Consider the following 72,089-nt stretch of genomic DNA (forward strand, 5'->3'; position numbering starts at 1 on the left):
TGATTCTCGAGCTGATGTGATGACAGGTATACTTTCTATCTCGGATGAGAGTGCCTATTGTTTGATAGATACTGGGTGTAGCCATTCCATTGTATCGAAGGCTTGGGTAGAAAGGTATAACTGGCCAACCGAAACCAATAACCAAGTCCTGAGTGTCCAAACCCCTTTCGGTTCGACTGACCGAAAAATAACCATATGCCGAAACCGAAAAGTCAGAGTTGATGGAAGGGATCTCGAGATAGACCTGTTGGTTATGGAGATCACGGGTTACGACGTTCTATTGGGGATGGATTGGCTAACAAGACATGCCGCAACGATCGACTGTCCGCACCGCAGGATTTGTTTTGTGACCGCGAAAGGTGGTATGTCGTGCATGCTGAACTGTAGGAAGGTTGGAGGGTTGATACCGTGCATCTCGGCTGTGGAAGTTAGGCACCTGATCGATTCAGGGTGCACTGCATATCTGGCAGCAATAGTATACACTGATACGAAAGTTCCTGAGATGAATACGATTCCAGTGGTGTCGGAGTTCGTAGATGTGTTTCCGGAAGAAATAGTCGGATTACCACCGGAACGAGAAGTGGAGTTTGGCATAGAAGTGGTACTGGGTACGACACCAATTTCAAAGAGTCCGTATCGTATGGCTCCTGCAGAATTGAAAGAACTCAAGGCCCAATTAGAAGAGATGCTGGAAAGCGGGTTTATTAGACCGAGCACATCTCCATGGGGTGCTCCGGTGTTGTTTGTGAAGAAGAAAGATGGTACCTTGCGGTTATGCATAGATTACCGTGAATTGAACAAGGTAACCGTCAAGAATAGATACCCGTTGCCCCGAATCGATGACTTGTTTGATCAGCTACAAGGATCTTCGATCTACTCCAAGATAGACTTGAGGACGGGGTACCACCAGCTTAGAATACGTCCGACTGACGTGGAAAAGACAGCCTTCCGAACGCGCTATGGGCATTACGAATATATGGTGATGCCGTTCGGGCTAACGAACGCTCCGGCTGCATTTATGGACATGATGCAGCGAGTGTTTCACGACCTATTGGATTCAACTGTGGTGGTGTTCATCGATGACATCCTGATATATTCAAGGTCACGTGAGGAGCATGAGGTACATCTGCGGATAGTGTTGCAGAGATTGAGAGATCATCAACTATTCGCAAAGTTTTCGAAGTGTGAGTTTTGGCTTGAGAAAGTGGCCTTCCTTGGGCACGTGATATCAGGTGAAGGGTTGGCCGTGGATTCAGAAAAGATTCGGGCGGTGACCGATTGGAAGAGGCCAGAAACAGTTACGGAGATTCGCAGTTTTCTGGGGCTAGCTGGATATTATAGAAGGTTCATGCTTGGATTCTCACAGTTAGCTGCTCCCCTCACGAAGCTTTTGCATAAAGGTGTGAAGTTCGAGTGGGGTGCCACTCAAGATCAAAGCTTTGAGGAGTTGAAGAATCGGTTAGTAACTGCACCGGTTCTTGCCATGCCCATCACCGACGAGGAGTATACCGTCTACACCGATGCATCCGGATCTGGTTTGGGATGTGTACTGATGCAGAAGGACCATGTTATAGCATACGCTTCTCGGCAGTTGCGATCGCACGAACAGAATTATCCGACCCATGATCTGGAGCTAGCTGCAGTGATCTTCGCTTTAAAGATTTGGCGGCATTACTTATATGGAGTGAAGTGCCGTATCTTCACGGATCACCAAAGCTTGAAGTATATCTTCACTCAAAGGGAGTTGAATTTGAGGCAGAGGAGATGGTTGGAGCTGATGAAGGACTACGATCTGGATATCCAGTATCATGCCGGAAAGGCAAACGTGGTAGCAGATGCGCTAAGCAGGAAGAGTCAGATCAATCTGGCATCGATTATCACCAGCGAGACACACCTTCTCGAAGAAATGAGAAGAATGAATCTGCACGTGGGCGCATCCCGTGAGTTTGCATTGGAAACCTCATCTCGATTGATTGGAGCGAGCAATAGGGCAGGTACAGCTACAGTTGCCTCGATTATCTTGGCTGCGGTCGAGGTTCGACCAGAGTTACATGAGCAGATTCGAGCAGCACAACAAGAGGACCCAAAATGCCAGAAATTCCGACAACATTTCGAGTCAAATGCAGACTCACCATTTCAACTCCACGAGGATGGTATTCTGCGGTTCCATGACCGCATATGCGTTCCGAATGACTCAGAACTGAAGAATCTGATTCTGTCAGAAGCACATGACTCGGGGTATACCATCCACCCTGGTGAAGTCAAGATGTATCAAGATTTAAAGCGATATTTCTGGTGGCCAAAGATGAAAAGGAACGTGCAAGGCTATGTTGAGAAATGTCAGATCTGTCAGCAAGTCAAAGCGGATAGACGGAAGAGGGCGGGACTGCTCAGACCTTTGGAGATACCCATGCGGAAATTCGAGTCAATCACTATGGACTTCGTGACTGGATTTCCGAGAACCGTTGGACGATATGATGCCATATGGGTGATAGTGGATCGGCTGACGAAGATTGCACACTTCATTCCACTCCGGATCGAGACATCCGGAAGAGAGCTAGCCGATTTGTTCTTGCAATACAAGTTTAAGTACCACGGATGTTCGAGGCACATTGTCTCCGACCGAGACACTCGATTTACATCTCACTTTTGGGGGAGCTTTCAAGAAGCCATGGGCACGAAACTGAGATTCAGTACAGCCCATCATCCGCAAACCGACGGTCAATCCGAACGAACAATCCAAACATTGGAGGACATGCTTCGATCCTGTGCTTTAAGTTTCCGAGAATCTTGGATCAACCACTTGTACTTGGTAGAGTTTGCGTACAACAATAGCTACCATTCGAGTATCGGAATGTCACCACAAGAGGCACTTACAGGACAGCAGTGTCGCACACCGCTGTGGTGGGGACCCGCAGGTACGTATTCACCTACCGGGCCTCAGATGTTAGAAGAGATTGCTGAAACGACGAAAGTCGTTTTGAGTCGGCTTAAGTCGGCCCAAGAGCGACAAAAGAAATATGCGGATGTGCATAGAAGACCGTTGGAGTTTCAAGAAGGGGATCACGTGTGGCTTCGAGTTTCACCCGTCAGGGGTGTACACCGATTTGGCGTATCAGGCAAGTTAAGTCCTAGATATATTGGACCGTTTCAGATTTTGAGGCGAATGGGACCGGTGGCATATGAGCTTGCATTGCCACCAGCATTGGACCGGGTTCATCCGGTGTTTCATGTGTCACAATTGCGCCGATACGTACGAGATCCGTCTCATTGCATTGATCACTCGGACCTGCATGTCCAAGGTGACTTGTCCTATCAAGAAGAGCCAATGCAGATATTGGATCGAAAAGAACAGCAACTTCGGAGCAAGACGATTAAACTTGTCCTGGTTAAATGGGGACGCCATTCGACTAAAGAAGCAACATGGGAACATGAGGAAACCATTCGTGAGAAGTACCCGGAACTATTCAACGAATCAGGTACGCAATTTAGTTCAGAGGACTGAACTTTATCCTAAGGGGGGGAGAAATGTTACGTTACGAAATATTTACAATTAAATTGAAATGATTTAAAAGGAAGAACCGATAAATTGTGTTAATAAAATGGAAGTTTAAACCTTAATTAAGGTTTTCCTAAATAAGTAAGTTAATTGTGAATTGAAACCGCGTCGAAATTTCGAGATTTCGGAACCTTATGGGCTCAGTGCGGATTAGATTGACCGCAGTGCGGATCAACCTCATCCGCAGTGGCTCAGGATTTTTCTGGAATTTTGACAAAAATATGACTAAGTAGTGAGTGCGGGTGAGGGATCCGCAGTGCGGATTAGTTTAGCCGCACTCATGAATTTCTGTATTGCACTGAATTTTCCTGAAATCGACTAAGTAGTGAGTGCGGGTGAGGGATCCGCAGTGCGGATTAGTTTAGCCGCACTCATGAATTTCTGTATTGCACTGAATTTCCTTGAAATCGGCTAAGTAGTGAGTGCGGATGAGGTTGAACCGCAGTGCGGATCAGGTTCATCCGCAGTAGGCTCGGACTTTTCCTGGATTCGGCTGGCAACCGACTAAGTCTCGAGTGCGGATTAGGTAACCCGCAGTGCGGATTGGCTAATCCGCATTCAGGATAATTTTAACCCTAAAACCCAAATTAAACCTTCTCTCTCTCTCACTTCACCATTATCCTCATTTTTAAGTGAATTTCGGTTAAGAGAGAAGGAAATGATCCCGTGAGTTTCCGTTTCGTTCAGACTCCCGATTGTTGCGAGAAATCAAGTTTGGAACCGAGAAAGCAGCCGAGGATCTCTCCGAACCCTTCTATTTGGTATTTCTTTCTCTCCTTTTTACTTTCGAAACCTCGAATTTTCTCGATTTCTCGGATTCTCGTTTTAAACCCGAGATTTGTGCTCGAATTGCTCGAGGACTAGTTCCTCTACACTTCTTACTAGTTTGTTTGTCATTCTTTTTCCCGATTTCTTCCGATTTATGAAATCTGATTTCTAGGGTTTCGTGCCAAAATTGAAAGTTGGCCTAATCGTGATTTGATTTGCTTAACCCGACCAATTAGACTTGTAATCGGTAGGGTTGCCTCCTGATCGTGAATTTTTAGAACATTTAACAGCCGATTTGAGGTTTTGACCAAATTAGGGTTAACCAAACGGTAAATTGAAATGAACCGAGAACCAAGGTAGTGAACCGGTGATTGATGGTCACCAAATGGAGAGTTGTATGGTCCCGAGGACCTAGAGGATTTTGGTAAGAAATAATGAACCGAACGAATTGATACCAAAAACATAGAAATTGAATAGGGAAGGTATAAGCCCTAGCACCACTCGATTAAACTCCTCGATCCTGAACCAATGTTAAACCTAGTATACGTATAATATAGGTGTAGGCTCGGTCGAGCAAGAACTTGCGAGACCATACGAGACGTCCGATCCTTAGCTTAAGCGGTACGCTCGTCATAATAAGGTGCGGGATTCTTGGACTTGTTTGATACTTTGTTTTCAGGAATTAAACTGTTTATTCGTTTGTCATGTTGAATGATTAATTGTTGCATATTTTGGAATTCATGCTGTATATTGATTATTGCATAAATGAGAAGGATTGAATTGTTTTAGTTAAGATTGATTGGCATGTTGGTATGGTTATTAATTGTTTAGTTCTATGAATTGTGCTTGTTGTGAATGAATCTGCCAGGCCGACCTGTTTAGGTGGCTGGATAAGGTAACGGTGACCTATCCGTTGACCTGTGTTTACGAATTTGCCAGGCCGACCTGTTAAGGTGGCTGGATTCAGGTGACGCTGCTGACTTATGCGTCGATCTGTAGAATTTGCCAGACCGACCTGTTTAGGTGGCTGGATTCAGGTGACGCTGCTGACTTATGCGTCGATCTGTAGAATTTGCCAGACCAACCTGTTTAGGTGGCTGGATTCAGGTGACGCTGCTGACTTATGCGTCGATCTGTAGAATTTGCGAGACTGACCTATATGTGTGGCTTGAGATATATTTGCTTGAGATTTAGCAAAGTTGACCTGTATAGGTAACTTTGAGTCCGTGTGTTTGCATATGTGTCAAGTTGACCTGTATTGGTGACTTGTAACCGGACCTTAGGAAATGGTTAAGCCAAACAGCAATTGCAGATGGGTGTCCGATAAAGGGTCCAGCTTGGTTGGCCATCTGTAGGCGCTTGTAACCCTACAGATGTGGGTTTGATAACGGTTCAGCTCGAGAGAACATCTGTAATTGCTACAAGCCCTAATGAACTGCGTTAGGAATCGAGTTAAGCCAAAGTACATGTTGTGTGTTGAAATTCATATTGAAATTCCGTAAACTGTGTTTCAGGTTGATTAACTGTTGTCGAGTAGTGGCATTCTGTTATTTATGTTTTCTTATATAACTGTTGCATTGTTCATTGTTTGGGTTTCATCTTTGAATATAGAGTTTGATTGCAAGTCCAATAATCTAAACTGTGGCAAATTTGCACTGAGAATTTTATTCTCACCCCCACCCTCCCGGTTACTTTACAGGTACAGGTACGATTGATTCCGGAGAGGCACGCGAGTAGTGGGCCATAGTAGCTGACCATCTCAGGACCCTAGATATGTTGGTTGTATAGATATAGGGTAGGCCTCATGGTTGGTATCCGGATGCGATACTTTCGTTGTATTATTACTATCCAGACTGTGTACTCTGATTTTATATTAGAAACTTGTTTTGAATTGCGTGTTGTTTGGTTTAAATTGTGATTAGCCTTGTAAGCATACACGGCGTTGTATGCTTACGGCGGGGGACTGTTACTACCCGTGGCCGCGGGGTGTGACAATGATGTTATTTGAAAAGGCTTAATTTTTTATTTTATAAGTTTAAATAAGCGTAGTGTTATGTTATAATAATAGAACTTAAAGTTTATTTTATAAGTTCAATGATTTAAATAAACTATGATATATATACATTAATTTAATAAAAACGTTAAATTGACTGCATATTCTGATTAATCGACCGCATACCGATTAATTGCTTGACAATACTTCATTCGTCCAACAACCGCATACCGATTTACATCACTGCCCACGATAATTAAAACGTCGCCATGCATTCTATCTCGAGTAAGATTGATCCGGATTCTGATGGAACGGCTGTGATCTAAACAGTAAGGGCCCGTTCGGCAGCCCACTAGAGAATAGGAATAAGTGTGGGAATAAAAAATTTTGAACTGAATTTTACTGTTCACTGTGGGAATAAAAACTTAGCTCTGAGCAAATTTTTTATTCCCACGGTAAACAGTAAAATGCCGAACAGGCCCTAATATTTCTTACCGCATAGGATATGGATTACTAAAGCATTCAACCCGGCAGGCCTTGGTGGGGCCCACTTTTTTTCATCGCTACAAGGGATTTAGCGAATTCGGATTCCCGGTACGTGACAGAAAAATTAGATATGGACCGCTCTTTTAACTTGGCACGAATCGCGGAATGACACTCCTGTAGCTTTTATAAATATCTGATTGAATTTGATCTAATTAGAATTAATCTAAACCGTCTGTTGTTAATTTTTCTCAGTCGGATTCGGGATTTAGCTTCCTTTTCCTTTGCCAATGCTTACTTCCATGATATAGTTAATATCTTCTTTATTTTTTTTTTAAGTTGGTAGATGCAAAAAATGACTATTTAGCCTGACTAATCGGTTGATTGGTCGTTGGCGACGACCGGATCATTATGAATCATTCATTTTCCATTTATATCGGAAATTAGTTGGTCATTTTTGTTATTCTTTTTTTCTATATTTATTTGTTATATGTACTATTTTGCCTCGTCTAATTTGAGCTTTTCTAAATGATAGTTTCATAAAATTTTATTAACTAACAATGAAATTAAGTTAAAATAAATTTATTTGATAAATTTAATGAGTTAAATTAATCATTTTTAATTATTACAAGTTTGTGCACATAATTTTAATGAAAACACAAAATTACGATTAATTGACGACATATTGATTAATTGTTTAATGGTTTAATAGTATCATGTCAGTCTGATGAGTGCATATCGTTGTTTACAACACTAGTCATTTAAATGTATTTTATTATTTAAATAGTTATGTTGTTGTATACAGTCAATATATAGTACATGTATCGCCTTGGATTCATGCACGAAACATCTTAAAAATCATCTCAAAAAAATAAAAAATATATCTTAAATGTAAATGTCATTAACTAGATTTGAAAGCCGAACTTTATGGCATATTTTTGTAGAATTGGAATCCGCATTTTAATACAAGAATATTCATACAGAGGACATATCAATAACATCATGTTGCAATATTTCATCAGTTTAAATCTTCTTGAGATACTTTTCTTTAGGAGTTTGAAAAATCTGCTAACGAAAGATGATACTAAAATATTTGTATGTTTGTAGTATGTTTTTCAAGAATATATTTGTTTTTTGGAAAAAGGTCTAAAAGCCCATCATATTATCAGAACCAGTAATTACAACAAACAAAAACATCTAAAATCTCCTATCGCCCCCCCCACCCCCCCCCCCAATAAAAAAAACCAAAGAAATATAATAAGTGATCTCAGTAGTCAGTACTCAACTAATCCATTCTTGACTGACCTTTGTAGGTTATAACTACAAGCTGTACCAGAATAGGTACAGGAGAGCTATAGGTCTGCTCTCAGCCCCCACACATTTATATCATGGACCACCTATCCGTTGAAAAACTCAAGTCTTTCTATAATGGGCATACCAAAGTAATTAAACATCTAAAAAATCTTGTTCATCCATACAACACAAAAGTGTTTTTGAGCTACCTCTGAGCTCAGCTACAAACAAGATTTAACAAAAAGCAACATTTTAAACCAAATACTCATTTTTCATCAAGTCTCTTGCATAGCAACAGTAGATATCAGTAAATTGTTTTTGAGATACTGGGTCCCTTCTTCTCAGGACTGACTTCCTCAAACTATGGTACCAGTGGTACCATCATTCCCCATGGGTCCTGCTAGAGTTGGTAATGCTGGTATACACTGAATAGGGATGAGATCTATATCAGTAGGTAGCCAGTCCTCTAGATACATTGTGTACATTGTGTTCTTCCTTGTTCAATCATGCACAGTATTTTGTTAAAAAAAAAGTAATCTAACAGTTTTAATCTGCACATTAACAAAGCAAATATATATATCATTTCTCATTCTCCACACAGACCTACAGTAGGCACTGAAAAATGTAAGAAAAGTTTGTTGTTGTCTAACTGGTAATGATAATGCAAACTCAATTACATCACTGACAATATACCGGTCACTGAACAAATCTTGTGCATGTCCCATCCAGAACGACATTATTCTGACAAAAGGACATATTATGAACAAATGGTCAACAATTTCTAATTCATCATTTGGTAAAGATAGGCATCAAGATGGATTGCCTTGCCACTGTTTAGAGAACAAGACTGTCTTTGTCAGTATTTTGTTCTGACAAAACACAAAAGGACATACTATGAACAAATTAAAAATGCATAAGTGGATTTATTTTGTGGGGAATGTGTAAGGACTGGCCATAATATGGCATGCTGCATTTAATCCCTCTACAATTAAAAAATGCACAAGTGGATTTTGTAGTAAAAGCCCCCCTGGGGCCCATATCCACATAGGGATATTCTGACAAAAGGACATATTATGAACAAATGGCACTACTACATAAAAACACTTCGCTGTCGATTCAAATCGCAATTTGCGATCGGCTTCCGAACCGACGGCTATCACCCCGATAGAAAAGGTATACATATATGCCATCGGCTCATAACCGACGGCGTTGAGCTCTAACGCTATCGGTTGGAAGTTAGGGACAAATGAGAATAATAATTTTTTAGCCGTCAAATAAACCGTTTAATATAGAAACGCCATCGGTTGTACTTAGGTAATGAACCGATGACGTCCTTACAGATGGTGTTAGATATTTGACGTTGTTGATCATTCAATGCCATCTCTTGCATTATTCAACCGATGACAGAGGTCACTTACACCATATGTTTTACTGTGCTGGCATTTGACAGGTCTATTGGTTATTTTAGCTATGTCATATGTTACTAATTTTGAGTCGTTAGTAATTTATGTAAATATATGTTTTTAATTATGCTTTTATTAGGTGCTAGCCTACGAATATATATTATCCATCCATTTATATTAAATATCACCCAATAATAGATACCAACAAATAATATAAAACCATACAAGTTAATATGAATAGACAATATAAACAGAAACAGCTAATTGTATCATATATATAATTAACTTGCAAGTTGTATTCAAATTATACAATAGTAGTTACAAAAGGACCCCCTAGAGATCATTGATAACAAAATCTAAAACGGAGTTGTTTTTCCTAAACAAACACATATTATAACCATTAGTTATATGTCCTAGATGTCCCAACTAAAAAGTGGAAACTATTCTCAGTTTTCCTTGGTATCATTCATTTAAATATGTTTCCTTTTATTAATGATAAAAGTGATTTGTCCAAACAGAATGCCATCAGAAATGGAAGTTACTACTACCAACAGCACCATGGCATGCCTTTTCTTTTTTAAATATAGTGATGACAAAGTCAGCAAACCTGTTCACATACTATCCTAAACTAGGTAACAAAGAAACTGGATATCACACTTTGAATACAAACTTCCTAATTTGAGATTCCAAGTTTTTTTTCCATCACTTGTACTGTTTTCATATTACTAAAAAGAGTGCATTGTGCATTCGGAATTTCAGATTTTGTACCAGTACCAACCTGTGAAAGAAGTAATTATGATTTGTTTCTACTTTTCGGTCCAAGCTCCAACCCCATACCAAGGATAAGAACAAAAAATATACTCAATTTTGCATTTTTTTAGTGTAAGGCATTGGCTCTACATTAGTTCAGGCCTCTAATTAAATAAATTGGGATAGGAGTTTGAGCTTCAGCTCATCTCATTTCATAATAACAAAACAATAATAAAAAGAACATGTCAGACAAAATTAAAAGTTAAAAAAGAAGCATACATGCACTCTTTGGTGCTCTTGGGGAAGCATTCTTCAAATGACGAGAGTGGTACAAAATCAGGTGATGCAGGGTCAACGGTATGCTCTCTGCTTAACTACATTTGATGCTGAATCACCAACCGAAATGCGTCTATCAGCAGCTAAAGTGGCTTTCGCTCTAAGAATCCCCTTAACCCGATAGTCTCTGTCAGCAGCTTGAGTGGTTCTCCGCTCAAATTCTGGCACAAATTTATACAGGTGGCAATTGCTGTGCTTTTTAGTCATCAGTGATGTAAATGAAGTCTGCAGCCTTGCCATTACTTAACCAAACTGCGTAGTAGTTAAGATATCATTAACTCACATATAAGACAGACAAATTTTTGCATTAATGTTATAATACAAGTTATGATAAGCTGGTAATAATAGCATTAATAATGAAATTAGGAAACAACTATTGGTACATTACAAATATAAATCGGATATACGAAGGAAACAAATGAAACACCATCAATAAATACCCTCTGAATCTATTTTGAAGAAAAATATCATCAGAAGTCATAATAGAGAATTCAGCAAAACAATGTAACTTGATCATATTTTTTTAATTTTATTTTCTTTCATTCTTTTAACTCTTTCATTAAGAAATCGAACATGCATATCAGGGATTAGTGAAATTAGATAAAATGTCGGAAATCAAACGAGTAAAATTCCCAAAATTAATATTAAGCATAGAAATATGAGAATACCTCTTCTTCTTATCTTGAAAGTGTGAACACCGTTAATGGCACTGAAATAACGCCATGCGTTCTTTCACCAATATAGAACCCTACGATTGCGACAATTTCTGGTAGATATATATATATATATATTTTTTTTTTGAAAAATTCCAGCAGACGGCTCCTAGATTTCATTAAGCAAAGAAGAGTTTACAACATCTGACTCAAAGCAAATAAAAAACCACAACACAATACTAAATAATACATGGATTGAATGGTACTGTTTCCAACAGTATCGCTCCCACAAAAAGCTTTCCTGGATTGCTCTGTCAGCTAACAGCCATGCATCCATCCTGCTTCCTCTGAAAATTCGCTCATTGCGTTGCTTCCAGATGAACCAACAGACGCAAATAAACATTGATGTCCATTCAGCTTACCCAGCTTTCTATCTGCACAAACCCTGTCTATCGAAAATTCGAAATGTCCCATGTCAGAGGCATTGTGTCGCTAAAAACCACCACCTCTACACAGGCCCACACGGCCACGCCCTTCTTGCATTATTTAAGGAAAAAAAGAAGAAGAGAAGGTGGACTGTTATCCAGTCCTAGTGATTCACTGGAGATCCCAACAAGATCTGTAATCTCAGCCTTATATTAATAAAACTATGTAATCTCAGCCCCACTATGAAATTCAGCCTACAGGCCCTTTGTCAACAAAAGTTGTGTGCACATGATGTCTGCCAGCCCACCGCTTAAAATAACAGGGAACCAATATATTAATAAAAGCCTACGGGCTACGGATTTTGGAACGCTATCCTGTGCGGAGCTTTTAATTTGGTCCGTTCGTTTTGATCAGACGAATCATATCAGATTTCAAAATTTGGACCTCTCTGATCAGATCAGATTTTATGATAGCACAGAATTGCAAGCCCTTGTCCTCCGAAATAATTAACCTTATGCAATTCATAGTTTTATACCGAAAATCAATTGTTTATCTTTTTCTTCTTTTGAGATTACAAAAATTGATTGTTTATCGTTGGACTAAATCGAAACAAGATTCTCCTCCTCAGAGTTCGTTTTTTTTTCCTTGAAGTTGCCTTGGCCTTGTTCTCTTCTTCTCACTACTTTAAACTTCATGCTCCTAATAAAATTCACCTACAACCAGCTTGTAAATAATTCAGTATTCTTTTTTTTTTTCAGAATTTGGTAATAGTTAAGCAGATATGAAGTTACTTTCAATACAAAATTACTCTGACCTAATCACCTAATTTATTTTGGAAGGATAGAACAAATTTGTGTAATGATTAGCATTTAGCAATCATGTAACTTGTAATCTAAACTACATATATAACTAAAGAGCTTAAACATCTAAAATTTTAAGCCATATCATAATACCTATATTTTTCATATGTTTTTTCCTTGTTTTGTTTCTCGTTTATTTTGATTATATAATGAATGTATTTGTTATAAAGATAAGTATTTGATGTGTTGGAAGTGCAGTGTAAAATTTTACAATAAAATGATTTTTTTATATTTTTTTGCATGACCAGCTTTGTATTTAATTGTGTTGTCTATAGGGTTGTTACTGAGTTAACAATTGTGCTCGTGCTTAACTCGTTAACAACTTGAGTTGACTTGTAACTCGTTAAGCAACTCATTAAGACTTAAAACCAATTGATGTTTGAATTTTAAGCAATTTGAATTTCTTAAAGCCGAGAGTCCTAAATAAAACATAATAGAAAGCATATTTAATCAAAAACAAAAATATTAAATCTTTGAATTGAACATAATTTAACAACCAATTGATGGTTTGGATCTAATTGGAATTGGGTGTGGCATAACTTCATATAACCAGGTTGATAATGAGTGAGTTATTAGCGAAGGGAGTTATAAACGAGTTACGAATTATGAGCGATTTTTTCATCCATAGCCATCTATCATTACGCGTGTTTTTAGCATTTATAACACTCTAGTTGCAATTTTGCTAATAAATATATTCTAGAAATTCAATTTTCCTCAATAAATATGTTTTTTTTAATGAAGTCTTAGAAAATTTCAGTCTTCTAAAAAAATTACAACTAAAAATTTATAAAGGTTAAGAAAACAAAATTAAAAACTTAAAATATAATACTGTTATCTCTTCAATCACACTAAAAATAGGTGAAAGTCACTCACAATACCGTCCCCAATTAGGTCATGTTCGGAAGCATCTCAACTAGTGCGAATTTGTGGTATTTTCAATCCTGTTAGAAAATCATCCAGCTAGAAGTTGAATCTTATGCAAGAAAAAAAAAATCAATTGTAGGTGTTGAATCTTATGTTAGCGAAATTAAATAGGAGCTTGACCTCTATTTTTCCTAAAAAACAAAAAAGGTGTTGAATCTTATGCAGGACAATTCTAATTCTATTGCAAATGTTGTATCTTACGCAGGAGAAATCAATCCAGAGATCGAATACTCCATTCAAAAACTCATAATTATGAAAACAAAAATTCTGGCCAAAAGAATTATAGAAGTCCGTCTGTTCGGTTGGATAAGAATAAGAGAATTAATTGTCTTTCAAAAAAGAGAATAGGATGTCTATTTCCACATAAAAGACTTGAAATTGATTAGATTAGAGACAATGAAAAAAAGTACTTTTCTGAACTTTACAATTCTAAGGAGAATCTGGAATTGTATTTTGAACGAAAATACAGAATTGAACCAAACTTTTTTGTTCTTATCTGGCTGACCTTTTATGATGATGTGGCATCTCTCATTTATTCTCTATTATCTAAATTCTTTTACTGTGTGCGTTTTCAGAGGAGAGGTTTTCTCTAGCTCGATCTCTGACAATTTTTCGAGAAAATAATAAATTAAAGGTTAAAAAATACTATATTCATTTTTTTTTTAAATGAGATTCATAATGTTTAGTTTAGTTGACAAATTTAGTCGGAATTGTATTCTTTCACCACAGCATATAAGAGTTCTTTGTTGTACGTCCATTTCTCTTCTCTGGTTGCCTCAGCATCTCTTGTCTTCTCTGAACAAATTTATTCTCTTTTTTCTTTCCTACTTGTTTTGTTGGGATAAATCTTCAAAACAATTTAGATAGTTAAACAAATTAATAAATAAAATAATTCAAGTGGAAATAATATTATCCGGATCGTGTACATGCACTGTCTTTAAACGTATTCCGTCTCTATCGTGCAAGATTTGGAATCGCCACGAAATAATCCGGAAATATCGCTCCTTAGGGCACGACCATGAAAGCGACCTTGCAATATCCAACATTTAATCAGATTAATCGGAGGATAGAATGAAAGAGATGATGGTAGAAGATTCAGAGATAATGGCTAATTAGAATTATTGTAACTAGCTTAATTTTGCTTATTGCTTGCATTACATTTTTTTTCTTCCCTCCTTTTTTCTCATCATTTAGTCTTCCTGTTTAGGCATTTTCTTTTCCTTTTTATGTTTTTATTTTATTTTTCCATCTTTACCTCTGTACGCAGCACAGGGTTTCCAATCCCGGAAACCTAAAACCTTTGTAACCGATTATTGTTAATTTAAATGAGGGCATGACCCTTATTGTTTCTCAAAAAAAAAAATTTGATTCAATTCGCTCGGATGAGATATGGGATTGAATAAGATATTTCTTTTTAATAGATAAATGAAAGAATGTTTCATTTTATTTCTTTCTTTCTTATCATATCACAAAATAGAGAGAAGAGAGAGCGCCGAGAGTATTAAATAAGAGCGAATTCATTAGTAAAAAGTTGAGAGTATATAACCATACGTATAACGGCTACAACAACGAGGAAAATATTATATAAGAATTAGATGCCAACCAATCTCCAGTTTTCATTAGCGAACGGGTGCAAACAATTGAACCGTCCAAACACAGCTTCCTAACAATTTATTAACGGTATTAATTAATACGTTTTCAATAATAATATTAATAAGAGCATCTACATCTCTGAAACTATTAGAGTTTTTATCAATTTCAGAGATGTAGATAAGTTTCCTTGTGCATTGAATTAGTTAAAAAAAATAGTTTGTTAATATGAAATTGGTTTTTGCGTCAATGGGATATGAGAGATCAACTAACGATATAAAGGTTTTGTGTGTGGCAATTGAGAGGGGTATGCTAACACAGGTATTACTTCGCTGACACAGGGTATATTAACACTGGTTGATTTCTTTTCTCATTTCATGATCTTATATATCATTTATTACAATTTCAACAAGTTGCTAGATTCATCTCGCTACCGATCAACAAAGAATATATTCAATCACTGTCATGTTCAACTAAAAAATGTTGTCACAAAAGGCATTTGACGTGTTAAATAACATATTCAAAATTCTCAAGATAAGACGTACATATAAATTTAAGAAACAGTGTTTGATCGTTTTAGCATGTTTTGTTTTACACAGTTTTATCATAACACATAATGAGATACAAATAAAATGATGACGATCCGTTTTCGGACCAACAAGAAGAGCTACATGAACAGAGGTCGAGAAAGATGAAGATTTAGACAAAAAAATGATATGTCGGGCATCTATGTTGGAGACATGTTTAGAACAACTATCAAACATGTGTCGTGAGAAAATATGTAAAATAGAAGAAGCCATAGCAACTAAATTTGTAACGCCTGTAAATTTCATTACTATTTTAAAAATCTGTAATGCCAACTAATTAAGCTTTTTTAATGCTTATTATTTGAATTAAAAGCTCTTACAGTTTAAGAAATTGCACTATTTAATTACTTCCATTTTTGTAATTTTTTTGGTCTTTAAATTATAATTCTTTGTCATGTTCAATTTTGCAACTTAAGAAAACGAAGTTAGAATTTTGACAGGGCATTTGACATGTCAAAAGAACATGTTCAATTTAATGCATATTTTGGATTATTATTTTGTACTGTTGTTAATACTGATTTAACATTTTATTATAATATTTTGACTATAATTTTATTTATTTTTTCATAATTTTATGAATTGAATTTACATTCACTATTTTATTGAATATGCATTTAATTCATGTATTGCACGTAAGGTTCTAAAATAGCGCGCTATACCGTTTTCAAATTATAAAAACTAATGTGCTATCGGCGCTATAACATGCTATTCCACACTATAGCGGCACTGTATGGACATAGCGCTATTTTTTTGTTCGTTCAGCTATGACACAATAAACGCTATTTAACCTTTAATTGTAAGTGACGTCAGTGCACTGATCAAACTAAAAAAAATATATAAAGGTTATTTTCTATTATTATGGTATTTTAATGAATTATTACTTTTACTATTTTAATTATTGAACTTATCGAACATAATTAAAATAAACTAAAAGAGTGATCAATTTTCAATTGTATAATTTATCTGTTATTCTAAAAGTACAGCCGCATAGTACCGTCGAACCATTTCGACTGGTTCGTCCTGATCCGACTGGCCCACCACCAAGAGTAAGTATTATTGCAACATCTCTCTGCCGGATCCGACTCCGCTGTTCTCCAAATAGAAGAGCAGAATTCTATTATTCTAAATCGGACCGTTGAATTTTTTTCATGCACGGATCTCAACACAAATGAACGGTTCGATTTAGAATAACAAAAATCTGCTCTCCAAATAGGAGAGCAGCGGAGTCGGATCCCTCTCTTCTCTAGTACTCTTTGTTTTTTTAAATTAATCCTAGAGATGGGTCATGACTCATGAAGCAGGGAGAAATTAGGAACGGAAAGTAGGATGAACATTTCGTCATGTCAAAGACGCAAACCAAAGATGAAAACGAAAAAGAAGATGCTTTGCTTTGAAAAGGGAAAGCAAAATGAAATTGAAAAGAAGGAAGCGTATCTTCTGCGGAGCTGTGCGGAGATTTTAATCTGATCTGTTCGTTTTGGATCGGACGGATCAAATTAGATCTTATCCGAATTAAAAAAGAAAATAAAATATTCTCAAAATTTACAAAATCTGATCTGATTCGTTCAATTCAAAACGAACAGATCAGATTAAAAACTCCGCACACCTCTGCAGATATTGGCTCCGCAGAAGATACGCTTCCTGAAAAGAAAGGGGAGCGGAATGGTATCAACTTCTTTGTCAATCTAGGCTGGGCCTGGGCAGCTTAGATGGCTTCACACGGTAACAGTACGCCCTGTACTTGTTGTCGATTTTAATGATGAAACGCAGATTCATTTGCCATGTGATTGCTGAATTGCCGACTGACATGAATGAGACCCTTGTTCAAGGATAGTCCAGCATTATTTTGGCAGATTTACACTTTGTTTCAACCGTTTTTTTTTTTTCATACCACCCTCAAAAATCAGAATTAAATGAATACCATCCGAATAATTAGATTTCAGATTCCGCCACGTTCGCACTGTGGATCTGCGGACGGATCGCCAACCCGTTCGTGAAATGGATCTGCGGACTGATCCGCTCGCGCCCTGATCCGCTCGCGTGACCCGTTCGCACCGACCCGTGGATCTGTGCACTGACACGCTCGCTTTGACCCGCTCGCGTCATGACCCGCTCGAGTGACCCGTTCGCACTGTGGATCTACGCACCGACCCGTTCGCACCGTGGATCTGCGGACGGGTCAACCCGTTCACAGATCCACGGTGCGAACGTGGCGGAATTTGAATTCCAGTTTTTTGGATGGTATTCATTTAATTCTGATTTTTGAGGGTGGTAGGAAAAAAAAAAACGGTTGTTTCAATAAAGAGGAAATCAGATCTCCTGTCCGGGTGCAGAAAATTTCTGTCTCCAGAATCACTGCAGAGTAGATTCAGTTACTATTAAAGAATTTAAGATTAAAGTGATTTTAAATTTAGAATTATATGAGGCTCACTCTGCAGTGACTGTGCAGGAATTTCCTGCCCCCTCGGCAGACGAATCGGTTCCCAAATTAAAACCGTAGCTTCAAGATTTATACACTCTGTTTCATTTCTCCGTGTATTCGTGGATATCAAGTGTTCGTGAATTCTGAAATGAATCGGACTGTTTTGAGTGGACATCGGACCTGAGAAAACTAGAACAAAGCGGAAACTGGACAATCTTATAAATGGAGAGATAAAATGTACTATCGCTTAACACGCGTCCCACGCGTTATGCTGATCACTCATAGTGCTCAGAAAAAGTGACCTACTTTTTCCATGTAGGTAAACGTGTTTCTATCCATTGTTAATTTGATTTCTTATTAGCCGCAGTTATGGATGCATAGTAATGGTCACAAAATATCCTTGACGCGTAAGGCATTAAAGTCAGATGCAATCAATGCTCGCCAAGCAACTTTTCAACTGTCCACATTTAAAAACAAGATATTTCAGAATAGAATATTTGAAAAATCTTTGGTGGTCCACTTGGGGATAGTGGGTGAGCAGGTGTGGTCCTTTCCTTGTCGGGGAAGCTATCCGCGGGCCCTACCACGATGCATTACCTTTTATTTTTGATTTTATCACCTCCGTCGTTTTCCTCGCTCTGTGGCGTCAAAGATGTGTGCACATGGTGTTTGCCTGCCCACCACATAAGATAATAAGATAAGAGAGGATAATAATTTAAAATAAGCCAACGGCCTCCGCACAGCCACAGGTGACAGGTCCGTTTTTTCCCAGATAATGAACCTTAAACAATTCATACAGGAAATTTATTTTTATCGTTGGACCAAATCGAAACGTGATTCTCCTAAAAGTTTGCCTTTGCCTTGTTCTCTCCGGAAATAATTCGGTATTTTTTTTTTTTTTCAGAATTTGGTCATAATTAGGCAAATGTGATTTTGCTTTCTTCATGACAAAATTACCCAGACCCTATTCTGGAAGAAAAGATCAGCAACTATAATAACTGATGATCTATATTTCCCATACAAAGAGCTTAAACATCTAAAATTTTAAGCCATGTCATGTGAAAAATGTTAATATGCTACGCATAGCATAGAGAGCTTCTGTGCAACAGTTCAATATTTGAATTTTTAAAATTGTAACGGTCGATCTGAATCGTTCGACATAATCTACATATGAATATGTACTTGCAAACCAAATTTTACATTTTTTATATTATTTTTACTATTTTTTTAGATAGGTAGAAAATAACTTGATCTGAAAATTCTATATCATTCACAGATTGAGTGATTTTCTACCTATATAAAAAATAGTAAAAATAATATAAAAAATGTACAATTTGGTTTGCGAGTACATATTCATATGGAGATCATGTTGAACGGTTCAGATCGACCGTTAGAATTTTGAAAACTCAAATAATGAGCCGTTGCATGGAGACCCTCTATACTACGAGTAGCACCGTAGCCAACTCCATGTCATATTGTCTATATTTATCATCTGATTGATTTTATTTTTTTCTCATTCTTTCGATTGAATGGTTTATGTGTCACGTTTTATTAGGAAAAAGATAAATATTTGATGCATTTAATGTGCAGTGTAAAATTTTAAAGTAAAACGACTCTTTTATGTTTTTAACGGATTACTTTGCGTCTAAATATGCTGTTTATCATTTGTGCGCGGTTTTAGTATTTAAAAAAAAAATACTCTATTCAAAATTTTACTAATTACAATGAAAACATTATAAAAGTTCAATTTTTTCTTCGATAAATATGTTTTTTGAATGAAGTCCGAAAAATTATTGTAATCTTCTAAAAAATTACAACCACGAGTTTTTAAAATTCAAGAAAAACAAACTAGAAAAATTAAAATATAATATCAGTCTTTCCTCCCACTAAAAATTGTTTGAAAACGTCACATTAATAAAAATATTAATTTATATTCGCTCATCTATTTTGAAAATTCATTTAAAAATATATGATTTTTTTAAAATTATGAACGCTAAAACTAATCAAAATTAATTGATAAGTACATTGCTTTTAAAATTAATTTCAGTTAATTTTATTCTAATTTTATAAATATAAACGCTCTTATTTTCTTATTCTAGCCTACTAGAAATTGGACTATACCATTATATATTTCTTTCTCCGTTTATATGTAAATAATTCATTCGTATTTCTGACCTGTAACTCAAAAGATCTCCATTCAAGAATCGAGATAGGAGGAACATTTGATTTGATCTATGTAGTGCTAATAAAATAGCTCGTAGCTCGTTGATTGATTGAGATTCCGTGATTTAGTTGCTAACAATTCATTTGATTTGAGCTAGGTGCCTAGGTGTAGACTGCTTGTTAGAAAGATTTTACAGTTTGATCTAATCCATTGAATAAAAGATCAGGATTTTTCATATTTTTGTTACTCTACCAATTTTATATTTAATGATTGATTTAATAAATCCGTTTCACTCAATTAACTATACTTAAAAATGAATATTTAATAATTTGTTTAATGAGCCTCAATATATATTTTCTTAATTTGTATGATAATAGTTTAAATAAAAACCAGCGAGTTAAACAAATTAGCTGTATCCAATTTACTGCTGCTCAAAATCAAATTACGAGCGACTTCAATTTTACACCTTGTTTGGATGGAGAGTAGAGGAAGGAATGAGAGATGAAGAATAGAATAGAATAGAATAAAATGAAAAGGAAGATTAATTAGAGTTACTAATGATTAAATTTTGGCTCAAATTCAGCTCGGCTCGATGAGAGAAGCAAAATAATTTGACACTAGCTTGACTCATGTAAACATTGACTCAACTCAGCTTGGCTTGGGAGCCGACTCATATTTTAAGTTCATGTTTTCAGCCCACTTAAAAATATGGCAAAGGCTTCTATGGACATAAGGACCTATTTGTAAAATGAACAAATTTTTATTTTCAAAGTTCAAACAGTCGATCCGAACCGTTCATCTTGTTCTCCATATTAATATGTGCTTGGAGACCAAAATTTACGTTTTTTTGAATTTTTTTACTATTTATTAAGATGGGTACAAAAAATATCAAATTCAGACCATTGAATTTTGTACCCACCTTAATAAATAGTAAAAAAATTCAGAAAAATGTAAAATTTGGTCTCCAAGCACATATTAATATGGAGAACAAGATGAACAGTTCGGATCGACTGTTTGAACTTTGAAAATAAAAATATATTTATTTTACAAATAAGTCCTTATGTCCGTAGAAACATCACTCTAAAAATATTGTATTCAAATTTTGGACGACAATACATGATATGAAACTTTCACTGGTACTGTATAAAATCGAATACAGTAAACTTTCACTGGAGTTGGTACTGTAATACCGTAAAAAAAAAAAAAAATTCACTGGTACTGTAATACCGTAAAATCAAAATCCCCTGCATATTCCTGAAAAGGCATCAATCACCAACTCCGATGAGTTCGAACTAATGAGAATCCTCTCAGATATGTTTCCCAAATAATATCATGACGGAATTTGAGAATATAAATAATCAAACCATATTAAATGTAAACAAATACAACATAAAATATGGGCTATGCCCAGTCGATCGCCACTCCCTGAATTTCATATCCTATGTTAATAAATGCTTCTAGGATATTAAACTAGTTTCAAGTGGTAGAAAGTAACATGGTTGATAATTTGCTAAAAGCAAAGGACATTTTACTGGGCTTAATGAATGTCATAGAGCGTGTATGTTACGTTACGAAATTTCTATAATTAAATTCAAATGATTTGAAAGCAAGAATCGAAAATCGTGCTAACAAAATGGAGGTTTAAACCTTAATTAAGGTTCATCTAATGAAGTAAATTAAGTGTGAATCAAAACCGCGTCGAAATTTCGAAATTCTGAACCTTTATAGGTCCAGTGCGTCCGCACTGGTTGTGAGTGCGGGTGACTGACCCGCACTGGATTATGTTTTCCTTAGTTGTTTTCTGAATTTCTTCTCAGTGCGTCCGCACTGAGGTTGAGTGCGTCCGCACTCAGAAATTCTGTATTGACTGAATTTTCCAGAATGGGACTAACTACTGAGTGCGTCCGCACTGGAGTATTCTTCTGTGTTGATTGAATTTCTTTCCGAAATCCGTCTAAGTACTGAGTGCGGGTGACCGACCAGCACTAAAATTGAGTGCGTCCGCATTACGCTCGGACATTTCCTTTGTTCAGTACCGTTTTCATGAAAATTTGACTAAGTACTGAGTGCGTCCGCACTGAAGTATTCTTTTCTGTGTATTTCAACTACTGAAAATCTGTTCTAAGTGCTGAGTGCGGGTGGCCGACCCGCACTGAATTGAGTGCGTCCGCACTCAGGGTATCTTTTCATAAAAGCCCAAAATTTCTTTCTCTCTCTCTCTTCCCCTGCGCCCCTTTCCCCATTATTGTGTGATTTTCGCCCAAAGAGAAGAAAAAGAGCGTGAGAACTTTCCGTTCCTTTCAAACCCCCGATTGTTGCGAGAAATCGAAATCAGAACCGAGTAAGCTGCCAAGGATCTCTCCTAGCTCTCCTATTTGGTATTTCTTTCTCTCCTTCTTTCTTTCGAAACCTCGAATTTTCTCGATTTCTCAGATTTTCATTTTAAACTCGAGATTTGTGTTCGATTTGCTCGAGGATTAGTTCCTCTACACTCCTTGCTTGTTTATTTATCAATCTTTTCCCCCATTCCTTCCGATTCGTGGATTTTGAATTCTAGGGTTTCATGCCAAAACCCAAATTGAGTATAATCGTGAATTGATCTGTTTAATCCAACCGATTAGACTTGTAATCGGTAAGGTTACCCTTTGATCTTGAATTTCTAGAACGCTTAACGGTTAATCTGAGATTTTGACCAAATTAGGATTTAACCAATCGGTGAATTAAATTGATCCGAGAACCAAAGTAGTGAAACAGTGAATGAATGGTAACCTAATTGGAATTGTGTAGGGTTTCAAAGGACCCAGAAGTAAAGGTTTTAAGTAAGAATGAGGAATAAGAAAGATCGGTACCAAAAAGGCCTAAAACTGATTAAGGAAAGTATAAGCCCTAAAAGTAACCCGAGTAAGCATTTCAATCGTGAACCAGTGTTAAACCAAGTATACGTATAATATAGGTGTAGGCTCGGTCGAGCAAGACTTAGCGAGGCAATTCGAGACGCCTGATCCGTAACTAAGCGGTACGCTCGTCGTATTCAGGTGCGGGATTCTTGGACTTGTTTGATACTTTATTTTCAGGAATTAAACTGTTTATTCGTTTGTCATGTTGAATGCTTAATTGTTGCATATTTTGGAATTCATGTTGTATATTGATTCTTGCATAAATGAGAATGATTTGAATTGTTCGGTTAAGGTTATTTGGCATGTTGGTATGGTTATTATTTGATTAGTTCTATTAATTGTTCTTGATGTGAATGAATCTGCCAGGCCGACCTGTTTAGGTGGCTGGATCAGGTGACGGTGACCTATCCGTTGATCTGTTTATGAATTTGCCAGGCCGACCTGTTTAGGTGGCTGGATCAGGTGACGGTGACCTATCCGTTGATCTGTTTATGAATTTGCCAGGCCGACCTGTTTAGGTGGCTGGATCAGGTGACGGTGACCTATCGGTTGATCTGTTTATGAATTTGCCAGGCCGACCTGTTTAGGTGGCTGGATCAGGTGACGGTGACCTATCCGTTGATCTGTTTATGAATTTTCCAGGGCGACCTGTTTAGGTGGCTGGATCAGGTGACGGTGACCTATCCGTTGATCTGTTTATGAATTTGCCAGGCCGACCTGTATAGGTGGCTGGATAAGGTGACGCTGCTGACTTATGCGTTGACCTGTTATGAGTTTGCAAGGCCGACCCGTATGGGTGGTTTTAATATGATTGCTTGAAATTTGCAAAGTTGACCTGTATAGGTAACTTTGATTCCATGTGAATGAAATTGTCGAGTTGAGCTGTATAGCTGACTTGGAACCAGACATTAGGAAACGGTTAAGCCACAACAGCTACAGATGGGTGTCAGATAAAGGGTCCAGCTCGAAAGAACATCTGTAGTTGGTACAAGCCCTAATGAATCGAGTTAAGCCAAAATATATGTCGTGTTTGAAATTCACTTTGGAAATTCCGTGAACTGTGTTTCAGGTTGATTATTGTTGTCGAGCATTGGCATTATGTTATTTATGATTATATATATATCTGGTTGCATTGTTATTGTTTGGGTTTCATTTTTTAATATGGAGTTTGATTGCAAGTCCAATAATTCAAACTGTGGCAAATTCGCACTGAGAATTTATTCTCACCCCCACCCTCCCGGTTATTTTACAGGTACTGGTGCGACTGGTCCCGGGGAGGCACGCGAGTAGTAGGCCATAATAGCTTACCATCTCATGACCCTAGATATATTTGGTGTATAGTTTTAGGGTAGGCCTCATGGTTGGTATCCGGAGGAGATACTTTTGTTGTATTATATTCTGACCAGAATGTGTACTCTGATCTGTGTATATAAAAACTTGCTTTATATTATTTAGTTTTGAATGGTTGAGTAAAATTTAAATAGCCTTGTAAGTATACACGGCGTTGTATGCTTATGGCGCGAGACTGTCGCATCCCGTGGCCGCGGGGTGTGACAGTGTAAGATTTAAACTCTCCGTGTTTGGATAATTAATGAGAAAAATAAATTTAACATTATTTTTTGTTTAATTGATTAAAATTTAAAAGGTTGATGAGAAATTTGGTGACTGTTGTAGGATCGTAACAAAAAAATTGTCTGAGAATTTTAGAATTAAGATATAGAATTGGGTATTTGTGTTATTTTTTCTAAAAATATATGTAACAAAATTTATTTCCACCCGTTACACTCTAAATTGGAAGGAAAATTGATTTTATTGATTACAATGATACAATGTTACAATGTTAAACTTTTCATCTCTTGTAACCTTCACTTCCGATTTATCAACCAAACACGATTCGATGAAAAGTTCCCTCCCTCTACTCTCCATCCAAACAAGGTGTTAATCTCAGCGCATTCAGATCTCGGCTGCTGTTAGCTCATAGCCTCGTACCTCTATGTATGCAAGCATTTTGAATGCACATCCTCTGCATTAACTCAAAAGGGAATCTTTTGAGTTAATGAATTTGAACCGTCTGATTTTAAACGGAGTCAATCCGACGCCTGCTTATAACATACGGGCCTTTCATTATTAGTGTAGATCTAGTTCACACAAATCTTAAGACAAATCAGATGGTTGTAATTCATCAATTCAAAAATTCCCTTTTTGAGTTAGGAAATAAATCTGCTGCGATTCTTATAGAATCGCCGGTGCCTGCTATTCCAAATCAGACAATTCATTAGTTCGGGGATTCATGAATAAAAATCAAATGGTTCGGAGATTCGTGCATTCCAAAAAGTTAACGATTTGATTTGGAATAGCAGTAACCTGCGATTCTATAGGATCGCAGCAGATTTATGTCCTTTGAGTTAATGCAAAGAATCCGAATTCAAGCATTTTGGGGCATTATTTATCCCGCGCGACAACATACCGCGAACTTCCGAGTACTCCCTGACATTTTGTCTGGTGATCTGACGATTTAAAGTTCATCAACCTTCACGTGTCGGTTTTTAAACAAAAGAACCGGGTAAACCGGATCTAGTCTGAAACAATAGGCGGTGAGAATATAGCATTTAAATTAGTGGGAAAGTGCTTGGAAGCTGCTAAATGTGGACGAACGCTCGCGCTTAGTGTGGTTCTTGTATTGCGTCCCGGGTAGAAGTTGCCTTGTCTCTTTCGCCGCCTGTTGCCTCTTTCTTCTTCTCTAGGGTTTCCTCCTTTTTCTTCTCTCTATAATTTTATTTCTCATCCCTGGAAGCTTGGCTCTCTTTCGCCGAGGTTTCTTCTCCGCGTGGAACTCAGGTATTATGTTAATTTTGTATTTTTTTCGAGAAGTTTCTTTCTTACTCTCTCCTCCTTCCCTGTACTATTTCTAGTAAATCTATTTTAGATATGAGAGAGAGAGAGCAATGAAATCTGATTCTAAAAGTGAATTTGGGGGGCGGGTGTCCATTGTTTTTAAATCATACCACCATGGAGCTGCTGGATTTTAATGAACTTTCTACGGGTTTAAGTGATGGCCGATTTAGTAAAAATGTAGATCTCCATGCAAGTGCAATTGTTATTTGCGATTTCTTTAAGTTTGCTACAAGTGGCGGATGTTTCTTGCAAACGCTTGCTTTTTAATTTTCTTTTGAAGCAAAAAGTTAAAGACTTAACTCGTTTTACCGACTTTTGACTTCATCAGAAGGCATTGGTTCCTTTCATTTGTCACGCGGTTGGTCTTTTTGGATCAGCAGATTAGATTTTATGTTAGACTTCAGATCTTGTCTTTCAAAGTCTAATCATGCCAGATCTGGAAATTATAACAGTTATCAGGGAATTCAGTTTTGATTTCTGTTGAACAATGATGGACTGAAGCTTTTGTTAGTTGCCAAAGCGACTGGATCAATGTACAAACCTCTGAAGATATGATAGATCAGTCTAATTTTGGTTGCAGAGCAATTGTTGTAGTGTTTCAACTGACAGTTCGGTCGAATTTGTCAGTGACATACTGTTTCTTTTATTTGGTGTTATTTTTAACTGATGATTTAGATGAATCGGTTAGTAGTGACATACTTTTGTTTGATTTGGAAATTATAATATGCATAATCGAGGTTAATGTTGGAGATTGGTTTCCATGCTTGGTCAGATGAGGTTTGCTTCTCACAGTGTAAATGCCAAGTTACCTGGGAATCACCTAGGAATGAGAGAAGTAATATTTTCAAAACTTGTTACTCTTAGGTCTTTTTTCTTTACTTGGGCCCTTCTCTAGTATTTATTTTATTTTCAATATGCTTTACAGTAGGTCTTCTAGTGGAGGTTACCTGTAGTTTCTAACAACACAATCACCATTCCTTTCCTATCCCTGATTGTCTGAATAAATGCACATGAAAAAAATTCCTCATTTTTAAACTTGTTATATGTAATCTACCTTCCACTTATTTTTACATTATATCTAGAGCTTCTCATGTTTGCTAGTTTATTGTTGCCATCAGGTTTGAAACCTAACAAACATTTATGTGATTACATTCTAGATGCGATTATATTATGTACCTATATTTTTTTATTGACACCTAGTTAAACCCTCTCTCTCTCTCTCTCTCATATTATGCATATGCAGATACTTTCTGATGAGTGATGATTAATATTCACAACTTATTAATTTGTTTTACAGAGTTGGTCTTCTTTTGTCAGATTTTGGTTTGCTGAATTTGTCAGAATAGTCTGTGGAAGTTTTCATCTATATGTTTAGCAAAATGATGTTCATCGACAATAAAGAAGAGGTGTGATATGCTTGCTTTAAACAATGATTACTTTTTCAACAAGGTTATTTCAAACTAATGAATTATTTTAACTAATGGTATAACGTGCGCAGGTAGGGGCTCAAGGACAGAGGTTGAATGAACCAAACAGTGGGGTGCCTATCAAGAAGAGGCCCTTTCAGCTTACTCCCTCTTCTCTGGAACCCTGTGTGCCCCCATTTGATAAGTTCCCTCTTACACCAAAACATTTTACACCGAAGAGTCCTCTTGATTTAATAATACCTTTGGGCTTTGATCCCGGAAACCCTTCTTCCTCCGACTTGGACAGACCAGCCAGTGTGGTAACAAACCCTTTACATGATTTAAATGAAATTGACATGGGAAGGAATTATTACCCGTTAAAACAAAGTGCTAATCCCAATTTAGGAATGGAGATGCTACAAGTTGGAAATGCTCCAAAATTGCATTTGAGCATTTCAGGCAATATGGTGAAGAACAAAACATTCAATCAGTGCTCAACAGATCTCTCCTTGACTGGACCTTCTACTATTTCATCTAAGACTTGTTTCAAACCTAGTCACAATCTTTCAAATAATACGGAGAAAAGATCGGGCTTTGATTTGAACTTGCCGACAGCTGAAACTTGGGATTCTGCTATGAATGATTTTACTTCAGAAAATATTGGCACTGCACACAAAGAGCCGGTAGAGGCACTTGCCAAACAAGGAAGTGTTAGCGGAATGATTCCACATGGAGTGGGCAGTGGAGTTATTCCAAATGGAGTGGGTAGTGGATTAGTTCCGAAGGGAGCCGGTAATAATCTCAAGTTGCCCAACATGGATATGCTGTCTGAGAAGAGCAGCTTAAGTTCCCGAAGTGAGGTTACGTTGGACTTGCAGCTTAAGCTACCACCGAGGCCTGAGTTGCGTATGAAGAACTTGGAAATTTATTCTTCAGATCTCAGCTTGTCTTTAAGTGGGAAGGATTTGAACTGTAGTCCCGAACCTGTTAATGTGAAACCTAGACCGGTAGATAATTCCCCAAAAATCAAAGATAAAGATAACACAAATCCTATTGCGAAGCCAGTGGCTCAGAATCAGGTAATTGTAAAACAAGAATCACGTGATGTCACCTTACCGGAAAAAGTTGTTCAAGCAAGTGGGTTGAAAGATCAGAGTTTGGCATCTGGTAGCGTGGTTAAAAAGGAGCCAGTAGATACTACTAGTCATGCTCAGAACCCTCTAGGAATACAATTAGATATATCACCTTGTTCTGGAAGTGACTCTAGACAGGCTAAACAAGCGGAGATCGCTGAAACCAATAGCTTAACTAAAGGGATAGACTTGAACTCTGCCACACCCTTGCCAGAGGTTTCTACTAGCGGTAAACTGGTAAATCCGGTTTTAGCAGAAAGTGTGGTAGTTGGTCAAATAACTCAATCTGCTATTTCACAATCTGATGCACATCATGATCCTAAGAAAATAGATAATAGCTTAGCCCCTGCTCCACCTTTGGTTGGTATGGACATAAAACCAGTGATTATTTCTAGTGCCTCTCCAGCAGTGGTGGTTCATGACAGTAAGAGGATGGTATCTATGGCATCCGATGGCTTGTCTCAAGGCAGTGCTGACATGGATTTTTCCGAGGAAGGACAGAATTTACCAAAATCAGTTACTACTGGTAAAACTATAAAAAATACAAATTGCGAGACCAATGCTTCATCTAGTTCTAGTGTTGCAATAAATCCCAAGCAAGAGCCTGGTACCATCGGTGAATTTGATAATGTCCGGATTGGAGGAACTCCGAGAGGAGATAATGTGAAGAGTTTGGTTCCCTCGAGCACTCCTACTTCAAAATCAAATCAAATCCAGATTCCAAACATTACTCAGAACAATCAGAATGATACACCATCTAGTTCTACAAAACTAACTGATCTTCCAAATAAAGACATGCAAGGTCTCTGCCTTGACATGGAAGCAGGTGGTTCCAAGTCAAGGTCGCCTAGCACTAGTATTTCTAGAGAGAAAGAGGAGGTTGATCCGTCATCAGAGAGAGAGAACGGTACTTTGAGCAGGCAAACTGAAGGAAACAATGTTCTGCGTAGACGATGCAGGAGGACAGACTTAGGTCCTGACGGGGCACAGTATGAAAGGAGTAAATCACGTATGTTGCCCTGGGACGAAGGGTCAAACATCCACTCAAACAGGTATTAGTTTGTTAGTGGAAATAATCAATTTTGTTTCTTATACTTGGTTCATTTTATCTTACAGATTCCTCTTTTTTTTTTTTTTTGACTCTTTCCTTCAGGGGTCAAAGATGGGAAGGACAGAGATTTTCCCAGTTTGATGGTGACAGATTTGACAATGGAGACTATTTGAATCGAAGAGCATTTAACATGGCAAACAGGAAAAGACAAACTAACAGTTTCAATGGTAGATTTGGCCACAACAAATATAGAGGGTCCCGATTTACCAGGACTAACAGTAACACTGACATGAATTTTGATGAAGGAAATGATGGCCGAAAGAGTCGTCCTCATCCTCGTTTTCAGGACAGGAGACGGATTGCTGATGGTAGCCCTAGAGGATCAGACGAACTGGATGCTCCAGTTTTTGAACACCCCAGCAATCACTATAAGAGGGTTGACCATAATACTCGTAGAGAGAGAAATACCTCCCCAGGACCAAGAAGAGGGCCGCATCAGTGGATTAGATCGCCAGGACCAGGTGAAATGATTGGTGGAAATCCTGACCTGCTAACAAGGGTTGACACTAGGATTAGATCGCCAGGCCGGCGCCCCTATTTTAAAAAAGTCAACTTAAACAGGAGGCATGCATCGCCTCCTTACAACCGTGCGCGCAAGCCAGGTAGGGGTGGTATGCATTGGAACAATGGGCGGCAGCGTTATAATGCTGTGGGCCCACATGGGCCTGATGCTGATGTGCAAGATTTGGAAGCTTACGATCAACTCCGCTGTCAAGGAGGTGAGATGATGCCGTTTCATGCTAGGTACCCAGAAAATGATGGGGCCTACTCCGATGGGGGTGGTCCACCTGGGAGGGTTAGAAACTATGAGACTGCTATGAGTCGGCCGAGAGAAGCGGGTGAGCAAGATGAGTACCGGTACAATAACCGGGGCCCACATGGGTGGCGTGAAGGTAACCCAAATAATAATGGTGATAAATTAAAGCGAAGAAGATATTAGATGGATTTTGCTGTCACATCTGACTTAGTACTGCTGACATGTGCTGAGAAACCTTTTTTAATCTCTTCTTGGTATAACCCGAGTTGTCAAGTTGGGATGGACCTAGTCATGCTATGTTTGTACTTTTGGATTTGTTTATGTCAGAAGACTTTGATTCCTTTGGTTGCATCTTCAAGGAAGTAATTGCTCTAGTTCTCCTGGTTAGTTTATTTATCAGCATGGTTGAGCTGTTTTTATCTATAAACCCGGCGGCTTTTGAAATATGTACTACTAGCTACAACGGCAGATTGATATCTTAGGTAGCTGCATATTTTGTAGAAAGGGGAGAAGATGTGGAATGGGACTATTAGCTAATGACATCACTGACGTCATGTCATGGTATCAGCTTATTATCATAGTGAATGGATAAGCGGTACTCACCGTTTCCAGAATGTTTATTATGCTTATAATAAATTAGCCCTTCGGATTTGAGAATGTGTTGTTTTGCTTTCAAATCTTGGTCCTTTTAGGGAAAATAGTAAACGCAACAAATGTTTTGAGCCCAACTCTTGGGCGTGAATGTAGGCTTTTTACAAAGTGGAACGCAATTATTTCTGTGGTGGGTCCAAATGTCCTTTTCTATTTTGATCGTCCAACGGAAGATAACGTACGGCTGGCGTTTTAAACTATCAAATTTGTGACTTCCAATTGGCTGGTCTAACACGGCGCCTGTACTTATACTTTTCTTAGCTATGATTTAGTGCCGTGAACGAAATAATGATTAGGACAACCAACTCCCCGCTGTTAGGTGTTGTTCGGTTGCAATTTGCAAAAAGGAGGTGCTATTCTAAGGGCAAGAAATTTCATATTAAAAATTCTATTTTTGACTAACTACATTAATGCATGCATTTAAGTGGTCATGGTTGTTTGTATGTTGACTATTTTATATTTTTCAGAGATCATAAAGGAATATCATTAGACGCTTAGGAAATGTATATTTCTGATTCGAGATACCTAAAATGTTGTGCTTTCGATTACACCAATGCAACAAACAAGATAGTAAAAAGTTACAACTCATTTTTTTACACTGTGTTATCTCTTCAAGTTAAATATTAACAGTTTCTGCGAAGTATTAATGATTGAGCGGTCCCTCCATGACTTTTTTAGCAGTTTGTGTGGAATTTTTTTACAGAGTTAAGACTGCGGGAATTGCTATCTGAATCCTAAAGGAAAACGCTAAGAAGGTTCGTTTGGTTGGGGGGGGGGGGGGGGGGGGACTCGTTATTTCTCCGATGGTTGGTAGTCGATACTCGTGTGTTGATTAATGATAAATTGATAATTCTCTCTTGAATGCATTTTCACTTTGCTTTACGACCTGCCGTATTGCAAGCATGAAGCACCTGATAGAGATCCATCTGGTTCTCTCAATAATGTGCTGGTCATATCATGCAAAAAAATAAATAAAAATAATGTGCTGGTCAGGCTTATCTGTCGTGGCTCAATAATTAATTTTGCCACTTGCCCATTTTTTGGCATTGATAACAACAATTTGTTGTACTGATGCACAATGGGAGTGCGTATCCTTTGAGATATCTCATATTTTGCGTAACCGACGTGTCCGGTGCCTATTCGGGGAGACTGTAGGGGTCAGTATTATTTGAGCTTGAGATTCGTGCAGAACATATTTGAACGGTTGAGATTTATCAAAATATCACGCAAAATATGAGATATCTCAGAAGATGCGAATTCTGCACAATGGGGCCTACTGTTTCTCACAACAAAAGATTCCATTTTTTTAACCAACGTCGCCGTGGGTTTTTTATGATATTGCGTCATGTATCTGTTTCTTCCCCATCAGAATGAAGAACACATCGATTTAAATTCTTAGATTGCTAGGTGGAAATATGTTAAGCGAGCAGTTTTAAGTTACCACGTTACCTAATTGAATCCAAATCTTAAAAAAATGCGGACTCAGATTTTCCTTTCATATACTTCGGCTTCAACATTGGGTTGCAATGAAGAGTAGTTCGATCTCATAGATATATACGTATCACTAGGTCATAAGAATTTGCTAAATTATACAAATTGTAATTGTAAAAGGTTTTGGTGCTGGATGACTAATTTATAACGACAATTTGCTCATAGCCCCATACCATCTCAACTTCTCTCTCTTGCGGTCCTACTAAATTTCCTTTTTTTTTTTTTGCATTGACTACTAAATTAATTCAGTTTGGTAAATAATGCATTCCAGCTAGGTTTTGGATCACGAGACATGGTATTTTCTTAGCTGTTTCGGTCCAACTTTCTCCAAGCAATGTTAATTGGCTGCATTATTTTTTGACCGAGTAGGGCGAAATCTGAGCTGTTGAGCAATTTGCTCTTTTAAAGTCTGACAAAATTGGGCGTCGTATTTAATGTTAGTCATCGGCTATCGTAATTTTAAAATTTATGTTTAAAAATTATGTACACCAAATATGTCAAGCATCAAGACAACTGCTTAATTTAATAACTAGTTGATCACATTAGTTTAGGAGCAAAGCTAATTCAACTGCATAATTTCTAAATAATGAAACCTTGGTTAAACAATAATTGATTAGTTCATGCTTTCTAAAACTGGCATCTAACACATCTCACTAGTATTAAATTCGTCGTCATTGAAAAATATGAGGATCGATGGATTTACTTGTAATTCTTTTTTTTTTTGGACATAATCATGAAATATTTTTTATTGCATTATAAATATAGAGAGGGCCCCCTTTGAAATTCGTGCCAGATTAAATCGGACGAATAAGATCTCATTTTGCACCGTCAAGTATTGCACTGGATCTAAATTCAAGAAATAAAGGAGGTCATTACATTATGCTTTCCTGATAATATTAGAGTACGAAATTATAAAATAATCATTTAAATTACTGCAAGTTTAACAACCTTCTTTTCGAAAATAAGTGGCAAAGCCACCTGTTTCGTTTTACTGGAACAAACTGTCCCTACGATGATTACATATTTACGCACAACTAAACTACACCAAAAATAACAAAAAAAGCCTAATCACACAAACCCCTTGACATATACATACCCACCCAATTTATGTACATAAAAGTAGCTGCACATCAACAATACAAGACATCATCATCAGCTTTGCATCTGCTTTGCCAATATACACAGCACATCTTCAGATCAGTTTCGCATCCTCTTTCTGTCAGACTCCTCCCAGCATATATACACGAAATCATCATCGCAGTATTTGATTAATCAAGAAATGACACTTCTGTGTTAAGCCCATAGCAGATATAACCTTTAAATAGGTTACAGCTTAATAGTATGTGTAGATGTATCAATCCCTATCAGAAATTTTGAGATTCTGAGGGACTCAGCCGAAGAGTGGTCCTTGGCCCAAAATGCATTCCAATCAAAGCCCCTAATGTGCCTCAACCAACTCTAGTAATGGCCATTATCCATCACAAGAAGGAATTTTTTAGATCATTCAGTTGCATATATCAGCTTCTGTTACACAAATATCCAGTGTTTTAAAAATCGGTTCTTATTCGGTATTCAGAAAGCCACCGCATACCACATATACGGTATGCGGCCGCATATACGGATTTTTATTCGGATTTATATATGCGGATTTTAAAATGAAAATTCATATTAATTTGTATACAAAGAAAGTATTTATGATTGACTGTACATGTTAAACTGGTGATGAAATGTTAAAATATTGATCCTCATCTCATACTAAATGAAATATTGAAATATTCATATATTGATCTCAATTCGGCTGAATATGCGGGATGTGGCCGAATATTAGAATATGCGGCCGAATATTCAAAACCTTATATTGGACCGAATACTCATTTTCTATTCGGATTCCAACCGAATACGAATAGTCGGCCGAATATTAAGCCGAATAGACCGATTTTTAAAACATTGCAAATATCTTACAAGAACAACATATGCACCAGCACATATTTACACATATTTACTAGATGATTCATCAAAAGTGCTTCGCAGAAACAGAAAATCAACCAAGATTTAATTCCAAACAACCAACAATATCACAGTGAAACACTGTCATAATTCACATATCCATACCAAAAGGGCATACAGCAGAATCTTGTTTATTCCTCAACAACATCCAGTAAAGCCAGTGACTATATTTATTCATCATAGACTATGTGGATCACCATATTATTTATAGCCAACTACTCAAACAACAATCAATTGCAGTAAATGTAGGATATGCTCATCTGCCCCTTCTATCTCCATGCCTGTCCAATATATCACTAAATAATTTACTTCTACCTTGCAGAAAAATTAATCGATTATGTTCCAACCAAATAGACCAAAAGATAGCACTAGTTGTAGTGCAGGCTCCAAAGTCCTACAATACCATTGCCAATAATGGAACTATAGCTACACTGTAGAAATAAATAGTCAATAGTTTCTACTTCAGCATAAGAAAAACAATTCTAACTGCCTTGCCAACATCTCACACTCACTTCAGCATAAAAAATGCAATTCTAACTGCCTTGCCAATATCCTCTAATTTATAGGGCCTCAATGCACACCTCAAAGTCCTACAATACCATTGCCAATAATGGAACTATAGCTACACTGTAGAAATAAATAGTCAATAGTTTCTACTTCAGCACAAAAAAAGCAATTCTAACTGCCTTGCCAACATCTCACACTCACTCAGGTTATCCTTTGTGATTTTACCGAGTCACCGGAGGAAGGATTGAATTTTATGGGGGACATTAATATGCCAAATCTCTCCACAGAAATTATCTGGATGACCACTAAAGTCCAACCAGTTATATAGAGAAGTTACTGTAAATTAATTTACCGTTATGCTCCCATCTTCAAACAAGCTGATCAGGTTCAGCTGTCAACTGATCTTTGGTTAATACTAACATTATAATATGGTACAACTGTTGTACCACTACACCATGTAATTGCCTAATAAAACTGATATTAACATCACCATCACACACTACATGTGCCCCCCTAAGCAAGTTTAACAATTGATAAGCTTTGTAAAAGCTTGGTTAGAAAACTTGTCTGATCCACAATCTACTGGGCCTGAGTTAGCCCAGTAGTTCTTGGGTTTACATTAGCTAATAAGGCCTAGTTCTTACAAGTGCTTTTCCAGGCCGATACTATAACTCGATTAACTACAAAATGCCTAAAAGAAGAATATTATGCTCATCTACAAAAAAAAAATCTTTCTTTTTCATTTTACGAGCATAAAGAAGTAAAAACAGGTTAAAAAAAGTTGTAATTAAGCACAGCATCTAAAACATAACCCATAATAAGAAAACGGAATTGGGGAATATTCTTTACACAAACTTACACCCAGCAATCCAAGAGTTACATGTATTCTCAAATCTAGATGTTTCCCTTAATTAATACAAAATTCACATAAAGGAAGACGGACTACTAGTTCAGTTATCAGTTACAGTGGCTGTGGCGGAGTCAGCTGCTCGACTTTTCGGCCACACACTAATCTTCTCCTTCTCATACTTAATAAACACCGCAGCCACAGCTGCTGCCGTATAAATTTGCAAAAAAACAATTCCCAGTGAATGGTACTTGACAACCGATTGGCCTGACCCGAGCTCAACCAACAAAAGCGCCGTTGAGCCTAGTCCAGCGAGATAACCATTTATGCGCTCACTGTAAGGAGAGAAGCCGACCTTTACAGGGACCCCGCTGACTGAGGTAGGGTCCTGTAACAGCACTGGTGGCAACATGACAGGGGCTTTCCCATTCTTTAAATAAGCAGATGCAAGGCTGGGTGGGACGCCGGCTTTTTTCAGACGACGCAGCTCAGCCTTTTTCCCCTTTCTTTATTGTATTAATTTGAAAGAGTGATAATTAATAATAATATCATTAAGAGGCCAATCACTAGTGATTGAGGATACACCAGAAGCACACTAAAAACCGTACCAACACAGAATGTCTTGCTCATAGTATAGTTAGCAATTAAAAACCCAGCCCTTTTGCAAAACAAAATAGTGGATTATCCCTAGTTGAGCTGTGTTTTGCTATTTTGCTATTTTGTGCTTGTAAACTTTGTCTATGCAGATACTGGTTCCGATTGGTTGTGGATGTACTTAACTTTTGTTTCATTAATATGAAACGGGCTTCTAGCCTTTTTTCAAAAAAAAAAAGAGGCCAATCACTAATCAACGCACTTTTGTACGAGTTTAAAGTTTTGCAATGAAGTTGAAATGAGTTCTAATGAACTGAAGGAAAGTCTAAACCAAGGCTTACAATGAAGTTCTCTTTCGAATCTAAATGAGTTGGAGTGATGCCTTAGAATTTATAGGCAACAGTTTTCTTTATTCTAATTCACCAAAAGAAAAAGAAAGAACAGTTTTTCTTCCTTGATTATTCCAAGTACCTTCCCCGTCCCAAAACAACAGGAAACATAAATAGAGAATTGTGAGGTAACTAAGAATACCGGTAGGTCAGCGCAGCGATTCGGCGCTCGAAATCGGGATCAGCTGATGATGACGTGGTCTCATCCGATTTGTTGGCGGTTTCACCTCCGTCGTCGGTGGCTGCGTGAAGCACGTGGCAGTGCCGATGGCGATCCCTAACCGTTGGATTAAGACTGCATGGGAAGGCATTGCTTATTGGGATCACTCTCGCCATGTCTCTCTCCCCCTCTCTCCTCGTCCCCTCGCGCACATAAACACACACAACACACTGGTTTGCTTTGCTCTGCTTTACTGGATAAGAGCATAGAGCAATGAATTCCTGCCACGTCATGATTAAATGTCCGGTCGGTGTTACATGCTGCCACAGAGTTTTGGGCTGTGGTCTAGTATTTCATAATAAATGGGTTTATAATAAATTGGGCCTGTTAGCTGCCACGAAATAAATTGGGCCTGTGATAATTATAAATGGGCCTTATTGGATTTTATCAGGAGCAAAGTGGTTACTATTCAACCTCTACATTGGTGCTTAATTAAACTTGTGGTATATGATTTCTATATAATATTTGTATGCTTCATGTAGGTCAGTAGGTGGCTTAGTTATACTTGTATCAATCAGAATATGTTGTGTTTTCTTAATTTTGTTAAATTTATTCTTAGATGTGATGTATAGGAAGTACTTGTCAACAAATTCTGACGAAGCTGTGGAAGCTACCTTGTCAAACCATACTAAAACTCGAAATTCCCAACAAATTTGCTTGGTTGGAGAACGAACTCTCTTAGAATTAGGTAGCTTTCGTAAGAGTAGAAACTTTTATAATAAAAATATAAACTTCACCTTAATATTCCTTTTTTTCTTTAATTTTGTTGGTACAGAGAATGATCCCACTATTACAGCGAAAAGAACATTGCACCATCAACAAATTGATTTTAAAAAGCTTATTTTTAAGGAGTGATAATTCATAACCTGTTCCTGACATAGAGATATTACCAACTATTAAAGTAGATGTCAGTGATGAATGAAAGAAAAATACAATCTTATCTTTTTTGTATCTAGTTTACCCCTCAGCCCTTTACTAAGTGGCTTAGTATTAGCTTCTTTAGCTTACTTTTGGAACTTGGATATCTCTAATATTTGGTTAATATATATGTTGTTTGCTTGGTTATTTTGTTAATGTGTTTTTGAGAAACAACAAGACTAGGGGTTTTCTTAGATGAACTGGTGCCTGCAATTATACTATTTTAGCAATGAAATGAGCTTTTCAGCCTTTTTTTTTTTTTTTACATAATATGTGTCCTATACATGTTTGTTCAATTTTTATTTGCCACGGTGATATTTAAAACAATCATGTAGTCAAAATGCTCATAACATTAATATTAATTACGCTTGTGAACATATAAAGATTGAATGTAGGATAAATGCAGAAAAAAAAAGATATATCTATAAGTAAGAGAATGTGTGCATCAACCTATTAGAAATAAAAACAAAAACAAAATAAAGCATCAGAAAGTACAACTACGTCTTAAATTTATTCATGAGTAATTAGCAGTGTACAAAGCGTATTTAACAGGGAAGACTCTGAAGGATTTTTTTTATTAGATATAAAATATTATCTTCTGAAAAGGGAAGGGATTGAGTTGATTTTTGAAAATTAACTTAATTCCTTTCCTTTCCAGCAAAGATACTATTTTATTTCTAAAAAAAAAAATCAATTCTGAATATACGAGGGCACCTAATATTTGGATCTGTATAATTTGAATTTGATTTAAACGAATTTTACGGCTCAATTTAAATATTGACACTAAAATGCAAGTAAATATTCTCATGTTAAAAGTAGATTACGAAAGATAACTTTCTTTTAACGAAGACCAATTATTCCAATGATATGTTAATTTCATATGTTAACACGTTAGATAAAGGGCACACGTAAATATCTTCCGAACTCTGTACAAGTGTACCGCATGTTATTTTACTAAATTGGACAAAGACATAAAATATTATCAGTTTTTAATTATATTTTTAGTAATCTAATATTAATTTATGAATACAGGATATATAAGTCCGGTAATGATGCTATGATTCCTTTAAATTTTATTCATTCTTCTAATAATTTCAAATTAAAGAAATCATAGCATTATTACGGTTCCTTTAGATATTAATGATCAAAAGTAAGTATTGATATAGTGTGAGGATCAATGGGCCTCAAAACAATCATAACATTACTACATTTTTTTTTTTTTTTTTCAGATTTTCGGTGACATAATAATAAAATGGATGAATATTAAAGGAATCGTAACTTGTCAGAATTTTAAGAGATTTTTGAAGGAACCACAATATTATAGTTCCTTCAAGTGCATCGAATAAATATACAATCCTATCTTCTATTTAAGAATAAAATAATACAAAAAAAAATTGACATGTTGTTTTGTTCCCTTTTTGCTTAATTGAAACTAAGCAACAATTAATCTGACATCGCATCACATCTGAAATTGTCACATCTCATTGCATCAGCACGAAATTGAGCCATTTAGTTGGGGAACAGTTGCACGGTTCATTTTCATACGGAAAACTTTAAAGTTTTAAGTGCTGACATGGAATTAGGTTCATTAATTAATTAAAAACAAGTGACGTAAACATGCAAGTGAAAGGTGTTAATATTTGGTTAAGAGTTGCACCCAAATTGAGCAATGACATATAGATACATAATAGTTTAGACTGCATAGGCATGTCAGGACAAACCAATTATTAATTTATTGAATAGTTGTTGAGATATAGACAAATAGTACAACACATAAATTAACTAATTGTAATAAAACAAGGGCTCCCAAGTCCTGAAACATTGCACTTAATTTGCTAGCTAGGTTGTTAAAATTTTAATAGTTTTATACAAGTCAATTGGTGTGCACGCACACACTTCACTCACACAATTAATCTCCAAACTAAAAGCTTCAAAATCCGAATTCTGCTAAAATATGATTCAGAGTCGTCTCACCTGTTCAACTAAAGAGATGTGTGCGTGACCTAAAACGCCTTGCACGAAGATGAGACTTCAAAGTAGAAGCTCTCCACAATATCTGTTAAGAAACTTATTACAAATCAAATATTTCTCTTGCTAGAAAGTACTAATTTGACTGCGTAATCTCTATCATTCAAGAGAACTAGATCTTAATTCTAGAGTTTGTGGGTTCTCAAGAAGTTCCTCACGTCCTAGAAGTTTTCTCACGATTTGCACTCAGCCAGAATTAACATTCCTAAAAAAATTGCTTTCTGTGCCTCAGTTTTGGCCCATAACTCTCTGTTTCGGTCTTGACCGAACATACTGTTTTTAGGATTTCATGGAACTGAATCTGTTTCGGCCTGTAACTTTCTGCTTCCGCCAGGAACTGTTTCTGTTTCGGCCTTCACATAACATGTTGTTTTTCAGCACTTTGGTACGGTTTTGGCCAAGAACTAAGTTCGAAACTTTCCGAAACTGACTCTGTTTTGGCTAGGAACTGTGATAAAAATTTAGACCTCTTTGCTACCCACAAAAACTCCTTTTTGCATCCCGCAAAGATTCTTCCCACTTGATTTTTTTGGATATTGGAATTGCATTAAATTATTTAATTGAATCCAAAATAACATATAATTATTTTCATAATTATTTATCACATGTTTAGATAGAGAAACCAATTTATTAGGCAGGCATGTCAAATTCCTTAGTGGTGTGACCTCATGGGTAGGTAGAGAAAGTGATAATTGAACCAAACAAAATATAATCATATTTGAACAATTATAATTCAATCGATCCGATTTAGTCAGTTCTGAAAAATCTTTAAATCGAAAAACCAATTCATTTAAACCGAATTTTTTTATTCGGTTGAAAACTAAACAAACATAACCGTTGAACACTCCTAACAATTTTTTCAAAGAAAAAGAAACCATCAAAATTAAAAACTCCGATGCTCACAAGTTTGAAATCTGATAGCTTTTCACAGATTGAAGTTACGACAAAACAAGTATATGACTTTATCTTTTCTTTTTCTTTTTTCTTTTGTTAAAAGATCGAAAGTTAAATCACTCACTGTTTAATAATTTTATTAATTTTATTTAAATTTTAAATCTGTGACAAAATAATTACAGCTTTTGGCAAAATTAATACAAATTACCAAATATTTTATAATCTATTTCCTGCATATTAATTTAGGAATATTAAAGTTTTTTTTTATTGCAAACAATATTATAACCATTGTTCAATTGTGCGCTCCAGTTAACAGAAAGCAACATGGGATTATTCTGAAGACAAACAAAAATAGTTATTGGGACTGGAAACACTGAATAAAAATACATGTGTATTGATATATAATTACGTATCTCAGTTTACTTATCCCACGGTTGACATTCCTTCAATGCGCACAACTACTTTTGATCAAGGGAAAAAAAAGATAGCCTTTGACTATGCTGCCAACCAAAATTCTTCCTCACCTCATGACAAATATTTTGAATATTTGATAGACGCAACAGGTTAAGAGTGATTCTTATTTCTTTCATAAATTGAATATTGTGTTGGACTTGATAAATTTGCTCTTCATCACCCTTGTGCATTTCCTACAAGAGATTAAGATATCACTTTGTTGGGAAGTTTCGTAGGAGATCATAAATTTATATATCCAATACGAAGTGTAATAATTAAAGTGATGCCATTCTCATTGATATAATTTACCATATTGTAATTTCCTTTTCTAATAGTTATTCAAGAAAAAAAACTTTCCCCATACCAAAAAAAATGAATACCAAACATTCAAACAATATATATGCCTAAGCAGTGATGTAGCCAAGATTTTTACTAGAAATATGCAAAAAAAGAAAGAAAGAAAGAATACCAGTACGACTAGTATATTTCAGACTGTTGTGATTCACTAATTCAGACTATACATTATTTAAAATTAGATAATTTTCTCCAGAAGATAAACAACAATTCAATTATATATAACTAATTTTCAAAATTCAGAAGCAGACAACTTCTTGTAACAATATTGTTGTTCCATTTCTCGAGTAACCAATCACTCGGCACTAAAACTTTAAGAAAGAAACGGACATAAAATCAACTATATTACTTTGGTCTACTGTGAAAACAATATAGAAGATCACCAAAAATTTCATGAGAAAGGAGTCGTTTTCGTCATATTTTCTGTTTGCAATTCGGATCTACCGTGCGATACTGTGATCCTAGTTCACAGCTTATTTTGATTTAGTGAAGTTATAATTAATATGTACTATAGATCAATAGTTTAATTTTTTTAAGTCCAAACAGTTGATTTGAACCGTAGCCTAATTCATAATTAATTCTGAGTTAGTACGTTAATTAAATTCCGAAGCTAGATTACATATGTGATTATTTCTGTTGGAGAGAAAATAAAGGAAAACGGTCTATTGTAAAATTTTGACTTCTACTACAACATAGTTTTTTTTGTTTTTTGTTTTGTTTTGAATATTACTTGCATGCTTCATACATGCATGTGACAGACCCATTGGTAGACTAATTCGGAGTAAAATTGCACCTTAACAAGTCTTCTAGGATAATTTACTAAGAGATAATGAATAATAAAACAACTAGGAAATGTAGTTGTCTAATTATGCAAGCAAGCAGGAGATCACATACATGTTCGCTAATAAAACAATAACTTTGCAGTGGGACACTGCTTGGGCTGCAGGAGTGTGGGCAATCTGGCGCAAGAAAATCTAAACGCTCATGCAATTGTTACATCACATTGGAGATGGAACAAGGAAGGCAATTATACGGTTAGTTCATTCTACCATGCAATGTCATAGGGGCTCCAAATAACTCAAACCATAAAACAGAATCTAGAAGTTGAAGGCGCCACTTAGGGTAGTGGTTTTCATATAATTGATGCTTCGAAACAAAATCCTGATAATTGACAACCTCAGACACAAAGGATGGTGCATCCCAAACATTTGCGATATGTTCCGCAACAAAAATGAATCAGTCCATCACTTGTATGGAAGCTGCCAGACAACGGTTGAGATCATAAGGGTAATAAAGAATCAGAGGCTTCAAGATATAAACTGCCATCACTTTGTGCAGATGAATTATAACTTAACAATTGTTGAATCGTAACACATGATAATTAGAAAGATGAAAACGGTCATATGATTTGTTATCTGGCGCGAAAGCTTCAGGAGAAATCTCATTGTCAAAGAAATATTGGAGGAATTTGATAACTGGTTTGGATAACAAAAATTACAAATAATCTGCAGCAGAGGTTACCAGTAGACAATACGGGGTGACAGACAAATTTGAAATTTTGAATCTCTAATTTTGTTGTTATTGATATCCCAAAAGATTACCTAAGATGGGCCACACGCAATTTAATTAAGATCAAAATTTAACTGGTACCTTGGTACCGCTGACAGCTATGGTAGTACCGCTCACTGGTACAAAGAGGTTGTGCATTCTTCTGGGGTCTTATTTTCTTTTTTGCTTTGCATTTCATTTCAAATGACTACAGGGTCAAAGTTAATAGTTCATTATATTTACATTAGTGTAGGATTTGGTTTATGCTTTTCTGGATTGAATTTTCGGTCTTCTTTTGACTCCCAGTTTTTATTTGATTTTGCATATTGTAATCTTGACACAACTTATATCCATTATAAATGAAATCTAAGGGATAGATCCTTACCTTTCTCGAACAAAAAAAAAAAAAATGTGGTGCCTGGCCTAATAGCACAGTACGTGGGAGGTGCTCAGACAGCGGGGATATGCATAGGTGATACAGGGAGTGATAAATCTTTGTAAATAGGCATTTTAATTTTAATATAAGTTGTTAGACGCTGGTCGTCTAACCTTTAAAAAATACAATAATTCAATAAGGCCCTCAGAATATACATACATTAATTACTTGCGAAATATATGCATAATTTTTTCATCTTCTAAGGTATTGTAATACTACATATGAGAGAGGTCATATGACTCATATATAGGATCGAAGGTTTATATCGTCACCGGAAATTGATATTATTATTTCGATTCTTATTATTCATCGTTGTCACGTTTTCCTTGTATGACCTTTATTTTGTTTTATTTTTCCGAATTTTTGTAATAGAATGATGCCCCTCCTTTTCCGAGTTATTCTTCTTAGTAAATTTCGCCTCAATTATATTAATTCTTACTTTTGGAGTAATTCTTCTCCATAATAGATACCCCAAAACCAAAATGTTATGTACTATTAACATACTAGAAAAAATAGTAAATGCAGGACGGGTTTTAATTAATAATTTATACTTGGAGAAGACTAGACCAAGCCGTTGGAAATCTGTTTTTTAGATGCAACAATCACAATATAATTAATAACAGTTGGTTTAGTATAGATTGCATGTCTATATCGATACTTAGCTCATCTCCTCAAATCTCAAGAGATATGACCACCCCCCCCCCCCACCACCACCACCACCACCACCACCACCACACACACACATATCTTGTCAAATCTCCATTTAGTGCGACGTCTTCTGATAACTATAATCAATAAATCTCCAGCAGATATATACAAAAAAAAACAAGAAATCACACACACACGCTTGCATTCATTAATTGACACAAAAAATCACATACATATTATGAACAAAATCTTAGTGTAAACGGTTGAAAAAAAAACCCAAGTATAAGTCAAATACAACATTACATGACAATCCACTTAAACATACAGTACAAGAAACAAAAAGAGCAAAGAGAAGCAAACATCCTTTCTATCTTCATCTATCCTTTGATCCAATTTAACCATACAAAAAAAAGAAAAAGATAGAAAGCAACCCCTTCTGCTTCTGTGTGTTCTTAATTTCTTGTGATACTATTCAAATACACACAACTTTTAAGTATTAACATTTATTAGACAGAAAAGAAAGAAATTTGAGCTCAAATCAATTATATAGGAAGTAATCAGTAATTCTTTTACTTCCTCTTGTTCTTGCCTCTCATCAACAACACAACGTAGAACAAAAACCGATAAAGGAATCCCCATGCTACCGTTACCCAAAGGCTATTCCACTTGGTGAGATCATCAACCGAATTTCGGCTCACAATATCAGGTCCAGTTGTGATACATGTGGCATTAGTTAGGTTCAAACCGAGCGAGCTGCTTATACTTGCGAGAACTTCCACCTTTGTTGACTCAGGAAAGGCGTCGATGGGTGTGTTGGAAAACATTTGTGTGCCTCTGACAAAACATTTGTTCGGATCGCTAAACTCATTCTGCAACACTGCTTGGTATGGGTATTTCACAAGTGAGATATAATGAAACCAGATCCAGTAGTCTGGAATCCGGTCACGGTTGATAAAGAACCCGCTAAATAATAAATAGTAGGCTAAAATTGCAACGACAATTGTGTAGCCGACTATAATGTGACTCACAACTCCAGACAAAAAGGTGACGAAACCACTACCTGCCCAGAAGGAGGCGAGAATGATTGCTGTGTAGAAAAAAAAACCCGACATGCCACCATCTAGGCCCACTGCAAAAAAGGTGGTGAGTGCAAAGCCAAACGATAGAAGGACTAGTGGTGGGAAGCTGACAATTGCATTGGAAAGCACAAAGGAGGATTTGCGGTACGCATTGTGAGCTGTCTCTCTCATGTAGATGTAACGCTCTTGCATAAACACCGGAAGTGCATCGGCACATGTGTAGAACATGGTAGACATGCCAATTGCAAAGAAACCGAGCCGCTCTTGCACTCCTTTTGGGGTGTTGTCGAGCCTCCAATAAATCGTTGCAAGGATAATTCCGGTGACAAGAACTGCACTGAGTCGGATCATGAATAGCTCCGGCATGCGATTAGTATTCGTGAATGCGCGCTTTGTTAGCACCCCCATCTCTATCCAAAACGGGTTTGTGAACTTGCGTACAGATGTCACCGACGCATTGCCAGTGTTTTTAGTGCCAGAGACCAGTCTGCCATTAGCAAAGCTAGCAGCAATCGCTTGGTCAAGAGGTACATGTGATACATCTTCTCGATCCGAAGGGAACAAGTCATTTTGGTGCCGCCTTTTCCAAGTTTTATTGAAATCTACAAGTTCTTCTGCACCATCAAATGCCTCCCTCTCACGGATTAGATCAAGTGCGAACTCAGTAGGGTTTTCGTTATCTGGTATCGGCTTGCCAAACTCTGAGAAGTACATCGAGAGATTGCTCGGTGGACCGTAGAAGACAGTCTGGCCACGAGAAAGTAATAGGAGGCGGTCGAGGAGGTTAAGGATGCGATAGCTCGGTTGGTGGATGGAAAGCATCACAATGCTACCTCTTCTAGCAATATCTTTAAGGACCTCAACCACCATAAATGCACTGGTCGAGTCAAGGCCAGAGGTTGGTTCATCAAGGAAGAGCAATATCGGGTCGTGAACTATGTCCATGCCTATCGATACTCTCCTACGCTCACCACCTGAGACCCCACGGTGCCCCTCATCTCCAATTATAGTATTTTTTGCAGCCACAAGGCCGAGTTGCTTGATGAGTTCTTCAACACGTTTCTTCTTCTTTTCCTTGGGCATGGACCGTGGCAACCTGAACTCCGCCGCATACATGAGGGTTTCTTTCACAGTAAGCATCGGATAAAGAAGGTCGTCTTGCATCACATATGCGGATAGAACCTTCAAAAGACTGCTCTTTAAAATGTCTCCATTGAGAGTAATTGAGCCCTGTAAGCTCTTACCGGCAATGCGATTTGCCAATGCATCGATCAAGGTTGATTTCCCCGACCCACTTGCACCGAGAATGGCAAATATCTCTCCTTCCCTTGCCTCACCAGAGACAGAATCAAGCAAGGTGCGAACATGAGGGCGGACAGCTGCTGTCGAATCTACTTTGTTACTTTTGGACAAAGGAGAAAACGATAGCCTTTTAGATTGGCGTACTTTGTACGTAATGTCAGTGAAGGAGAGCACAAACATAGGTGGCCGGTCGATGCCGACATTTGAAGATTGGGTTTCATGGGCAGAAGGGGAGACAACATCTAAGACCAGATGAGATGAATTTGGATTGTGTTGTAGTTCCATGGCGGAGTTGAGGTGCATGAAAAACTAGTGATGCCATGGCTTCTTATATCTAATCTTCTCTGGAAAGGAAGATATGTACTTAAACATATTCAATTGAGGAGGGTTCAAATGCATTCAAATTTTTGTACACCCAAATGCACCATATCCTTTTTCTCCGTTTTTAAAGTCCGAATAGTCAATCCGAACCGTTAGATGCGATCTACATATTAAGATGTGCTTGGAGACCAAATTTTACATTTTTTGAAATTTTTTTACTATCTATTAAGCCACTTTGAAAATCGCTGATCCAATGGTCCAGAAAATGTAAAATCAGCGATTTTCAAAGTGGCTTAATAAATAGTAAAAAAATTTCAAAAAATGTAAAATTTGGTCTCCGAGCACATCTTAATATATAGATCGCATCTAACGGTTCGGATTGACTATTTGGACTTTGAAAACGGAGAAAAAAGATTTAAAAAATAGGGTGCATTTGGGTGCACAAAAATTTGGGTGCATTTGAATCCTCCTCTATTCAATTAGGTAATCTGTATATCAAAACAATGGACGGGTATATTTTTTAAGCTTGGTCTTTTTAATTTTATTGATTGTTTGAGAATACTACGTACTATTCCTCAACACGGACATTAAGTGGCATCCAGCATTTAGTGAATATTAAGCAAGTTAAGTTTTACTTAATTAAAAACTGTTATATGGAATAATTATACTTCTGTACACACGTACGTAAATGCTCTTTTGATGTTCATTACATGTATGGCCCTCTTAAAATATTACATATTCATGCTTGGCCCCTACAAATCACGAAAAAAATTCAGTTGTCGTATATAGTATATCTATCGTCCATCATTGATCATATTACCAAAATTTTATTATTAGTATTTTTATCTGTTAGACCAAAGGTTGTCTTTATGACTTTATTCTCTTGAACAGTTCCTACTGCGCAATGAAGGAATATCAACCGTACGTGGGATACGTAAACTAAGATGTGTAATTATATATAAATATACACATGTATTTATATTCATAGTGTTTCCAGCCCAAATACCTAATTGCTTGACTTCAGAATAATCCCAGGTGGTTTTCTGCTAACTGGAGCGCGCAAATGAACAATTGATATATATTATATATTGTTTACAATTAGAAATCTTCCATGTTCATAAAATTAATATGCACGAAATAGATTAAAATATATTCGTAATCGGATCAGCCTGCCAAAAGCTATAGCTGTTTCCTCGTAACTTAAATTTGTGGAAGAACCAACACAAACTTTTAAGTAATTAATTGTACTATTAATTATAGCAAATTTTAAACTAGACCTTAAAAAAAAAGTTTGTTACTTCAAAAAAGAAAACGAACCATGGATAGCAATATTGGGTTGCCGAGTTACCTAATCTTTTGATCGATATATAGTTCTTTTTATCTTTCAATTGCAACTACAAAACTTTTGTAACCGCAATTATCAATCAAATATGGACTAGACTCCTATTTTTCCTCAAAAAAAAAAATATATAATTCTTTTACGTACGTCGATTTACAAAAAAAAAAAAAAAAAAAAAAAAAAAGCAGCCCTCTGCGCAGCGGTACAGCATATATGCATATTGTTTTTCTTTTATCGGTTTTTTTTAAATTTTTTTTTGAAAAGTTCATTTTCGGTGGTACTATAGTTTTACTTCGTTTTGCAATGGGGTGGGGGGATGGATTGCATAGTAAATTAGAATGGGCAAAATATAAAACAATTATTATTATTATTATTTATAAGAGCAGTTTCATGTATATCCTTTAAATATCTCGAAATTGTTTTTCCTTCTAAAATTCATAATATCAATCCTTCTAAATTTCAAAAACTCATAAATTTTACCCATTTTTTTGTTTTTTCAATTAAACTTCATTTTAAATTTATAAAGTTTACGTTTTAACCTTTATTAAAAAAATATATGCAAGAGAAATATTTAGTCTTCTAAATTGTTTGTTTGTAAGAGCAAATAATTCATTTTCTTATTTGTACGGTTATACCACACACACAAATATATGCATAATATGCCTATGTATGCGTCACAAAGAGAGAAATGAACTATTTGTCCTCACAAATTATCAAATTAGAAAACTGAATATTTCTTGAACATGTTATATAATTTTGTTTTTAAATAAATGATAAAATGAAAACTTTATAAACTAAAATGAATTTTAAAAAAAAAAATTGGGTTAGTTCGTGGGTTTTTTTTTGTATGATATTATGAATTTGAATGAAAAATATATAATTTCAAGATTTTTGAAGGGTATATGTGAAATCCTCTATTATTATTATTGTCGTCGCGGTCATCATATGCGTAATGTCTAAGGCAGCAGGCCAGCAGTGGGTGCATAATAAAGAGAGCGGGCCACAATTATTGAAAAGGAATGATTGAAAGGCAATTAATTGGTTTTGCTAACGAACATATGAGGCTGTTGTGGGCCGGGTGAACCATGCATTACAGAAATCAGCCCGGCTCGTTTGTTCAAATTATTGATGATGATATTACTATTGTTAGTAAATTGATAAAAGATTTACTTAAAGTGAAGCACGTTGTTAGCTGTTTTGATTTTTATGATTTTTTTGTAATCCCACCTGGTTGTCTCTACTAGGGTGGAAAAAAAGCTCGTAGCTTGTGGCTCGATCGTGACTCGCTCGCTAATAGCTCGCTCATTATTGAATCGAGCTGTTAACGAGCCAGTTCACCATTAACTCGGTCCAGAATTAACAAGTTTAAGCTAGAGTCTAGCTTGCTCGACAGCTCGCGAGCTAGCTTGGCTAGGCATCATGAATTTATATGAATTTGTGTGAATTTTATACTGTCTAGCACGGTCCAACTTGATTCAGCTCGATCCAAAAAATTTGTAGAATTCATTTTCTTCTTAAAACAAGATCTAGCCAGATCCAGCGAGCCAACTCGAACTGACTTGTCACGATTTCAAGCTAAGATTTTAGCTCAGATACCCTCAATCCATCTTGCTCGACTGTAAATAAGTTCAGAATTAACAAGCTAAGTTAGAACCTAGCTCGGACCAAACCACTCCTAGCCTCTACCACCTTATTTCAAAAAAAAAAAAAAATGATTTACTTAAAGATTACTGGAATAGGAAAAGCTGGAACCAAGTAGGAATCCACATGAATATTAAAGGGCCCGTGCATTATAGGCGTGGCCAGATTGGCCCGGATTCTGATCGGACTGTCCGGACCTAAACTCAAACGGTGTGTTTAATCTTCATACAGAAACGTGTATTGAGGAATGAAGGGTATTTTGGGCAATGGTTATCATCATTTTTTTGTGGGTACAAGCATTTTGTAACAGGAAATGGTACTGGAACAACAAAAAAGAGCAGTCCGACTATTTGTCTTAAATACATAATGACTGACCATGTCTACAAATACTTCCAATCTTCCACCAAAATGCTCTTTGTTTCACGAAAACATGATTTCCTAAATCATTCATGGGTCCATCCCATGGAGGTTAGCTTTTGTTTTTCTTTGACGTACCAGAATATTCGACCTTACTGTCAACCGGGGGTCGGGCTTTTTAATTTTTTTTTTTCAGTCTTAAGTAATTACGAACATAAAGATACAGAGCATTTTTTTTTTTTCCATTTCTTTCTAGGGTTTAGGTGATGTTTCTTGCCTGGTAGGAAAATGCACGATATTCCTCATCAGCAACAGTCTAATTTCCTCATCAGCAGCAGCCTTCAATGGGTATTCTAATATGATGAATCATGTGCTGGGAATCATAAAGGCCAAACAATTACGTCTTATCTAGAGATCAAACAATTGCATCTCATCTAGGGGTCAAACACTTACACCTCGGAGAAGAAGAAACAATCTCCACCTTAACCTAAGACCGTTCTATACCAAAGAGACCCAAAACATAATCTTTAATGCGGAATACAATACCTGATTCCATGTCGTTTGCTATGGAATATCAAATCCAAAGTTGGAGAAGCAACCGTCTCCGTGAGCGCGAGACAAGACTCTAGCAAGCTATTACTTTCTCGCCCTTTTGGTTGAATCTTATATTAGGTCTTTCAAACCAACAAGATCGCCCTTGAGAAATTCTTTCCAAGTTTCTAATGAATTTCTCCTCTCAATTCTTTGACGGTGGAAGGAGGGAGAAGACTCTTAGAATTCTGTCTAAGAATAACCTCCTTTCTAGAATTCTGAGTTGAGTTAGTTATCTTGTGCCTTGGGGACCCATCCTTATATAGGTTTATACATCTGACAGCGTGAGTGCGGGTGATTGGACCGCACTGGATTCAGTGCGTCCGCATTGGGTCCAAACGTGTCCAAATAACTGCTTTTCTCTCAGCCAGGAATTTTGTCTAAGTCCTGAGTGCGGGTGCCTGACCCGCACTGGACTCGGACTTTTCTGCATTTAACCTCAGAAAAATTGCCTAAGTCCTGAGTGCGGGTGCACTCAGGATCAGTGCGGGTGCACTCAGGGTCAGTGCGGGTCAGTCCACCCGCACTGAGCTGAAAACAGAACTTCTGAAATCAACTAAGTACCCAGTGCGTCCGCATTGGGCTCGGACTTTTTTCTGAAGTTCCCAAAAATTAGCTAAGTCCTGAGTGCATCCGCACTCAGATCCAGTGCGGGTGAGCCACCCGCACTGAGCTCCCAAAAGACAGTTTTCTCAATTGTAAATTTCAGAATCAGTCCATCAATGATTTGATCTTTGCCCTAATTGTTCTACACACTTATGGACCACATCCTATTTAATACATATATTGTCTAATATCTTAATTCCATATTATATCACTTTAATTGTGACAATCATATATGACAGTAAACAATTCATAATTATATTACATATATGCTCAACGTTGAATTAAGATCCAACATTATGAATATGAGTTTTACAGCTAGTAAGTACTGACCTTTCTTGCTACTCCAGTAATTTGTTTCATGTACTAAAATTCACCTTGTCTATTATAAAAGGCAATGTCTAAAGTGAAGATGGTGGTAAAGATGACAGCGAAGATGGCATTGAAGATGAGGACTTCGACTTCAAAGCATACATGTTTTGACATTTAAGTTATTTTCTATACTCTTTGTTGTACTTACTGTTCTTAAGTTACTGCTATTTGTTGTACTCTTTGCTGTTTTTAAGTTATTTGCTGTACTAGCCGATAAAATATTTATTTCTTTAACCCTCAAAAAAAAAATTTATTTTCTATATGTATGCAAATGTTGTCATATCTGATAATTGTTCCTGTGCTTTGTGCTTGATGCTTTTTCTTCTTATTTTTCCTGTAATTTCTGTTATGGTTATAAAGGTTGTATGCTGTATGCTTATAATTATGCCAAAATTGTTGTTATGCTTATAATTGCTTTTGAAGTGAAGAGAATTATACTTCATGTTAGGATGCTTATAATTGCTTATATGGCCAACATTACAAAAAACATCATCTTTTCAAAGCAAGTGCTTGTAATTTCTGATTTTGTACCTTATGTTAGTTCCTTGAAGGAATCATGGTAAAGAAAAGTCTAGTATTTATAATCTGAGTTACAAAATAGGTGATGTTCTAGTTCTGTTTTTACCTTAGCGTGCTTTTCAATAAGTTGATTTAAGTGGAACTTAAACAATAAGACATATAATGGGAGTAACTTTTATATTTGTTATCCGTCTGGCAATAAGATAATTGCAAGTTTTTTAAATTATACCCTTCATCTGAGCATCAATTTCTGTTCTCTACCTGAGGATATGAATTTTGTTAAGACTGTTATTTAGGATTCTTGTTCTTCATACTGGATGTTATTTAGGAGAGAGACGAGTGACGAGTAGTAATCCGAAGGTAGAAAAAAAAAATACACATTGTCTCGTGTGTTTTGCTTTTTGAGATTAATCAACAAGGGAACAATATGAGTTTAGCCAATACACCTTTTATCTGTGTTGTTTGTGTTTTTCTCAAGGCATCGAGCATCGGTTGATAACTTGAAGAGCAGAAGACAGGGCAAATACTACCAGCAACAAAGGAAGAGAAGAACTTCAAGAAATTACTGGAGGCTTTGAGAAGATGATGGGTTGAAAATTAAATTTCATTAAAAATGCTAATTGTAAATGTTATCTGGTATAGTTGTAAAATTATCATTTTGGATTCGAGTACCCTGTGGTACCAGCCTTTGGGGATAAGTTCTCAAAATTGTGTAGCTTTTAAAAAGTTTGTAAAGAAAAATACGAAATAGTAACTTTTGAATTTTGTTACCTAATTATGATTACAAATATTCATGGATTTCAAACCTTTAAAGGCCCTCTCATTTGAAATTTTTGCTCAATCACTTGTCATTCTTTCCGATAACGGTACCAACCTGACAAACACAGTACATATACTGTTCTGTTGACGTCCACTGTATTGTTCTCCTCCTTAAATATGCTTCATGTTTACTTCTAGTTATAGAACTGTTGATTTTTTGAATTTGAGACAGAAAATTCAAATGAGAGAAAATTATTATTCTTCTTTGTATCTGTTACATTGTAGCCTATTTATATCTAAAGGGAGAATATAGCTGTTGGAAATTAACAGCTGTACATGACTCCAACGGTTTCCTATACTCTAAAAAAAAAAAAAAAATGCTACAGTAGCTCTATTTAATTTTAATGGGTCTGACTTATTCTTCATTCTCAACACTCTCCCTCAAGTTAGACGTGTAGATATCGATCAACCCTAACTTGCTTAGATTTTCTTCAAATTGTTTCGGATCTAAACCCTTTGTGAAGATGTCCGCCAATTGTTCTTCACTTCTCACAAATGGAGTTTCAATTTCTTTGGTTTGAACTTTTTCTCTAATGAAGTGACAATCTACTTCAATATGTTTCGTTCTTTCGTGAAACACCGGATTAGTTGCTATGTGTCGTGCCGCTTGGTTATCACAAAACATTTTTATTGGTTCTTGAATTTTAATTCCAACATCCGCAAGAAGTTGTTTGATCCAAGTTAGCTCGCTTGCGGTGGATGCCATGACTCGATATTCCGCCTCGGCACTTGATCTTGCCACGACACTTTGTTTCTTGCTTTTTCATGTGACTAAATTTTCGCCTACATATGTGCAAAAACCGGTTGTCGATTTTCTATCAAAACTTCCGGCCCAATCTGCATCGGAATAGCCACACACGTTATTAGAATTATTATTTTTCATAAAAATCCCTTTTCCGGGTGTTCCTTTTAAATATTTTAAAATTCTATTTATTGACTCCAAATGAGGTGTTCTTGGAGCATGCATAAATTAACTAATTTGGCTAACGAAAAATGATATATCCGGTCGAGTTACCGTTAGATATATTAATTTCCCAACAGGTCTTTGAAATCGATTTATATCATCTAATGGTTCACCTTCTTCACTATTTAATTTATATCTACCATCTATTGGTGTTGAGGCCGTTTACAACTTAATTTACCGGTTTCTTTTAACAAATCTAGAGTATATTTTCTTTGAGAAATAAAGAGACCATTTTTTGAATGTGCTATTTCTATTCCTAGAAAGTATTTTAAGTGGCCAAGATCTTTGATGTCAATTTTTTTCTTTAAGTGAAGTTTTATTTTATTGATTTCTTTTTTATTATTTTTGGTGATTATAATGTCATCAACATACGCTAATATGATGGTAATGCTAATTCCCTCAATTTTTATAAATAATGAATGATCTGCACTACTAATTTTAAAATTACAAAATTTTAAATAAGAGCTTAGTTTGCCATACCATGTCCTTGGAGATTGCTTCAATCCATAGATTGCTTTCTTCAATTTGCAAACTAATCCATGGTTTCTTTCTTTTTCATGACCGGGTGGTAAATCCATATATACCTCTTCTTCAAGTGTTCCTTGAAGAAAGGCGTTTTTGACGTCCATTTGGTATAATTTCCAATCTTGGTTAACCGCAATAGAAAATAGTATTCTCACCGTATTCATTTTGGCCACGGGTGCAAAGGTTTCGTGATAGTCTATACCATAGGTTTGAGTATACCCTTTTGCAACTAAGCGAGCCTTGTACCGTTCTACGGTACCATCAGAATTATACTTAATTTTATATACCCATTTACAACCTACGGATTTTTTGTCTTTTGGTAATTGCACTATAACCCAAGTTTCATTTTTTTCAAGAGCCTTCAATTCTTCTTTCATGGCTTTGGTCCATGTAGAATTTTTTATGGCCTCCTCATAATTGTTTGGTTCTTGTTCTTTTGCAATTGAGGTAAAAAATGTTTTATGTTTTGAAGAGATATTACGGTATGTAATAAAATTTTGAATAGGGTATTGTACCTTGTAAGTTATGAAATCCCTTAGCCTTGTTGAAGGTTGTCTTGTTCGAATCGACCTTCTCAACGGTGTTTCTTCCATGTTTTGATCTCCATTATTTGAGAAAATTTCTTCTATCTCCTCCTCGGGTTCATTTTCTATTTCCTCCTCATTTTCACTTTCATTTTCATTTTCGGCTTCGTTTGCAACCTCATTTCTTATTAGTCTTACCTCTTCTCTTGATGGATTGGATTGGGGTAGTGTAATTTCTTTGAAAGATTCTCTCATAAATTCCTCATTAATTTTTTTTTGTAATATGGCTCATTTTCTAAAAAAGTCACATCCCTAGAAATGTATAATTTTTTTTTCTTTGGGATCATAGCATTTATATCCCTTTTTTGTGATGAGTAACCTAAGAAAATAGCCTTAATTGAGGTATAATCCAACTTGTCTTGTTTATTTTTGTGCACATAACATGTGCACCCAAATATATTTAGATGCTCAATATTAAGTTTTCGTTGGTAAAGAATTTCTAACGGACTCTTATAATCCAAATTAGCACTTGGCAATCTATTTATTAAATATGTTGCGGTAAGAACGGCATTCGACCAATAAGTTTTTGGTACATTGTTTTGAAATAAAAGTACACGAGTCATTTCGAGTAAGTGTCTATTTTTCCTTTCGGAAACACCATTTTGTTGAGGTGTATAAACACATGTAGTTTGATGCAAAATTCATTTTTCTTTAAATAAAGTTGAGAAATTTTGATTTACAAATTCCGTTCCATTATCGGATCTAAAATTTTTAATTTTTGCTTCATATTGGTTTTCTACGAAGTTATAAAAATCTAGAAATTATGAGAATACTTCACTTTTGTTTTTTAGTAAATACAACCAAGTTGTCTTAGAAAAATCATCAATAAATATAACAAAATATTTGTATCTATTAAAAGAGTTAATAGGGGCGGGGCCCCATACATCCGAATGAACTAAATCAAAAGGTTTTTTGCTTTTACAATTTGATAGATTAAAAGGTAATCTAGTATGTTTTCCTAGCTTACATGTCTCACAATTACTATTATCTAATTTTGGAAAATTAAAAAGACTCTTTAAAATTTTATCGGATGAATGCCCAATTCTTCTATGCCAAAGTGTGCTTAATTCTTCATGTTTGATTGTGTTGAGGTTGATTTTTCCTTCATTAAAAAAAATAGAGCCCGTTTTCTAGAAATCCTTCACCAATCACAATCTTTGTTATCCGATCCTGAAAAATCACATTTTTTGTTAAAAAAATGAGTTCACAATTTAGCTCTTTTGTGATTTTACTAATGAATAATAGATTTGATGAGCAATCTTTTACATACAAGACATTTTGAATTATTTTTGAGAAAATTTTTATTGAACCTTCTCCAAGAATTTTCATTTTATCACCATTTGCAACTATAACAAATTGTTTGGTTTTGTAATTTTTGAATGAGTTTAATAGATTTATATTACCGGTCATATGGTCAGTTGCACCCGAATCCAATATCCATCTAGAATTATATGGAAAGAATGATAAATTTGAGATACAAACCATACCATAGGTTTTTGCATTTCCTTGTTTCTGACTCATCATATCAGTGAACTGTTGGAACATCAGCCACATAGAATCCGAAGTGGGAGCCTCATGGGATCCGAAGTGATTACATTGAGCAATGTAATTATTTGATTGAGCCCCAGCGAAAAACTTAGGTGGTGCAGTGGAAAAATTAGAGGGCGCAGTTGCAGCGGAAAAATTAAAAGGCCCAGCGAATTGAGGCGCCCGAGCGGAGAAATTAGAAGTTGCAGCGAAATTAACGGACGGAGCTGATCTGTTACGATCCGCTCCTTCTCTTCCTTCCGCTACAGCACTTCTCTTGTAGCCGCCTCCCCTGCGATCTCCCTTCTTGTGCCACTTTGGCCGAAGGTGAGGGTAGAGGAACCAACAAGCCTCCTTACGGTGTCTCTCTTGCAATGCTCACATTTCTCAACTCCTTGGTCTCCTCTTCCCTCTTGCCGAAAATTAGGGTTAGGTCTAGCCATGGCAGCAAACCCTTTTGCCTCTGGATTTTCAAGAGTTTGTGACCCCATTACCTCTCTTCTTGTCTCTTCTCCTTGTATCATAAAAGCCACTTCATCTGGAGATGAAAGTTCGGCCATGAGAAGAATCTGTGATCTCACCGCCTCATACGATGAATCAAGACAAGAGAGGAATTGAAAAACATCATCTTGTTCTTCTTTTTTCTGAATTTCAGCAAGGTCAGTGGTAGGAGGTCGATAAACCCTAATTTCATCTTTTTTCTTTTGGAGAAATCCGAACAGATTCATGGCTGGTTGCCCTTGTTATTGTTTTGCTTGTTGTATTTCTCTTTGGATTTGATAAATATGAGCGTAATTTTTCTTGTGACCATACAATTTTTCGGCTCTTTGCCAAATTTCTAATGTCGTATCTTTGTATGAAAGTAAGTCGGATACCTGTGGTTCCATTGTTGCTAGTAACCATGTGATTACCGTATGATCGCTTACTTTCCATCTTGCTAATGCCCTTTTTTCTAAATCAGTCGGAGGATCGGACTGTTTGGGGGCTTTATTCTCCGAATCGATATGATCGCTCTTTTCTCGGTCGCTTAAGGTGAAGACAACTTGTCTTGCCCACACGTGGTAATTTTTGCCATTTAGCATCACCCCAGTGAGTTTTTCTTGATTTTGCGACATTTTGACAGCTGCTGGTGCTGCTTGCTATTTTCCCTCTTTGACAGCTACTGGTACTGTCTTTCTCTGATTTTACAGCTGCTGGTGCTGTTGCGAATTTTTCTGTTTTTTTAGTTAAGATCTGAACTACAACTCTGATACCATGTTGAGTTTTTGAGTTTGAGATAGAAAATTCAAATGAGAGAAAATTATTATTCTTCTTTGTATCTATTACAGTGTAGCCTATTTTATATCTAAAGGGAGAATATAGCTGTTGGAAATTAACAACTGTACATGACTCCAACGGTTGCCTATACTCTAAAAAAGAAAAAACGCTACAGTAGCTCTATTTAATTTTAATGGATCTGACTTATTCTTCATTCTCAATGGGCCTGTTCGGTTGGACTGGAATAGGGGAATATGGTGGAATTAAGACTCTATTCTCACCGAACAGACTAGGAATTAGTTGGATTAAAGAATAGAGAATAGCACTTTTTCTCAACTTTTCAATTCCAGGTGAGGGGTGGAATTAACTTTTGTGCCGGAATAGAGAATTAATTGAGACATTTTTACCCCTGTTTGATTTCATTTATGCTGATGTGGCATTGGGCCTTTATTTTTTTATTGTCTCATTCTCTCCTTCTTTGCACGGTTCCAGAGGAGAGAGGAGGTTTCTCCTCCGCCGATTGTGAGTCCGTTCTCCGGCGATTCTTCGAGAGTACACCGAATCAAAGGTTAGAAAAGTACTCTTCTCAATTTTCTCTTTTCAACGAGTTAATGATACCTCAATTCGGTACAATAAGTAACTATGGTGAATATCATCGTTCTTCATCTTTGGTCTATTCTTTTGGAAGAGTATTTGAAAAAATTTTATATTCGTTTTTACTTTATTTTGATTAATTTTGTTACTACCGTTTTGAGTTTTTTTCTTGATTTTTGGGCCTCGTTATTTTTTTTTTAATTTTATAAATTTGGGGCATATAAACGAGAAGCTAAATGATAAATTGGTTTTATCATATAAACGAGAACCTCAATTCGGTACATAAGCTTCATGATAAAGTTTTGTGAGTACATCGTCAGTTGGAGATCAAAAGAAAACCCTAAAGTAAGCAAAGACCAGTGACTGTCTTCTTTGTTCAGGAACCATGCCAGTAAAAATGAAATGTAGCATCATGGTTCCTAATCGATCCCCAAGTAACAAATCTAACTTTGATAAATTGGTTTTATCATATATTATAACTTTGATAAATTGGTTTTATCATATATTGTAACTTTGATAACTTTGTTTTATCATACCACTGGTACTAATAAATCTCAAAATAAGCACTTGTTACATTGATCCTTACCACTGTATATTGCTTTGTTACATTTATGGGACTTCTTAATTAACTCCAGGTTTGATTATTAATTTGGTTTTGACTTATTTTTCATTCTTTACCATGTATCAGTATATGTTAGATTGGTCATTAATTGAAGAAAATATAATTGGAACTATTGAAAGGATTTTAAAGTTGGTCGTCATTATAATTTTCTTGGTCCACTAGAACAGTTTTGATTGAACTATTAATAGTTATTGTTATGCATGTTAGTACCTAAAAATTATATGTTTTGTTCTCAATTTACTAGATTACATGCTGCTAGTATGAAATCAAAATGCCGTTGCCTTTTCAATTTAGATGAATAAATATTTAAATCAAGTGTTTATGATGGGTATATATCTAATCCATTATTATTCTTTTGTAATAGCAATTGTTAACCTGTTGAAGTACATGTTGGTGCTATGCATAGTACAACACACACTAGTGCTATGAATTAAGTGAAATGATGAGTGACAAGGGTAGAAAGAAGGGAGGTAGGAAGGTGGTAAACAATCAATCTGAGCTAAACACTGAGAAGTATCGAGCACCCCGAGATAAAGCTTTTTCTCGACAAGAGACCGAGCTACTTATAATTCTAGTAGGTGAAAAGTTAAAAACAAGGAGTACTAGAAACGAAGGTAACCTTAACCCTACCATAGAAGAATGGAATTACATTGGAAGCCAATTTAACTACAGAAGTCTTGAAAACAATCGTCAACCGCAAGTTCTAAAAAATAGATGGAAGACATTGAAAGCTGACTTCTCTTTTTTCAAAGACCTAGCTAGTAGAAGTGGACATGGTTGGAATGAGGCTGACGGTATTCCTGATGTGACTCCAGAAGCGTGGGAAGAATACATCAAGGTGTGTACTTATAACAACAATTGTTCATGCCTTTCTTTATTCACACATCATGGGGATTTATATTTGTAACAACAATTGGTTTGATTTTTTTTTCTAGAAAGATGAGAAAAGGTACAAACCTTATCGGCATAAGAAGTTTCCTTGGTTTAGAGCCATGGAAGAGTTATGTGGAAGTAATATAGCAACGTGTGATGCACAAATAACTTCAGATCCGACCATTCCAATCACGCATAATCTAGACTCAGATAGCTCAGAGACGGGAGAATCATTGCATGAACCTATACAAGTTGATACTGACGACATTGCCAATCAAACACCTCATACCAACAGCCCCATAAGTCCGATATCAGTCCCTTTGGTAGAAACAGAACAGGAGCATGCCAACTCTGTTGCAGAGAAGCGTAAGAGAGGTGATATATCACGTGTTGAGTCTTCACGAAATTGCAAGAAAAATGCAAAATACAAGAAAGCTGAAATTGCCCATACTTTTCTTAACCAGCAGCAATCAAAAAATGAAACACTTGACAAGGTGGCTGAAAATTTGCAGAAAAATCCAAAGTACGGAGGGGTTCAAAAGGAGGTCATTGACATATTAAATGGTGCATTAGATTCCACATTACCCACATTCAATAGTGACTATTATGACATGCTAGCTATTTTGGGAAATGATTGGGTGAGATGGTGCTTCATGAATCAAGCAGATGGCATGTTAAGGGGATATGTAGACTACACGTTGCGTCGTTTTCGTGCAGGCTTGCCACTTATTCCAGACATTGGTGGATCTATTTTGCAGTATCCTTCTCCTAATCCAACTTTTATGCCATACCCACATGGTATGTCTAATACTCCTTTGACTGCTAATCCTACTTTTATGTCATATCATTCTCAAACCCCACCTCCTATGACTGCTTCTGTCAATCCAAGAAACATAAACAATACTCCCCATACCAATGTGAATGGTGATGATCATGTCACCCCTTGCACTCCAACCTCTAACCTGCGTCCACCTTCGGCTGACTTCTACTACTCATGGACTTGAAGAATTGTCGTTCTAGGATCATTTTGTAATCAAGTTAGTTTATCTAGGTGTTAAACTAGATTTTTGTTGACTAACAAAGAATATTATATCATTTTAAGCTGTTGCTCTTTAGTTATTAACAATGAGCATTTGAGCTGTATTTTGCAAGTGGCAAAGTGTTTACAAATGAAGTCAGATATTACTTAGAATCACAATTTGTGCTTTTAGTTTTTTTATCCTTTTTGTGCGTTAAAGAACATATTCTTGGTGGCTAGACAAATTTTGCTGACTTAATTGATACTGTGAATTAAAGAAGCAACTAATTAAATAGAATTTCTTTGCCTCAAATTTGATATTGTGACTTAATAAATAAATTTTGTGAGCAACTTAATAGAATTTCTTTCGTTGTAAAATTATAATCCTTTGCCTCAAGCTAAATAGAAGAACAACAAAATATGTTGCTGTGGTCAAAACTCAACAAAGGTTATAAGAGTCATTTCTTACAATTGTCATATTTTAATAAAAAGAAAGTGCAACTATTCTAATTGATGATGTGCCGAACACATATGGAATAGAATGGAAGAGTTATCAATTTCTAATTCCTTAATCCTCTTTTATTCTCTTATTCCATGTTTTACCGAACAGGGCCAACAAGAACAAATTTTCAACTGCTCTTGGTTTGAGTGAAAATTACCGACTTGTGCACAAAGCCACAAACAACTGTTAATGGAAATGTTTGAAATTACCCTCATCATCCTTCTTTAAAAAAAAAAAAAATTTACACCTGAGCTGCCTTAGTTCGTAAGAAGAACTGGATAAATTTTGTGCTAAATATGCATCACTGGAAAAATACGAGAATTTTGTAAATTAAAAAGATAAATATGATATTATAAAATTTGGAGAGAAAATAGATGTAATTATTTGTTTATGTTTCGGGTCGAGCTAAAAGGGAGGCAGCGGTCTCAACTCTTATTTTTATTTGAGAAACTAGCATTTGATCTAGTGGCAAAAACAATGCTCCTTATGTAGGAGGTTGCAGGTTCGAAACCTGGAATGGACAATTTTTTGTGACTGTTAAATTAAATAGTTGGGTGGCTTGACCTCCAACTTTTACTCAAAAAAAAAAAAAAAAAAAAAAAAACCCTCTTATTTCCATTCCTCCCTTGTTGGAGGATAACCAAAGGAGTATAATTAAGTTATATTCCCACTGACCGTTTGATCAACATCAGACAACTATTACTGGTTTTTAATATATATCCAATTCTACTACATCAGATGTTATGAGCAAAACACTTGAAAGGTCGGCATTTGCTATCATTATTTATTTTAAATAGGCCTGTATAAATTGCGTATGCTTATATATGCAGTATAGGACTGCATGCATAAAAATTCAATAACGAACTTTAATATGATTTTCCACAATTTAAATCTTATTAGACATATTACGACCATACAGTATCTTATTATATATTTTTTACCAAAAAAATTCAAAGAATTATATTTACTTATTTAGTTCATATGTTTTGGAACTTTTTTCAGAATACACATCCGCAGACGCCATAAACATATCTTGCTGCATATGTGTTCATACATACTAAAATTCTAAATTTAAAAATTGACTATCAGACAGCGTATATGTTTGTACCTTGTGTTGTTGTTTTCTGTAACTGGTACATGTGATACCAAAGGATATCTGAGTAAGTAGTTAAAAATGGTTTATGTTTGATTGGGTCGGTCTATGATGCTAAAAGGGTGGGACAGAGATTTTACCAGTTCGTTTTGCTCCTGTACCAGTTACTGTTGAGGTGAAACAACATAATTAAAAGCGATGATGTCTGTGTGAGTTGCTGAGACCAACATATCCAGGGTTTTTCTTAGGCAAGGGGTTTCTATCGATTGTTGAGGTAAATCTTAGGATCCTACAATTGTCTAGTTTTAATGCTAAAAATCAATCACAGGTGACACAAGACTCCGCCCAACCCTCCCTCATATTTTATTGATCAATGTTTAATACAATCTCAGTTATCTACAACAGAGAAGAAAAGGTGCTCCTTTATAGAACACAGGAGATCACTAATAAATATTTCCTAATATTTATTTCCTGATATTTATTGGTAAAACAGGAATACAAATAAAGTAAAGATACAATAGCTAATTTGAGAGATTCCAAATCAGCCTAGATAGGCGCCAGCTCCCTGGATTTACTTCGTGCCTATCACAGCTCATTTTCACATTTAATACATGGGCTTTCAAGCCTTATTTAAAAAAAAAAAAAATTAAGTTTAAACAATACAAATTTTATTTGTTGGAGAGGGTTTTTTTTTTTTTGAGAAAAAGAAGGGTCATGCCAATTGTTGGAGGGGCTGTTGTTCTAATGTAATTCGTATATCATCTCCAATGGATACCGGACAGCAGATATGAACTCAAAATTTGAGGCATTGTGCACACTCTGCTTCATATCTAGTTCCTCTAGAATTTATTTGTAGATTAATATAACATAGTACCTTATTTTAATGTAATGCTCATGTAAATGTGGTTTCTTTGCAAATGGAATTGACTAGTAATGCCACTTATCAAAAGAGAAAAGAAATGATCTATTTTAGTAGCTTCTTTATCTTTACATTTATGTGGAGAAACGGAATTTGAAGAGAATCCATTCTCTATTAATTATAATGAATGCATATGCTCATAGAGGAGGGTTCAAATGCCTCCATGTTTTTGTGCCTCCATCTCTCTCCATCATTTTCAAAGTTTAAACAGTCGATCCGAACAGCTCAACCTAACCTCCATACTAAAATATGTTTGGAGACCAAATTTTATATTTTTAGGAATTTTTTTACTATTTTTTTAGATTGGTACAAAATCAGTAAATCTGAACCATCTAAAAACAGTATTTTTGTATCTATCTAAAAAAATAGTAAAAAAATTCCTAAAATTATAAAATTTGGTCTCCAAACATATTTTAGTATAGAGGTTAGGTTGAGCGATTCGGATTGACTGTTTGAACTTTGAAAATGATAGAGAAAGATGAAGACATGATGGAGGCACAAAAACATGGAGGCATTTGAACCCTCCTCATGCTCATATTCCATACTTTTTTAAAAGTTTCAACGTAAATAAACCTAGAAACTTCTTGCAGTGGGGCATGCTCTAATAACAAGTGAAATTGGAACAAGAAGAATTCGCATCCTCTGAGATATCTCAAACTTTGAGTTTTTTTTTTTTGGGAAAATCTCAACTGTCCAAATACGTTCTGCACAAATCTCAAAGAGCAAATAATACTGCCCCGTGTGCTATCCCCGAATAGGCACCGTACACGTCAGTCATGCAAAAGTTGAGTGCACTCGAACAAGAAGAGGATCTTGTTAGTCTAGTGAAAATCCATTAGCAAATTATAGCTGTAAATTAAAGATAATTAACAATGCATTATGTCCAATAGAAAGGGAATGAAAGGGAATAAAACAGAGGATAAATACGCTGTTTCTCTGCATTTTGCCCTTAAGACTGTTATACTCTATTTCAGCAAGCACATGGAAGTTTAAAATGTTCGTATAATAAGCGGAATTCTTCTATGCTATATAACAAAAATACAGGTAATTCTCAAAGATTGATAAATCAACTTTAAACAAACCAAACTACATCCAAAAAAAAAAAAAAAAATGAACAAAACATGAACAGTACAATTAATGGGCTTCCACCAAAGCATCAAGCAACATATTTTACATCCCCCTTTCGATTTTTCTTTTTTGAAGAAAATTACCTCCTCTTGTTCTTGCTACCTAGCAACAGACATATATAGAAGAGAATCCTGAAGAGAAATCCCCATGCGATTGTAATCCAAAGGCAATCCCATTTGGTGAGATCTGTAACAGCCTGTTGCTGTAGAAGATCCTTACCGGTTGTTATACAAGTGTCAGCATTCAAATTCAACCCAATTGAGGTGCCCATTGCTTTGAGTACCTTCAATTGTAAGAATTGTGGTAATGCACCGAGCGGGGTGTTTTCGAACATTTGCACACCCCGCACAAAGCACTTCTTTGGGTCACTGAACTCGTTTTGCATTACTGCTTCATATGGATATTTCACAAGAGAAAGGTAATGGAACCAGAGCCAGTATTTTGGGATTCGGTCACGCGTGATGAAGAAACCGCTAAACAATAGAAAATATGCGAGGGTTGATACTACCACAGGGTAACCTAGCATCACATGTGTAACGACGCCTGAGAGAAATGTGACGAATCCACTGCCAGCCCAGAAAGAGGCTAACACAATCGCAACAAAAAACATAAACCCAGAGACGCCTCCGGCCAGACCCACTGCAAAGAAGGTCGTCAAGGCAAAGGCTAAGGAGAGGAATACAAGAGGAGGGAAGCCAACTATGGCATGTGAGAGCACATAGGAGGAGCGGCGATATGCATTGTAAGCAGTCTCGCGCATGAATATGTACCTCTCATTGAGGAAAACTGGGAGTGCGTCAGCACATGTGTAAAACATAGTAGACATGGCAATTGCAAAAAAACCGAGCCGCTCTTGTACTCCCTTGGGGGAGTTGTCTAGGCGCCAAAAGATAGTTGCAAGTATAAAACCGGTTACAAGAACCGCTCCGAGACGAATTATGAATAGCTCGGGCATTCGCTTGGAGTTGGTGAAGGATCGCTTGGTTAGAACACCCATTTCTATCCACCAAGGATTTGCAAACTTTTGTACTGATGAAGCAGATCCAGCTGAGACATCGGTTGCACCAGAGACAAGCTTTCCACGTGAAATACTAGCAGCTATTGCCTCTTTCAGGGAGAGAGTTTGTTTTTCACGGTAGGCAGGAGGCTTATGAGTCAATGTTCGCTTCTGCCATGACTTGCTGAACTCAACTAGTTCTCTGGCACCGGCTGGTGTCTCCTCGATCTCACGGATAAAGTCTAGAGCGAACTCAGTCGGGTTCTCATTATCGGGTATCGGGCTTCCAAACTCGGTGAAGAAGATCGGGAGGCTACTTGGTGGGCCGTAGAAGACTGTCTGCCCACGGGACAGAAAGAGGAGGCGGTCTAGCAAGTTGAGAATCCGGTAGCTCGGCTGATGCACTGACATAACAACAATACTGCCACTATGAGCAATTCGTTGCAACACCTGGACCACCATGAATGCACTGGTTGAGTCAAGCCCGGATGTCGGTTCATCTAGGAAGAGCACAATCGGGTCGTGAATTATGTCAGTACCAATTGATACTCTCCTTCGCTCTCCACCAGAAACTCCACGGTGTCCTTCATCTCCAATTATAGTATTGGCAGCGGACCGAAGCCCGAGTTGGTCGATCAGTGCTTGAACACGTGCCTTTTTTCTATCAGTTGAGAGAGTTCGCGGCAATCGGAACTCAGCCGAGAACATGAGAGTCTCTTCGACAGTAAGCATTGGGTATAAGAGATCATCTTGCATAACATATGCAGAGATCACCTTCAAAAGCTGGCTGTCTAAAGGTTCTCCATTTAGTGTGATGGATCCTTGGAGGCTCTCCTTCACGATCCGATTGGCTAATGCATCAATAAGGGTCGACTTACCCGACCCACTTGCACCTAGCACCGCTAGTATCTCTCCTTCTCTTGCCTCGCCAGAAATAGAGTCGAGCAGAGTTTTGGTGCTAGACAACTCCGTTACAGCCCCATCTGAAACTGTAGGATTGCTCTTGAATGACGGGAGGGAAGAGCCCTTTTGGGGTCGCTTCACCTTGTATGACAAGTCGGTGAAGGATAGCACGAATGGGGTTTGGCTGACACCTCCGACAAAGGGTGGGACCATCGGTGTGGTGAGTTCGAGTGTGAAGGTCGAGGTGGAAGGGGATGAAGGGGTAGATGATAAATCACTGTGCGTGTCACCGACCCGTTTGAAAAGCTGGGCAAGGCTGGAGGATGAGATTCCCTGTGGATGTAATGGTGCTGGTGGGGATGCGGCAGGGCTTCTTGGGTGATGCACGAGTAACCCGCTACGTGGTATGCCATCTGCATCCTCCATTGGAGATGCTCTCCTGTCAAAGAAGGAGAGTTTGTCTACAAACCTTGACATCTTTCTCTCTTATAATTAACCGCCAATCCCTATTAAATGCGGTCTTCTACAGGCTACAAAAGGGTGTTGCGTGCACCCTTGAGAGTGAGAGGTAATGGGGAGGAGGGAGAGAGAGTAGAGGGGTTTTGGAATTAAGAGGGTAATGAGTTTTCCTGTGAATAATGTTCCATTTATAGATAGTATTAATAAGAGAAAGATTTCGTCTTGACTAAGGTTCCACTATGAATAATTGAATATGCATATGTTGACCTATTACCGAGATTCAGTGCCACGTGAGATAGAGATGAGTCTCTGAAAGTGGGCCACGCATACTTGCAATAAAGGTCAGCAGTTGGGCCGGATGTTGAGCTAACAGCAAATCAGCTTGGTTGTTGAATTTGGAATGATGCAATAAATTAACTAAGGGTTGTTTTCACAAAGATAATGTATGTCAATAAGTAGGTGAGGGTTAGGGAAATTGTGGGTATGAAAATAGAAGGGTAGTTAATTTTTAGCTGAGCCACATCGACCAAAATAAAATTTGAGTTTACCCCAGTGGGGGTTAGAAGTGTGTTGGTCAACAGCCTAAGCTAAGATATTTGTTTATGTTGTTCAAGTTCAATTTCATAATCTCTTATCATAAAGTTCATGTAGCATAACTGCGTCAGACAAAGTTAGCTTTCGTCATATTATATATTTCTTTTTTATTTTCACTTTTTGTTTTGACATAGAAGGGGGTTGGGGCCGTATTTGTGTAATTTTGTATCTTGGATGTCCTTTTTCTGTTTGGGTGTTTAACGCCAAATGGTTTTGCCTTGTTTAAAATGGAGAATGATTGTTGCGTCCTGGAGCAAGTTCGTCACGTGCTATCATGTAAGTAGATAATATAAAAATGTTATTAGAATCATGTTAAAAGAACTAAATAAGTTTATAATTAACATAATCGCCTATTTATGTATGTATAAGTTTTATGATGCAATAACATCGAGGAGTCAACACAAACCAGGCCCGTATTGGACCTTTCGGGCCCAGTAAAAATTGCAACCCTGATCCGTTAGCAGGTTTGCAAGGAGGGCGCGCAGCTTATTATAGATTTGTAATGTAAAATTCTTACATTGGTAAAGTATGGACCCAATATTAGCTTTAAATGGGCCGAAACTTGCAATTCAATGTGAGCCCAGGTCCAAATATCAAAACAGTTTGGTTGGCATATTACATCCTTGCCATTTCACTCCAAAGTCCATCGCCCGCTCCGCGCTCTGCTCAATTTCTACTTCCCTCTCCCCCTCCCCCTCCCCGTCACCCGCTCGACCTCTCCTTTCTCATGGAAAGGGAAGGATCCCTAGTTCCTGCTGTCACTCCCACTTGCAATCCCAGTAACAATCCCCTTCCCCATCCCCATTGCCCTTTGCACCTCTCTTCGCTATCCACTGCTCTATCTGTCGTCCTAAACCCCTCCACTTCTATCGTCACCGTTCATTCCACCGTTGAATCTCTTCTCCTCTCCCTCCCCCGCCTCTCCACCAATCCCCTTTCTCTAAGCCTCGCACTCTCTGTTCTCAGTCAATCAGTGTCCCCTCATCCTTCCCTTTCCCAGTCAATTGTCTCCACCATCCGATCCCTCATCAATGGCCATGATCGAAATTCATCAGCTGTGCTTTCAGCTCTCCTTTCAATTGCGAGGAGTTCTTTAAATAAAGATGGATTCTCTACTGTGGACTCGGTTCTGGATGAGAATCTGGTGCTTTCTCTAGCTTCTAGCAGGGTTTATAGAGTTAGATCAAGGATTTTGAATTTATTGGTGTTTATTGTTGGAAGATGGAAATGCAGTAGTAACAATTTAACGGACGAAGTTATGGTAAGGGTTCTTCTGGGGTTTATTGGCGATATTTATCCCGTTTTGAGGAGAGAGGCCATTGATGGCTTATTTGAGTTTCTCACTGTGGCTGGGGCTGGTGTGGACTTCTGTGTGGCTGAGTGTTGTCTTGATCATGCAGTTGGTCTGATGAGGGATGATGATGAACTGGTCAGATCTGCCGCTGTAAGAATGGTTTGTTATTTGTTCTAACACTTATTTGGTTAATATTTGATTGATGGACCTTTGGAGATTACAAAACTGACATTTGAAATATAATTGGTAGGTTGGTTTGTGTGGGAAAATACTTGTAGAGGAGAAGGGTGTAGATAAGAGTGAAAAGATGGATACAATATTTACTCAGGTAAAGCTTCCAATATTCTGATGTGATGTTGGTGCTGTATTGCTGTTCTATGCATATTTTTGGAGTTCAATGACAGTCTTACTCTTACTTAACTACAAAACCAACATACGTGTCCAACTCTATTCTCGACATTAAGAATTGGGTATGAATATGATGTTACACTGATTTGGATTTTGTATTGATGATACTCAGACCTAGGTCTCTTTTGCAAACTTGTACATGAAGGTTCAACCATATTTGCAAATTAAACCAGAATTTCTTATATAAGTCCTCATTTTTTGACTGTTTGCAAATTTTGTCAAATTAGAAACAAACATAATACTACTATTTTTTCATATTAACTCGATCAGATCTTTTCATAAGTTGATGTAAACTAAGAAGCCAAAATTGCTAAATTTTATTACACACTGACAGCATTAATGTAATAGCCCAAAAATATCATACTAATCTGGTAACTGGGAGCTTGCACAAATGCTGAAGAATATAGATGTTTTCTGAACTCAAGGACAGACTTTTGAGTATCTTACTAGAAAACTGGCGTTATTTTCAAATGTTAGCAAATGCTGCCCATTATTGCAAATAAGAGAAACATGCTGTGTTATTTCCTAGAAAAGTTATTCATCTTTATTTGCATCGGTATAGATGGATCTACAAAGGAATCTGTTATGGTTATGTACAGGTTGATATGGATTAATACAGGACATATACCAGTGTAGTACTGGCAAGGTAATTAATCTAATTTGTAAACCCTGCTTCATTCATGAAAGTATGTCATCAATATTATGTTTCTTTTTTTCTGTCCAGATTTGCTGTATGGCACGGGACATGAGTGTGAAAGTCAGAATTGAAGCATTTGAAGCACTTGGTAAGCTCAAGCTGGTCTCTGACAGTGTTTTAATGCAGTCATTATCTAAGAAAATATTAGGAGCCAAAAATGGAGGAAAATCTCTTGTTAAATTAGATAAAGAATCGAAGCCATCATATGCATGTGCAGCCGGTGCTTATGTTCATGGAATAGAAGATGAGTTTTACGAGGTAATACATTAATAATACAATTCAAAGAAATCGATAATGGCAATTGTTTGGTTTATGTATCCAAAAAAAAGTTGTGCTAACACAGTAAGGGCTCTTTTTACACAAAGGGTTCCTTTTACTAATTTGTTCTTTTTAATTTTGTAGGTGAGGAAGGTAGCGTGTAGATCTCTAGGAATACATGCACTATTGTCTATCAAATTTGCTGATGATGCCATAAATTTATTAATGGACTTGATGAATGATGATGTCGAGGGGGTGCGGGTAGAGGCTCTCGATTCACTGTTTCATATGGCGGCACATGAATGTCTTAATGTTCATGAGAAACACATGCACATGGTATATTGTTCTAAAATGAAGTTGGAAATAAATATTCTTTTTTAATTGTTTCAATTATTTAAAATTTGATAGCTTTTTGTTTGGTTTTAGTTTTTAGGTTTGCTGACTGATATGAGTGCTCTGGTACGGCATAAGGCAAGGAAGACTCTTCGATTAATGAAACTGCCTAAGCGTGGGATATTTAAATCTACTGTTAATGAGCTAATTGCAAATTTGGAGAGACATCCTGAGGTATATTAATGGCAAGTTTAATTTTAAGGGAACTTCTCTCACTGTCCATTGCCTCAATTTTCAGTATATCATTTTCAGGAAGAGGAAGACATATTCTTTGCTTTGTTCTCTCTGGGTAAGAATCACCAGAGATTTTCTCTCAGTTTAGCTAAAGATTTGGCTAAGCAGGTAATGTAAATTACCTTTTTGGAGAATAGCATGTCATTTTCTTTTCCCATTTAGGTACTTCTCTCAGAAGGACTTCTCTTTATGTCCATCTCATTCAAAAATTAAGGGGGTATTTTGGTTAACTTTTTCAGACAATAATGAACACCATTAATTTCTTTTTACTTTTTCCTTATGTTGTAGATTGAGCAAACAAGTAAAGTTGATCTGGCCTTGGACAAACCCAGTATGGCCGCAACACTAGTTGTATGCATAGCATCACCTCTGTCTGAGAATGAAATCACACCTGACACACCTGTGGTGCTGTTCTCTTATGCTGTTGCATTACTTGGTAGAATCTCCCGTGCATTACAAGGCACCGTTGATCGGGATTTTCTGCTTACCTTTCTACTTTATCATACCAATATTAAATGGAAATCTCAAGATTTAATGGCAGAAGTTGATAGCAATGGAACTAATGAGGAAGTGATGCTGTCTATTATAAAGTTAATTTCCAAATCAATTGGAAATGCATGGTCATTGATAAAGCGGTCCAATGGAAATGATGCTGAAAGAATTTTGAGGTACTACTGTTTTTTATCTCTCTCCTTGATACTACAAACCTATTGCCTAATTTAGACAGGAAGTATAATAAGACCAAGCAGGAAGCAACCCAAGAAAAAGGAGAGAACGAAAAGACCAAAAGTGTTTGATTGTAGCTTGGTAATAGTTTCTTTAAAACTGGAATTGGAACCTGAATTGGAGTCAGCATCTTATCATTTCCTGATTTCAAGCCCAGCCCTGTATAATCCATATAAACAATA

The 72,089-nt window shown here is 36.6% G+C and overlaps 5 protein-coding genes across 5 annotated transcripts in view; 2 read left to right on the top strand and 3 right to left on the bottom strand.

Moving 5' to 3' along the window:
- The first annotated feature begins 25,738 nt into the window (after nt 1-25,738).
- On the top strand, nt 25,739-31,194 carry LOC144555304 (uncharacterized). Its single transcript, XM_078303590.1, has 5 exons — nt 25,739-25,946; nt 27,301-27,409; nt 27,502-29,594; nt 29,696-30,772; nt 30,893-31,194. Exons 2-4 carry the CDS (start codon nt 27,371-27,373, stop codon nt 30,591-30,593), a joined length of 3,030 nt encoding a protein of 1,009 aa, XP_078159716.1. The 5' UTR covers nt 25,739-25,946; nt 27,301-27,370; the 3' UTR covers nt 30,594-30,772; nt 30,893-31,194.
- A 4,673-nt stretch (nt 31,195-35,867) lies between these two features.
- LOC144556020 (FKBP-type peptidyl-prolyl cis-trans isomerase) lies at nt 35,868-37,310 on the bottom strand. The gene is made up of 2 exons (XM_078304494.1): nt 37,039-37,310; nt 35,868-36,419 (listed from the first exon to the last, which is right to left on the bottom strand). The coding sequence occupies exons 1-2, from the start codon at nt 37,230-37,232 to the stop codon at nt 36,017-36,019; spliced, it is 597 nt and encodes a 198-aa protein (XP_078160620.1). The 5' UTR covers nt 37,233-37,310; the 3' UTR covers nt 35,868-36,016.
- A 7,273-nt stretch (nt 37,311-44,583) lies between these two features.
- Nucleotides 44,584-47,115, bottom strand: LOC144556183 (ABC transporter G family member 5-like). Its single transcript, XM_078304688.1, has one exon. The coding sequence runs from the start codon at nt 47,077-47,079 to the stop codon at nt 44,965-44,967; it is 2,115 nt and encodes a 704-aa protein (XP_078160814.1). The 5' UTR covers nt 47,080-47,115; the 3' UTR covers nt 44,584-44,964.
- Nucleotides 47,116-64,756: 17,641 nt separating this feature from the next.
- On the bottom strand, nt 64,757-67,427 carry LOC144555894 (ABC transporter G family member 5-like). The gene has a single exon (XM_078304331.1). It carries the CDS (start codon nt 67,319-67,321, stop codon nt 65,024-65,026), a length of 2,298 nt encoding a protein of 765 aa, XP_078160457.1. The 5' UTR covers nt 67,322-67,427; the 3' UTR covers nt 64,757-65,023.
- Nucleotides 67,428-68,578: 1,151 nt separating this feature from the next.
- Nucleotides 68,579-72,089, top strand: part of SIEL (ARM repeat superfamily protein) — a 4,653-nt gene continuing 1,142 nt past the window's right edge. The window contains exons 1-7 of the mRNA XM_078303944.1: nt 68,579-69,350; nt 69,442-69,519; nt 70,324-70,554; nt 70,699-70,890; nt 70,981-71,121; nt 71,200-71,289; nt 71,470-71,849. Coding sequence (XP_078160070.1) covers nt 68,625-69,350; nt 69,442-69,519; nt 70,324-70,554; nt 70,699-70,890; nt 70,981-71,121; nt 71,200-71,289; nt 71,470-71,849 — 1,838 coding nt within the window. The 5' untranslated portion in view covers nt 68,579-68,624. The remainder of the gene's footprint in view (nt 69,351-69,441; nt 69,520-70,323; nt 70,555-70,698; nt 70,891-70,980; nt 71,122-71,199; nt 71,290-71,469; nt 71,850-72,089) is intronic.

The sequence above is a fragment of the Carex rostrata genome, chromosome 6, assembly GCF_964058835.1.
Source record: "Carex rostrata chromosome 6, lpCarRost1.2, whole genome shotgun sequence".
Lineage (NCBI taxonomy): Eukaryota > Viridiplantae > Streptophyta > Magnoliopsida > Poales > Cyperaceae > Carex > Carex rostrata.

Excerpts from the sequence above, each read along its gene's own strand:
- LOC144556020 (XM_078304494.1), bottom strand. The coding sequence starts at position 37,232 with ATGGCGAGAGTGATCCCAATAAGCAATGCCTTCCCATGCAGTCTTAAT. Across the intron at positions 36,420-37,038 it reads ATCGCTGCGCTGACCTACCG|AAAGGGGAAAAAGGCTGAGC; the intron begins GTATTCTTAGTT and ends AATACAATAAAG.
- LOC144556183 (XM_078304688.1), bottom strand. The coding sequence starts at position 47,079 with ATGCACCTCAACTCCGCCATGGAACTACAACACAATCCAAATTCATCT.
- LOC144555304 (XM_078303590.1), top strand. The coding sequence starts at position 27,371 with ATGTTTAGCAAAATGATGTTCATCGACAATAAAGAAGAG. Across the intron at positions 27,410-27,501 it reads TCATCGACAATAAAGAAGAG|GTAGGGGCTCAAGGACAGAG; the intron begins GTGTGATATGCT and ends TAACGTGCGCAG. Across the intron at positions 29,595-29,695 it reads TCAAACATCCACTCAAACAG|GGGTCAAAGATGGGAAGGAC; the intron begins GTATTAGTTTGT and ends TCTTTCCTTCAG.
- LOC144555894 (XM_078304331.1), bottom strand. The coding sequence starts at position 67,321 with ATGTCAAGGTTTGTAGACAAACTCTCCTTCTTTGACAGGAGAGCATCT.